General features: G+C 41.7%; 1 protein-coding gene and 2 long non-coding RNA genes across 9 annotated transcripts, besides 3 other annotated features; 1 reads left to right on the top strand and 2 right to left on the bottom strand.

Moving 5' to 3' along the window:
* Positions 1–3686: 3686 nt before the first annotated feature.
* Positions 3687–15658, bottom strand: LOC101927013 (uncharacterized). Its single transcript, XR_246160.5, has 3 exons — positions 15422–15658; positions 7748–7925; positions 3687–4048 (listed from the first exon to the last, which is right to left on the bottom strand). It is a non-coding gene; the product is annotated as an uncharacterized LOC101927013 (long non-coding RNA).
* Positions 3945–4696: an enhancer, noted in NCBI's record as "NANOG-H3K27ac-H3K4me1 hESC enhancer chr10:95505761-95506512 (GRCh37/hg19 assembly coordinates)". NCBI's record gives its function as "activates a minimal SCP1, AML or CMV promoter by ChIP-STARR-seq in naive H9 embryonic stem cells {active_cell/tissue: H9 hESC(naive)}" and the evidence as "EXISTENCE:reporter gene assay evidence [ECO:0000049][PMID:30033119]".
* Positions 7043–8025: an enhancer, noted in NCBI's record as "OCT4-NANOG-H3K27ac hESC enhancer chr10:95508859-95509841 (GRCh37/hg19 assembly coordinates)". NCBI's record gives its function as "activates a minimal SCP1, AML or CMV promoter by ChIP-STARR-seq in naive and primed H9 embryonic stem cells {active_cell/tissue: H9 hESC(naive and primed)}" and the evidence as "EXISTENCE:reporter gene assay evidence [ECO:0000049][PMID:30033119]".
* LGI1 (leucine rich glioma inactivated 1) lies at positions 15877–56100 on the top strand. 6 transcript variants are annotated; one of them, XM_017016911.3, is made up of 8 exons: positions 15877–16300; positions 16701–16772; positions 35320–35391; positions 35487–35558; positions 48040–48111; positions 50684–50853; positions 51127–51291; positions 51835–56100. In XM_017016911.3, the coding sequence occupies exons 1-8, from the start codon at positions 16086–16088 to the stop codon at positions 51840–51842; spliced, it is 846 nt and encodes a 281-aa protein (XP_016872400.1). In that variant the 5' UTR covers positions 15877–16085; the 3' UTR covers positions 51843–56100. The 6 variants fall into 6 exon arrangements, 5 of the variants coding, with proteins under 5 accessions (XP_016872400.1, NP_005088.1, NP_001295204.1 ...); NM_005097.4 differs by having other exon boundaries at positions 54909–56100; NM_001308275.2 differs by having other exon boundaries at positions 55690–56100.
* LOC105378437 (uncharacterized) lies at positions 21031–46549 on the bottom strand. 2 transcript variants are annotated; one of them, XR_001747552.2, is made up of 6 exons: positions 46473–46549; positions 34894–34966; positions 33899–33968; positions 23361–23455; positions 21725–21839; positions 21031–21117 (listed from the first exon to the last, which is right to left on the bottom strand). It is a non-coding gene; the product is annotated as an uncharacterized LOC105378437 (long non-coding RNA). The 2 variants fall into 2 exon arrangements; XR_007062251.1 differs by lacking the exons at positions 21031–21117; positions 21725–21839; positions 23361–23455 and adding an exon at positions 24284–30848.
* Positions 48266–48824: an enhancer, noted in NCBI's record as "OCT4-NANOG hESC enhancer chr10:95550082-95550640 (GRCh37/hg19 assembly coordinates)". NCBI's record gives its function as "activates a minimal SCP1, AML or CMV promoter by ChIP-STARR-seq in primed H9 embryonic stem cells {active_cell/tissue: H9 hESC(primed)}" and the evidence as "EXISTENCE:reporter gene assay evidence [ECO:0000049][PMID:30033119]".

The raw sequence follows: 71529 nt of genomic DNA on the forward strand, positions 1-71529 counted from the left end.
CTGTGTCCCCACATGGCCTTTCCCCTCTGTGCATGTGCACCTCTGGTGTCTCTTCCATTTTTCTTTTCTTTTCTTTCTTCTTCTTTTTTTTTTTTTTTTTTTTTTAGACAAGGTCTGGCTCTGTTGCCCAGGCTGCAGTGCAGAGGCACATCTTGGCTCACTGCAATCTCCGCCACCCCCAGGCTCAAGCCATCCACCCACCTCAGCCTCCCAAGTAGCTGGACTACAGGTGCACACCACCATGCCAGGCTAATTTTTGTATTTTTTTATAGAGATGGGGTTTCACTATGTTGCCCAACTGGCCTCAAACTCATGAGCTCAAGCCATCTGCTTGCCTTGGCATCCCAAAGTGCTGGGATTACAGGTGTGAGCCACCTCGCCGGGCCCCCTTTTTCCTAAGGACAGAAATCCTACTGCATTAGGGCTCCACCCTTTTTTACCTCATTTGACCTTAATTACTTTCTAAAGGCGCTATCGCCAAATATAGTCACATTGGAGGTTAAGGCTTCAACATGAATTTTGGGGGGATAAAATTCAGTCCTTGACAACATTTATTTAGCATTTTCTTTGTACTAAGAGATTTCAAATACAGAACCATCTTTAATGCTCACTCCAACCTGAGGAGATGGGGACCATTTTACAGACATGGTTAGGGAGATTAAGTAACCTGCTAAAGATCACCACTACCCAGGTGGCAAGTGGCAAGACTGTCGTCTGACTCTGGGGAGACTATATGATAGCCAGAGCTAAAAGTAGGTCATTCGTGGAGTGGTTGGGAAGGTTTCATAACCTCTACAACTTCCTCATATTTACTGTTTGTCATACAGTAGTTCCCTGTTATCTGCAGTTTCACTTTTTGAAGTTTCAGTTACCCTCGGTGAACTGAGGTCCAAAAATATTAAATGGAAAGTTCTAAAAAATAAATAATTTGTAAGTTTTAAATTAAGCACCATTCTGAGTAGCATGATGAAATCTTGCACCCTCCCACTCCACCCTCGGATGTGAATAATCCTTTTATCCAGTGTATCCACAATGTATACGCTACCAATCCGTTAGTCACTTAGTAGCCGTCTCAGTTATCAGATCAAAAAGAGTATGCTGCCCTGGTCCCAGCTACTCAGGAGGCTGAGGCTGGAGGATCCCTTGAGCCTAGGAGTTTGAGGCTGCAATCAGCTACCATCATGCCTGTGAATAGCTACTGCACTCCAGCCTGGGCAACATAGCAAGACCCTGTCTCAAAAACAAACGAACAAAAAATCAAAACTTAGTATAATATATACATAAACTGTAGTGTTGAAACTCTCCTTTGTCAGGTCTTGTCTTTTTACTCATATTCTTATTTTTTAAATATACTTGCTGCCATTAATTTGGAGTTTTCTATTTTAATTTATTTTAGACTGATTTACTGTCATGGAATTATTCTTCAACTTACTATTTTTTTTATGTAATTATAATGTCTGCAGTAATTTTGCAATATTATATCATCAATACCCATATAAGCACAATTAAATAGGGTTCAGTATTATCCATGGTTTCAGGCATCCACCGGGGTCTTGAACTACTATAGCCCTCTGACCCTTAAAATAAAATGGTCCTGTGGGATTGACTTCCAGGGCAGTAACATCTGGAAAAGCCATGGAGACCAAGTCCCAGGTACAGCGAGTGTTGTAAGAATGAGGATTTCAAGGACTGAGGAGAGTGGTGGAAACCAACCACCAAGCTACCCTAAACGCCTGGCAGCTGCAAGATGGAAGAAAAGAGGATGCAGGCAGCTGGCTCGTGACTGGGATTCATGAGAGAAAAGCCATACAGGTCCTGGTAGGCTGGGAGGGGCCACACTCATCCCCTCACTCCCTTCCTCATGCCCTCCCTCACTGCCTTATTCAATAGTTATTGAGCTCCTCCTGTGGCCAGCACTACCAGGTACTGGAGGATTTAGCACCCCTATCAAGGATTCCTTTCTTTATTCTCCCTAAAGGCCCCTTTCTGGGAACAACAACGTCTCCCTCTACTGCCCCTGCAAAAAACAAAATAAAATTGCCCTTAAGAAATGATCAATTAACTTTCACATTTTCTTGGGTTCAAATAATAGCTCTGCCTTTGGTGAAGTTTATGACCTATTTCTTTCTCCTCTTTACCCTCAGTTTCCTTATCGGGAAAAATGGACATATCAACAATATCAACCTCAGAGAAATGAACAACACATTGTAATATACATCGAAAGATTCTTAGCACAATGTTCAGCACCTAACCAAGGCCCAGTAAGGCAAGATACCTTTTACTTCTTGTACTTTTTTTCTTCTTTATTATTATTCTCCTTGTTCCCTGTTTTCTTCCTAAAAACTATGCCTCAAAACCCTTGGTCCTCTTTGTGAGAATTCAGAGGCAAAGGAGGGAGGAGGTTTCCCAGATCTCACTGAGGGAAGAGGCTGAGGTGGGAAGCTGCCCACCACCGTGGTCACCTGACATGCACAGGGAAGTCAGGGCCCTGGGAGGCTTTCTGGAGAGATCAAGGCAGAGTCGGGGCCCTTTAGGTTTAGTTCAAACCGTAGTCAGGATTCTGTGCTGTTGTTGCTGCTCCGCCAGCCTGCACATCACCCTCACCGCACTTGTTTTCTCTTGTTTAATTGCTCATCTCCTCCACTAGAAGGCAGGAACTCTGTGGGTTTAGCTTTCTTTTTTATTGTTTTGTTTTGTTTTGTTTTGTTTGTTTTGTTTTGAGACAGTCTTGCTCTTGTTTCCCAGGCTGGAGTGCAATGGCGCGATCTCAGCTCACTGCAACCTGGGCCTCCCAGGTTCAAGCGATTCTCCTGCCTCAGCCTCTCAAGTAGCTGGGATTGCAAGCATGTGCCACCATGCCCAGCTAATTTTTGTATTTTTAGTAGAGACGGGGTTTTACGATATCGGCCAGGCTGGTCTTGAACTCCGACTTCAGGTGATCGATCCACCTGCCTCGGCCTCCCAAAGTGCTGGGATTATAGGCGTGAGCCACCACGCCTGGCCTCTAGCTTTCTACTGAATGCCCAGTGCCACAAGCACCACGCATGGAGAACACGCTTAAACGTTTGTTGAATAAACAAACTGGGACAACTATGCTGAGTAAGAAATAAAATTCATTTGCTCGTAGTAAAAAAAAAAAAAAAACAAATCCAGTGTTTACTTAGCTCTAATCTGAGCAACATAATTATAGTCAAAGGTTGGATGATAGACTCACCACTTAAGCAAAGCCTGTGTCCATCATTACGCACTTTCATGTTGGCCCATGAGAGTAGCAAAAGAAAATGCTGGATGCTGTTTTCTTGCAGAGCTTTAACCATCAGCTCCTAGTGCTGACACTGTCATTTGAGACAGCCCTCTGAAATCCAGCTCCACTTCAGGAAATGGCCAAAAGGATGCCAGCTCTGGGCTGTGTTTCTTCAGTGTTCTGGGATTTACCCTCACACTAAAGTGGAAGTGCCTATTACACAGGCCTGGGGTTGAGCGGGTGTAGTTTCGGTCAGGAAGCCATTCTAGTCTGTTCTCCTCACTCCTCAGGCCTGGTGTCCCCTCTCATTCCCTGCCTCGCCCCAGTTATTCTGACAGCCTCAGGAGGGCGCTCTTATATAAGCGGCACCGTGGGTAGTAGGATACATACTGGAATAGTAACAGCTTTCTATGGGCTAACTACTTTCTTACATTATCTCGTGTCCTTTTTAAATTTTATTTTATTTTAAGTTCTGGGGTAAATGTGCAGGAGGTGCAGGTTTGCTCCATAGGTAAATGTGTGCCATGGTGGTTTGCTGCACCTATCAATCCATCACCTAGGTATTAAGCCCAGCATGCATTAGCTATTTATCCTGATGCTCTCCCTCCCCCCGCCTGCCCTCCACAGGCCCCAGTGTGCGTTGTTCCCCTCCCTGTGTCCATGTTCTCATGGTTCAGCTCCCACTTATAAGTGAGAACATGCAGTATTTGGTTTTCTGTTCCTGTGTTAGTTTGCTGAAGATAATGGCTTCCAGCTCCATCCATGTCCCTGCAAAGGGCATCTCATGTTCTTTTCACAGTGATCCTGTAAGAGAAACACTAGTATTATTTCCATGCTATATATGAGGAAACTGAGGCTGAGAGACAATGAAAACTTGCCCAAGGTCACTCAGCTGCTAAATAGCAAAGCCAAGACTTGAGTTGTAATCTTCACATTAGGCTGCATCCTAGTGTTTTGGTGTGACCCAAAGACTCCTCCAGGTATCCCCAGAGAGCCTCCAGAGCCAGAGCATGGTCAGCCTCAGTCGTTTCCTTGTTCTAAACATCATATAAGCAAACAATACCATGCAGACTTTTTTTTTTTTTTTTTTTGACAGAGTCTCTCTCTGTCACCCAGTCTGGAGTGCAGTAATGCAATCTCGACTCACTGCAGCCTCTGCCTCCCGGTTTCAAGTGATTCTCCTGCCTCGGCCTCCTGAGTAGCTGGGATAACAGGCGCCTGCCACCACACCTGGCTAATTTTTGTATTTTCAGTAGAGACGGGGTTTTGTCATGTTGGCCAGGCTGGTCTCGAACTCCTGACCTCAGGTGATCCGCTCACCTCAGCCTCTCAAAGTGCTGGATTACAAGTGTGAGCCACCGCGCCTGGCCCCATGCAAATACTTCACACAATATGTGCTTCACATAGACAAGAATTCAAGAACTGTCTATAAGTTTATATACATCAAAAATAAGTCACATGAAAAATATTTTTGGAAACAGACAGAAGTCAGTTTGAAGCCAAAATATATTGTCTTGGACGAGTCTAACCTCTGTAAGCTTCAGTGGGGATAATGCCTTGCTCACACGGCAGGTGAAATGATCAACAGAGACAATGTATGGGAAGCACCTGGCCTGCAGGGGGCCCAGCAAGCATGGGTTCCTTTGTCTTCTTTGCTGCACTGCTGGGAGCAATAGGGGCAGTGTTGAATGTGAGCCAGCAGTAGGCTGGTGCAGAAGCCTTGTGCTTCTCTGCTGTTAACACCCATTTCTGCCCTGGACCCTCAGGGCACTAATCCTATGGTCATAACCAGTTTCCTCATTGCTTTGCTATTTTCTGCGGTCACATTCCCAGCTTCTTGGGTCATCATTCCTACAGAAACCAATGGGTGTAACACAGGCCATAAGTCACGGGCAGCAATGGAAAGCTCTGAGTTCTTCCAGAACGACAGTATAAAGCCAAACAAAACAAAACAGATCCCTTCTAAAGGGATAAGACAAAAGCAAAAAGGCTGAAATCCAACATCATGAAGTTCAAGTTTCCAAAGCATGAACAGATTAGTTGCATGATTTTCCTCTTAACTTCAGAATCTTAAACCAAAAAACTAAAACAAAACAAAAGCAGTTAATAACTTCCTCGAAAGAATGAAGAAGTATCTTTAAAAAAAAAAAAAAAGGAACTGCAGACCAGCCTGGCCAACATAGTGAAACCCCGTCTCTACTAAAAATACTATATATATATATAATATATATATTAGCCAGGCATGGTGGTGGAGGCCTGTAGTCCTAGCTACTCGGGAGGCTAAGGCAGGAGAATCGCTTGAACCCAGGAGGCGGAGGTTGCAGTGAGTTGAAATCACACCACTGCACTCCAGCCTCGGTGACACAGTGAGACTCTGTCTCAAAAATAAAAATAAATAAATAAATAAATAAATAAAAACCTGCTAAGAACTATCTTGGGAGTGATTCAGCCATAAAGAAGAAGAGGAAGATAGAAGAGTAATCATATTTTCAACTTTATATTCCAATAACCATGCCCCGCTCTAGGGCAATACCTCTTAGAGCCACTGCTTTTCCTTAGTACCACCCCCAAATATATTTTCTGGCTAGATTATTTCCACCTTGCCCATGACTTAGAATTATCCTTTTTTTTTAATTCCCTAACAAACTTCTTTTCTTGAGTAGATTTCTATTCAAGTCTAGCCAGTAAAAAGGGTGGCCTTCCATGACCTTGCCTAAATTTTTGGTGCTTAGTTCTGATAAAATTCAAATATATTTCCAGAAAAAAATGCTAAGTCATTAAGATCATACCTTATTAAAAATATTCTGGGATAATTTTATTCTGCATTCTTTTTTTTTTCTTTTTTTTTTTTTTTTTTGAGATGGAGTCTCGCTCTCTGGCCCAGGCTGGAGTGCAGTGGCACGATCTCAGCTTACTGCAACCTCCGCCTCCCGGGTTCACGCCATTTTCCTGCCTCAGCCTCCTGAGTAGCTGGAACTACAGGCACCCGCCACCATGCCCAGCTAATTTTTTGTATTTTTAGTAGAGACGGGGTTTCACTGTGTTAGCCAGGATGGTCTCGATCTCCTGACCTTGTGATCCGCCTACCTCAGCCTCCCAAAGTGCTGGGATTACAGGCATGAGCCACCATGCCCGGCCTGATTCTGCATTCTTTTGGCTTAAACTTTACCATGTGCATTTTGGTTAACTGCAGTACATGTACCTAGCATGCCCCGAATTGGAAAACAAACTCTTTCTAAGCCTCTGTGTTTAAAAATTATTTCTCCTTTCTGGGGAGAGAAATTAGGAAGCTATAGAATGTTAGTGCTATAAAGATAAAGAAACTGAGGCCCAAGGAAATGAAATGCCTTGTTCAAGCCCACAGAGCCTTTCTACAGTTCTTCCCAGAGGATATCTGTCAATTTATTTTGGATTCCTGTATGAAGAGCATTCAGCTTCCCCGAGTTAATGGATTATTGACTGATGTTCAGAAAAATGCATAAAGAGGTTCGCAGTGTTTCCACTGTGAGAAACTCTTTTACTCCTTCTCAGTGGGGGTGCTAAGAGCATTTGGGGCAGGACAATTCTTCATGCAGAGGTCCTAAGAGTTTCAGGATGTTAGCATTTCCAGTCCAACAATGGTAAGTCTAGCATTTCCAGTCCACCTAATGGGAATTCTAGGATCACAACAAAGAGAATCCTCACTCTCCTCCCTACCCTGTCTTCCCCTGGGTCTTCTATAATACTCTCCTCAAAAATAATAATTCTTTTTTTTTTTTCAAAGTTTCTTGAGCATCCAGAAATAGCCACGAGTGATGTTTATTCATTCACTAGCTTCAGGCATATGGTGCAAGATGAAGCAGGAGGCAACTAGGCCCAGTGTTTTCAGAACTCCTCAGGACACCCAAACAGCTATTTGCTACTTACTTTGGGAGGTGCAAGAACCTGCTTAACACTTTCCTTGTCTTTATGGTAATCACTCCCCAGTAGGAGTGCTGGCAGGGGCTGCTTACATGACAGGATCTCCAGAGATTACCCAGCCCAAGAACTTCCTTTGAAAATCAGAGCCTAAATGTGAAGCGTTGAGCCCAAGGTCAAACAGCTCATCTATTGCAGAACCAGATCTTGGCATAGTCTTTCTTCTAGTCCCAGAGGCAGCCTTCCCTTATGCGACAGCTTTTCCAAGGGTTATGCTGGTTATGTAACTAGACTACTCAGGGTTCCAACACCAATCGCCTCATAGGAGTTCTGTACTCAGGCAGTTATTGCCTGCTCCTGTGTGAATAAGATCAGATTACCTTTGCTCCAGGAAATCACTCCGATCCAAGGAGATGGTGCTGTGGAGCGATTAAGAGCATGTGACACTAATGTCTGAATGCCTCACTTTCAAGCCAGCACAGCCTCTTATTCTTGGGCAAGCTGCCTAGCCTCTCCATGCCTCAGTTTGCTCATATGAAAAATGGGGGCAAATTAACCAAACTATGTTACAATAATTAAATGAGGTAATTATTCTAATGCACCTACCGCAGGGTCTGGCACATTATAAGGATGTGTTAAAGGTTGGTTATTGTTGTTGTCGTCATTGTCATTGTCATCATCATCATGAATTACATTGTTTTTCCTTTGCTGGGAATTGAACCAGGGAGAGAAAGCAGGGCTGGTTCATTTTCTCCCACCAGCATGAGCCAGAGGAGGCGCTTCCCTTGGGGACATAAGCAATAAACTCCAATCAATGGTTAATTCAGGTTCTGCTTGAGTTTAAAGGCAGGTATAGAAATGTATAAATTCAGCATACTTAACTTTGGTAATAAAAATTAAGAAAAACTCTATTTTTTAAGAGCAAAGTACCAGCCCACATCTCTAAACTAACTTTTCTCTTTTATAAGACCATTTTAACTGTTTCTGCTAGGTAATGATCATTTAATCAAGGGCATAAAAAGATAAATAAATTGTGGGTACTGCCTTCAAGGAGGCTTTCTTAAATATTTATTTTTTAATTGACAAATAATAAGTGTACATATGCATGGGGCACATAGCGATGTTTTGATACATCAGGGTAATCAGCATATCCATCATCTCAGATATTTATCATTTCTTTGTGTTGGGAACATTCAATATCCTCTTTCTAGCTATTTGAAACTCTATTATTGTTAACTATTGTCATTCTACAGTGGTATAGAACGCTAGAACTTATTCCTCCTATCTAGTTGTAATTTTATGTCCTTTAACAAAACTTTCTGTATGCCCTCCACCTCCCCCTACCCTTCCCAGCCTCTAGTATCCTCTGTTCTACTTTTTACTCCTATGAGATCAACTTTTTTAAGCTTCCACGTATGAATGAGAACATGTGGTGTTTAACTCTCTGTTTTTGGCTTATTTCCGTTAACATAACGTCCTCCAGTTCCAACATCCATGTTGCCATGAATGGCAGGATTTCACTGTTTTTTAATGGCTAAATAGTATTCCATGGTGTGTATATGCTACATTTTCTCTATCTATTCATCTGTTGTTGGACATCTAACTTGATTCCATATCTTGATTATTGCGAATAGTGCTGCAGTAAACATGGGAGTGCGGAGGTCTCTACAAGGAGGCTTTTAAAGGCAGAACTTGCCGCCTTTCTTCCCATTCGCTTGGGTGTCATTCCGTGACAGGTTTGGAATCTTGATAAACTAAATAGAGCCATGGCTGAAATTCTCCTTGTTTCACTAGCCCTCCTGCTTCCTTCCCTGCAGACCACCATTCCTAATGGGATGGTTCCCCAGGCTTCAAGCTCTTCCCAGTTCTCTTTAAGCCCGGTCAGCTGCTTTCTGCTGAAGAGTGGAAGGATACATTCAACATGTTTTTAAATTTTCTGTATCCTGATGCTTTGACACCTGGGGCTGTGCTGATGACCCTGGAGGGACTGCCACTCCCAGGGTTAGCCAATTCCGAGAAACAGTAAATGACTCACGTGGGAGGGCGCACCTTTCCTATGCAAACCAACCGATCCAGTATCCATACCCCCAATCACTTCCTTTATTGGGCCGTCTCTCGGGGCCACCATCCACCTACTCTAATCACCCCAGGGCCAGTAACAGACAACTAGGGACAGTCCCTGTGCCCCAAAGTTCACTGAACTTATTCAAAGGAGCCAATCCTGAGCCTGTTTACCCTGTCTTGCATTACCATTCCTGCAGAAATCACAATAAAGGCTCTTGTCTGCATTTTCCCCTTGCTCCCTCGGGCCCCTGACCAGCCCTGATGCTTCCCCATATGCCCCCACTGCATGACAAGCTGTGCCTCCTGTTTTATACCCATGGGGAACTCTCTAGAATTTCATAGGGAGCTTTTAACAGCCATACCCTAGACCAATTAAATCAGAACCTCTAGGAATGTGACCCAAACTTTAAGTATTTTTTTTAATTCCCCAGGTGATTCGAAAGTGTAGCCAACTTTGAGAATGGGTGCTTTAAAACATCCCCATCGACGTTTTCATAGTACACATTTCTAAGTTAAAAAATCTTTCCCATAGTAATCTCCAATGTCTTCCTTCAAATACTAAAAAATGTGGAGGGTACTTTAACTTAGAATCTTACCCTCTCCCCTATCTGCTGCCACTTATATCTACATTTATGCCTCAATTGCATAATTATCCATGAGGGAGATCAGATTTTGCCAATAAAAAAGATTTTACCCAAGACAGTGAGGAACTTTTGGTGAAGAAGGGGTTAAGATGATAGCCAGCCCAGTTGCATGCTGGGAATTGTAGTACAATAGTAGCGCCCAGCCAGTGAGGTGCTACCAGCTCCGAAGCAGCTCACGGTATCCCTCATTCCACACAGCCCATCAGAGAGGCAGTGTCCAGCAGTGGCTAATGCTGTGGACATCAGAGCCAGGACACCTAATTTCGATACCAGCACCACCTTTCACTAGCTACAGGACCCTGGGCACACGACTTAACCTCCTGACCCTCTGTTTCCTTTTCTGCTAATATAGGGGAAATAATAGTAATATCTATCTAGCCCATGGGATTGTTATGAGGATTAAGTGAGTTAATATGGGTAAAGTGCTTTAGAATGGCAGCTGGCACATAATACGCATTTTATAAGAGTCAGCTTTCATTATTATTACTTCTCAACCCCTTTCTTGGCCCAAGTTCTATTCTCATGGACTATAAAAGGTGAAAATCCCCTGATTCCACAGTTAGAACATGCGAGTTTAGCTGTCCTTGGAGAAAGTATTCATATCTATTTGTCTAAATTGTCTTCTGGTCATTTCTCTTTAAAACCATAAGGTTGAGTTAGGGGCAAGGGCCAATGATATTAGCTATCAGAGCCCAGCACTCCTACCCAAATGAGCATCGCTGGATTTCACCTGCCCAGCCTGTTCTCTCTGCTCTGACAGCAGTACCCAACTTGCTTTTGTGGAACCACCTCTCTCCCACCATGTGCACTCTTGGTGAGATTGCCAGTCAAGGTGCCCCACTTTCCCAGGGCAATGGGCAGGGGTGCCTGACCCAAGATCAGTCCACCATACTCATCTTTTGGGGAGGAACATAAGGATAAGAACAGGTTGGACTGAATTTGCCAGAGGGCATCATCCATTAGCTCCTGCCACATAGATTCCCAAGCTTTCACAAGTTCCTTCATTCTAAATCCTGCTTGGTCAACCCTTCCTTGGATTCTGTGAGTCACTCAATCACCATGGCAACAAGGTCCTTTTACACTTATGTTGGCAGAGTCAGTGTCTGTCACTTGCTACCAAAGAGTCCTAATGACACACTACTGCCAAATAATCTTAAAGATTGGCCCTCAATCCCCTTCCCACTTATTTCCAGTGGAACTATCAGTAGTCCAGTGCCTTTTTTGCAACATTCTTTCCATGTACATCATCACTAATCCTAATATCAACAATGCAGAGATAGTATTGTTATTTTTACTTCCTTGTTGCAAATGAGGCACAGAGAAGCTAATCAACTTTCCTAAGTTCACACAGTCAGTGAAGAACAGAAACAATATTCCGACAGGTCTAATTGCTAACTTCAACCAGTAAGTGAAATTTATTGGAGTCAAGATCACTTCCCTGCCATTTTGGACTCCTGGGTTGGGAAAGGATCTTTAGCATCCTCTCATGCAGTTTTTTTTTCCCTTTCTTTTTCTTTTCTCTTCTTTTTTTTTTTTTGGTTGTAAACTGAAAGAAGCATGATTTATATCACAGCTGTGCCTTCATACACACACAAAGAATGGAAACAAAGGCTTCACAAGGCAATAGTTATCCTTACTGGTGCAATATGCTCCAATTTTGTATTTGAAATGATTTATTTTTCAAATTCTACTTGTACTCACTAGATTGATATTGATGTCCCGATCCACTATCATATCTGACACGCAGCTTTGCAAACCCTGCTCTGTTGAGAAAGCTGCTTAAAATGACACCAGTTTGCATGTCTGAGTGTTTGTAAAAGGAGGCAAGGCCAAGCTTGATCTTCTAAGCCTCCTAATAGTGATTTGTTTACTTGTACAATGTGTGTTTCCTAGGCCACACCAGCCTGAGGGGAAAACTGGGATCATAACCAGGCACATGCTGTTCCTTTCTCACTCTGCTTTCAACAGCTCTTCCAGAACCACCAGAAGCCCCCAGACGAGAACCCCCTTCTGGTCTTTCTGAGGATGTCCAGGGAACACTGTACATGTGCTCCCAAACATCATTCCTTGTCCCTCATTTTCCTTCTCTTCTGCTCTGCCTCCCTGCTGGGATCCTTTCCCAGTGCCTTTGATGTCTGCAGGGCTGTCACTGCTGCTGGGCCACCAAGGCTGAGCTGCTGCTGGTGAAAAATTCCATGACTTTAGTCTGACTCCCAGGCCTGGATGGGAGCATTGTTTGTCTCACCTCTTCAGCAGCCTCTGGTGTCACCACTGTGCATAGTTCCTTATAGCACCTGCATGCCATGCAATGGTGCCCACCACATTAGAGAGAAGTCCCACTTTTTTACAGGGATCCCAAAAGAGATTCCTCTTACTCCCTTCTAACTTACACGTGTTCAAGGGCAGTAGGCTGAAAAAAGTCTTCATCCTGTATTCACAACCACCTTAATCTTCTCCACCTGTAGACCTTGTCCTTGGGCTAAGCATGCGTGCTCCTACTCTCACCCAAACTGGTGAGATTTTTTTTTTTTTTCCAGGAGGCAGCTTGGTTCCTTCTCATGGCGGAACCCTTGACAAGGCCACAGTGTGTCATACTGCTCAGAAGTGCCTGCTTCCCAGAGTGAATATACGCTTCAGCTAACCTCATTTTTATTTGAGAGCTTTGCTTCCCAGGTCCCAGAAGTCACATGTTCAGAATTCAAGTCCTGTTGCAACCATGATGAGAATGATGGTGATGACGGTGAAGATGATACTAAATCTTTCACACGTATCAGACTGCACAATAAGCACTTTTAGATACATTATCATGTTTCATTTTCTCAACAACTCTATGTGATACATACTATTATTATCCTCGTTTTACAGAGGAGAAAATTGTGACTTAGGAAGGGTAAATCGGCCCATGGTCATATGGCTGGCAAAGTGCAGAGCTCAGCTACTCCTCTACAGCTCAGACTGGGCATTGAGCCTGCCTCAGCTAGGCCTCCTGGCTTCCCTGGGCCTCCTTCCAACTCTGCTTTAATCCTTTCCAAGCCCCTCTCCCCAGGGTCCCTATTGTGATCCACAAGTGGGTGGCCACACCTTATCTGAAGGCCTCCAAGATGGTGGAAACCCCTAAGCTTCCACCTCCTGCTTCCTACATCATCTCTGTGCTCCCTGGGGCTTCCTGGAGCAGTAAGATGGGAAGCATTATCAGCAATGGGGCCTCCTCTTCAGGCCTCTCAAGACTTCAATGCAGCGAACTGCCCTCATCTCCCCGAGTCTCTCCTCAGATCCAATTCTGGAGCCAGGAAGTGGTTTCTCCTCCCAAAAAGGCCGCCAGCATCCTGCATTACATGGTTAAATTTTGTCTGACCTTAGTGGGTGTTTTTAATTGAATAAAGAATTCAAGTCTGGGTTTTAAATGCCATAGAAAAATAAAAAGTTACTGTCTTTTCAGAATGCCCATTGTAATTTGTCCTTAGAGTTTCTCCTCCCCTCCCCTCCCCAATGGTCCTTTTCCCCCTTGAACTGACAAACTGAACTGCCAGATAAATACAGCTGCAAAGTGAATAGTATGGATATGATTTCTTCCCCTCATTCATTTGCCTTCCTAGCTTTACCAAGTCAAAAGAAAAAGACCGCTCACCCTTTCTTCGGCTGTGTCTTCATACCACAAAGCCAACAGCTAGTCAAGCAATCTTCATGATTTGAAACATTTGAAAGTGAAACACAGGGAGTGACTTAGCCTGATGGATTACATTAGTCATTGTAACCAAGTTTCTGCCATGGGGCTTACCCCATGCAGAGTGGTGGTCTCTGTGTGTCCTCTCTGTACCTCGGTTTCTCCATCTGTAATATGCAGGGATCGAATCCAGGATCTTTGAGGTCCCTGAATCTTCTCGATGTCTTCATTTTGTAGTTACAGAACACATCATTTACAAGTCAGTTGATTTAGAGGGTGACTTTGAATAAAAACAATCCTCCATAAAACTTTTACCACATAATTATTTTACGGAGCAAGTTTCCACTAGGCACTTGAAGCAGGGTTCAATTTACAAAAACCCGACTTGCAGCCAACTTTTAAGTGACACTTTTACTGTTTAAAGTGAGGCTTGCGCAGAGGTCACAGTTTCTAAAAACACTGCCCTCCATTCCCTCCTCCACAGAGTCCTTGACAGTGAAGCATTCGTAGAATACACTTTAAAATCATGACTTCTTGTCAACGAAGAGTTTTTCTTTTTCCCTTCCGTAAAAAACAACACACAGTATTTACAACCCCACAAAAACTGACTTAGTGATAATAACCTACTGGTCCTTTTGAAACACAAACCAGTTAATATCACTCCCCTGCCTGATTCTACAGAGGTGTCCCATTGCTCTGCAGATCATGAGCCAGACTTTATGTATGCCGTTCCCTCTACCTGGAGTGTTCTCACGAACCCTCTCTGTAACTCCTCCTTACCTCTGAACTCAGCTCAATCACTGCTACTTCAGGGAATTGGCCCCTGACTTCCTTGACTAGGTTAGATCTCTTTATTAGAACTGCAAGGTGCAACTGTAAGTTTATTTGGCTGGGCATGACCATGAATGGACTGTACACTCTGCTGTTGCTGGCATAGCCATCCAGGTTGCCCACTACATGCACAATGCTACACAGGCCCTGGGTTCCCTAGCGGGGTCTCTAACCTCGTGGACCTTGCAATCTTCTGGGGTAAACAGACAGTTATCAAATGTGAGAATGCACGTGAATGGCACTGTCCCCCGCAAAGAGTTTACAGAGAACTGAACAAGGGATTGAAGTTAGCATGGGGCCAGCTACATGAGCGAAAGGGTAGAATGGCAATGCTTTCAGCTCTGATGCAGAATGAGGTTATGTCAAAATCGCCTTTGCTCAAGCAGTCCTTTTAATACTTTCAGTCTAAGAAGCTAGAGGAGAAAGGAACGTGGACTGATATCCCAGGCTGTTCGTGCCAGCTTGAAGGATGGCCGCCTTCGCCATAGTGAGATAACCGGGGGTCTGTTTTCCTCATCTTCCTCCATCCCAAGGGTCTTCCTACTCTCTTGGACTAAACTATCCCACCCCAAGGCCAGGGGCTCTTGATTGCTTCTTTAAATGAATTTTCTTTTCCAAGGGCCCATCCGCTCACATCAAGTACACGAGTAACATAGCCTATCATTTTCATTTAATTCCAGAATGTCTTTACTATCATCCCCGTTTTACAGACAGGAGAATAGATTCAGCAAGTTCACAGCAGACCTGCGTTCTCAAAGCCAGGTGTCTGGTTCTCAGTCCAGCATTTCCCCCACCATGTCACAGCCTCGGGGCTGAGCCAGGCCTTTTTCAAAGCCCCAGGAAGCTAGAGCTGGCCGCCTCCTGCTGGCAGGGAGTTCCTTCCAGGCTTCTGGTGCTACTGCCAAAGAAGGGAGGGTGGGAGAAGAGAGGGAGGTGGATTATACACAGAGAGGGTCCCGCACTTCTGTTTCCCTTCCTTGTCATGGAAGGAGAGAATGAATTACGTGGGGGACCCAGGGGGATAGGAAAATCAATCATTCATGACAGTTAATAAGTGTCAGAAAAGTATGTACTCACATTCATCCCCTGAAAGTCACATTCTTCATCTGTTCTGATTTGTCTTTCACTGATGGCATTAGCCAGGTAGGCTCAGCAAGAAACATCAAAAGGTTTTAGCCCAATATTGTGGAGAGAGTTTCATTTAGCTTCATTTTTTCCAGCCGGGGCTGGCTCCAAAGCTAGTTTTTCTTACTAGGTTGTTTGCTACATGAAAAGCAGACTCCCAGAGGTTTCTGAGATTGCCGACATCCTATGCAAGATGACTGCTCCCACCCACCCGCCCACCCACTCACTAATAAGACATAATGCCGTCCTATTTTTGGTAACAATTAAAGGGCCTCCCGGTGAAAGCAGAAAGCTGTTTATTTTCTGTGACATCACTTCACTTTGCCTTCGAAGGCTGGTCTGTGCTCAGTGTTTTCGTGGTGATGCAAGTCGGCTCTCTCCTCCAGCAGTTGGATCCCTCCCATCTCACAGTACCTCACAGGTCTCTTCCCCCGAGCAGTGCATTGCTGGAGCGAGGAGAAGCTCACGAATCAGCTGCAGGTCTCTGTTTTGAAAAAGCAGAGATACAGAGGCAGAGGAAAAGGGTGGACTCCTATGTGACCTGTTCTTAGAGCAAGACAATCACCATCTGAATTCCAGAAGCCCTGTTCATGGTTGGGGATATTTTCTCGACTGCATGGAATCAGAAAGAAGCAAAAGGATGGGAAATGCCTGCATTCCCCTGAAAAGAATTGCTTATTTCCTATGTCTCTTATCTGCGCTTTTGCTGACTGAGGGGAAGAAACCAGCGAAGCCAAAATGCCCTGCCGTGTGTACTTGTACCAAAGATAATGCTTTATGTGAGAATGCCAGATCCATTCCACGCACCGTTCCTCCTGATGTTATCTCATTGTAAGGCCCGTAAGCATTTTGATATCTAATTTACGATTTAAAAATTCCAGCCGGTGGATTTGGGGCTTTGCATGTATTTGTAGAAGGGCATGGAGAGAGAGATTCCTCTTGCATGCTTGGCCATTTGACAGTGCTAACATTTGCTGCATTTAGAATTTTTGATTTTTTTAGCTGCTACTGAACATGCTTAGATACCCCCAGCCCTGAACATTATCATGAGAAACCTGTAGCCGATTCATTTCTCTTACTTCATCTGGGAAGGAATAGTATCGTACTTCATAAAATAGTGTCAAAATAGTCACTGTTATGCTAAACCGGATTAACATAAGGTTTGTTCTGTGTGTGTGTGTCTCTTTGTGTGTGTCTGTTTGTTTGTTTTCTCTTTTTTGTTTTCTTTCAGATCCTTTGTGAGATCTGGTTTTACTGAAATCTCAGAAGGGAGTTTTTTATTCACGCCATCGCTGCAGCTCTTGTGAGAAATATTTATATCATGACTATTTTTAATATGGCATATATTTGGATAAGCCTTCTAGTAAAATGATCTCAATATTAATTTTGTCAAATGTGATTCTATTTCTGAGAAAACAGAATATCCGTAAAGTGAGAGGTAGATGGGTTTGTTTGCGACTTCACACCAACAGTGCAGGTTGATTCTTACAATGGTAAATCTGTTAACCTGTCATGCTGTCTACTTTAATGGCTATTTATGAAGTTGTTGGAATCTTGCAACAATGATCCCAATTCCATTCCACTATTTTACTTTCATTTTTAACTTGGGAACTTGGGTTCTTTTGCCCTGGAGTTTTTGAATTAGTCAATACAGAACCCAGCATAACATATGCGCTCAAGATGTTGTCTCCGGGGATCTGGGGCAGGCTGCTACTCTGTATGATTTACCATGTGGGGAAAAAAAACACCTCAGCTCTTTCTAGGTAATTCCTTAAAATGTTAATTCTCAAGAGACTGTTTTTTAATCTCATCTAATTTATAACTAGTTCCATTACAAGGAGGGAAAGAAAATATTAATATAGGATAGTGCAAAGGATTACTCTCTGCTATATGTTTTGAGTTGGCCACAAGGGAACCACATACTCAGTCTATGCCTGAAAATATTCAAAAAAATAATATTTGACTAAGAAATCAGATCTGTTCACAGGCATAATGGAACACATAAAATTTGTTCTGATGTGTAATGTTTGGCAATTGGAGTCCTAGTCCTTACAGCGGTATCACATGGGGGTCAAGAGGTCTCCCAGGACTCAGGTATCAGGTCGCAGACTTGGTTTGTAGCTGGACGGATATGGGCAGAATTAGACAATTGTGGATCAGCTGAGTCTTGGCTATCTTAACTGCATGATTCAGGACCCAGGCCTTTCACTTGTTTGTTTTTTATTTTTTTATTTTCTTGCCTTACTTGGCCATTTTGGCTGTTTGAAGTTACATACACAGAGGCAAACAGCATGGAGTGGACGTTGGAGAGACAAGTGTTTAAACCTCACCCTGCCACTCATAGAACCTAAACATGTAGTCTTGTGCAGATTAGTATATCTCACTAAGCCTCAGTCTTCTTATCTTTAAAATGGAAGTGAGAACACATACTTCCAAGGTTTAAGTAGATAAAACACTTGGCATAGGGTGTGCCAAATGCTTACACATTTATAAATGGTAGGGTTTAAAAATTTTATATCAAGCTAAAAAGCTAAAAGTCACTCATCTATTGTTTTGTGTATATGAAATTCCTAAACTGGTTTGACTGTTTCATTGGATTCACAAACTTGATCAGTTGTTTTGACATTATGTAATGATGTTGGCTAATGCCCTTCTACTGGCTGATGTCTTCAAATGATTAGCAATTGACTAGATATTCCTAAGGGGTTTATCTGTTTGATTGATGGCTAGTGGTGTGACTGGGGGAAGTGTTAGTTAGCACATCAAACAAATCCAAAAAAGATAGATTCTTTCCCACAGAAAGGGGCAGAGTCTCTAATGCTGGGATCCTTCCATAGGATAAGAATTTGCTGTCTCTGAGAAAGTGATAAATTGTGTTTCTGGTCCTCACTTGTTAAATGAATAAATAGCTCTTTTAAAAAGCATCCTTTTGATATGCTAAGGCACCTCCCTTCCCCTAGGAAGTTACATAGATCTAGTTACATAGATCAGTCCTTAAAATTCCAGGAGTAGTGTCAGTAGACACTAGATGGACATTAGCTGTGGCACAGAAAGCCTGGAGTGATTAACCTAATCAATTACCACATCTCCACTTTGTTTTTGTTGGGTGGACCCAGTCACGGCAAGCACAGATGCTGGACAATGTTATAGAAATAGTTACCGGCTGCTGCAGGGTAATGTGATTTCACGTATTTAGAATCACAGAGGGAAGCCAAGGGACTGGTTTTTAAATAGCCCAACCGAGTGTGTGCCATGCCCGTGCCCCATGCTCCGAGTTCCTATGGAACATTCCAGCCTTTATTTCTAAAAGCAGTTCAGGTTTCAGAAATAACAAAAGGCGAGTAATTCTCTCCCAGTGTGTTCTCGGTTAACTCAGATTGGCTAACCTCAACATGGTAGACTTGTGCCAGAGCTGAACTTATGCAAAATTGTCAGGGGCCAAAGTTTGTCCCTAATCTCCAGGACCCTGTGCCTGAAGACTCTGCTCTCCATCCTTCTTGCCCAATATTCTCTGCTTCCGCCTATCCTCAGGAAAAGGTCTAATAAACTCATGTGCGGTGTGTAGGAAATATATGAGAAGGCTCTGAATATGAACTATGAAACGATCATAACAATTGTGGGAATGCATGGATCCCACAGAGAAAGATCTCTTCTGTGAGACAGGGCTGTCCAGTGCCCTGAAAACCCCATATGGGCTGCCAATCCCCCTTTGGAACATGAAGACCAATGGCATTGGACCACCAGATTAGGCCTAGATCACACAAGCCATTGAGGTTTGCAATGAATTCCAACAGCATTTGTGATTGTGAATTGCCACACTCACCCATCATACACTGTGAAGAGATAAATTTCAGAATCAATTCGGCTTGATTGACGTAGGAAGACAGTTCGTTGGTTTCTTGCTTTATTGTTGGGAAGGGTTAAAGCAAATGTCCTATTTCCATCATCCACCCTAAAAATCTGATAATGTCAGTATGCCCCCAGATGCTTTTTCAGAGCTTCTGAAAAAGCTATGATGAGAAGTACTTGTTGAAATGTCAGTCTGGGGTACTGAGGAAAATAGACATGGTATCTGAAGTTACATGCAGTGTTTGGGAAAAGATCCTGGTAGGCCATGGCTGGCAGTTTGTGTTGGAGAACAAGAAAAACAAAAACCCACATTCCGTAGAGAAGAGAGAGAAAGAATAAAATTATTCAATAAAAATTCATTAGATTAGTTGTAATATACATTTTTTAAAAATCTCATTTATGGGTTTAAACATAACAATAAAAACCTTTCCCAAGCAAATGCAATTTCATTCATGTTTTACATAGGGCCAGTTTCGAAACATAACCAATGACAACGATTATGCGTTCTAGCTTGCTTTTAGTGATAGAAAGTGGTACTTTTAGTGAATGCAGTTTAGGGAAATGTGTTTTCACACATTACAGCCCTGTTCCTTCTCAACTACAGACTGAAGTCCCCAATGATATGGGCTCATGATGGAAGTGAAATTCAAATTTAAGAGGACAAAATGTGGCCACTTCGCCACCCACTTATAACATATTTTAATTATAAACCCCTGTAATTCCCGAGAGTGTTCTATTTTCAGGGAGTGATTTCCAGGGTAGTTTTAGTATCATGCTCAAATAAAACAACACAAAACAAAAACACTGCACGTAAGAATCCGACATGACCAGAAAAAATTTCTTAGTATTCCAATTGGATGTGGTCTTGTTTGAAAGACAGAATTGATCTTTCAGGGTCAAAGGAGGGGAATAGCGTTATTTTAAAAATTAATCCACAATCAACACATAAATACCTGATCCATAAGAAATTAAAAACTAAAAACAAATGGAAAAGCAAAAGGCATGAACAAAAGAAGGAATAAGTCCATCCTTACTAAGGCTTTATCATTTAGTCCTTCAAAATATGATCTGTCCAGGAAAAAATATCCATGGCCTCCTTTACCTTTAAAGCAATTGCTACCTTTTTCTATTCCTCCTTATATTAGAAGCCTACAATTTAGCAGTCTTCAATGACCACTCAAGCCAAACCTATCAGCCAAGGGTGTTTTTGGAGGAATTATTAGCTGGTTATAGGTGAGCACGTTTTGGTTTGTATCCAGCTGATGCCCCCATGATGGACCAAAAAGCAAAAATTTCAGTCATCTAGGCTGTTTTGTCTACAGTTTGCCCAATGATCCATAGATCTAATCTTTAACTTTTTAATTAATTACTTCTTTTTTGTTTTTACTTTCTTAAAAATAATTTTAAATTTTATTTTAGATTCGAGGGTCCATGTACAGGTTTGTTACTTGAAGTGAATTAATTCTCGTAACTGCACAAACTAGCACTCACCACAATTGTTTTCTCTGAAAGTGTATTTCATCCTTTCAGTTATTCAGGCAAGAAACTTCAGAGTTACCTGACCCCTCTCTTTCACTCTCCACTTCCACCTGGACAAGCATCCTGTCCGACAGCATGAGAATCTGCCTCCTCCTCTTCACCACAGCACCACTGCTTTCACTGAGGCTGCATTTCATTCACTGTTTCACAGGCTGTGGCAGGAGCCTCCACGCCTCACTGTCTGCTTTCAGTTCCCATCTGACCCATCTCCATTAGCGCTGCCTTTCCTGAGACACAGCTCTCCGTGCTTTCATGACTCCCTAGAAACAGAGAAAGTCCAGACACCTGAGCTGGCATCCATAGTGTTTGGCCCTTTCTATTTGTCCAAGGTTATCACTCACATCATTGACTCTACACACACAGACACACACACACACACAGACACACACACACACACGTGCCCAAACAAGTTCTGCAGGATCTCATTCTATGACCTCTGTTGATTCTCAAATTCTCTAGACTTTACTGATGTCTGGCACTGTGTGCCATTTGCTAGAGTTATGGTGCTTGTATCTGCCTTGTGTCTTTCATGGAGGATCACCAATAAACTGTGGTCCCAGAGAAAAACCCAGACATGTTTTCCCATGTATTTGTTGAATCCAGTTTATGTTTCCATCGATTTTGTGCTGAAGACTCCTGTGTTACTCTCAGCAGATAATGCTGGTCATGTTCACACTCTTTCTGATGTTTGGTGCACCCTATCTGAATTCACGTGGACTAATAGTGTGGAGGTCTGGGAAGTGAGCCGAACTAAAAAAACTCGAGGAGATATTTGCTCATGAAGTTGTGAATTCAAACTTCCTCAGCAGAGATTTCCAGCATACCAGATTTCAAAGGCAAAGCATCTAAGCCTTTCCTTAGACCCACCGCTCGAATCTCTTGTGTCCCACGCTGACTTCACATTTGGTCTCCTTGGTTTTTAGTCAGACTGCAGAGGCCGACTAGTCTGTCCTGGGAAGGGTAAGATGCTCCTTTATCCAGCCTGACCGGACATCCAGAGGGAAATGTTAGTTAAGCATTATTAATATGAAAAGAAAAATCAATAACACAAAGATAATTTCCTTTTTGATTTAAGTACTGCTTAGCCAAAATAAGTATTTATTTATTGTATAGTTGCAAGCAGCAACAAAATGAAAACAAAAGCCTCCCATTTTAGCAGACATGTTTTGAGGCTCTACTGGGTAGCAGGTACAATGTTGGGCTTTGTGAAGGACACAAAGATGAGTGACACGCTGTCACTTTTCACCCTGATATGGCAGCTCCAAGCTGGTAGTGATTCTTGATATGGTAAATTATACTTTGCCTGTATTTGAATGCATTAGTTTCATTTAAAAAATTATTTTTATGTAAGTAGAGATGAGGTCTTGCTATGTTGCCCACGCTGGTCTCGAACTCCTGGCCTCAAACAATCCTCCCACCTCACCCTTCCAAAGTGCTGGGATTATGGGTATGTGCCTGGCCTCCTTAAATGTATTATAAGGTAGTCTTGATAAGCATTCTCATTTTGTTCAAAATGAGATTCAGTTGATTAGTGATGATGGTGATGCTTGCTGGTTGTTGATCCTGTGGCTAATACGGGCTACAGAATGTCTGCAAGGGCTTTACAGCATCAGCTGTAATATCAAAACAGCTGACCCTGGTGAGCTGGCAATGAGGCAGACAACACAGACTTGTGGGCAGATAAGCATGGGTTCAAATCCCCACTCTGCTTCTTCCTAGTTGTATGATTTGGGGCAAGCTTAATCAAGTCTTGATATCTATATCTACAAAATGAGGAAGAACCGTAGTACCTATTGCACAGAATTACAGTAAGGATTAAGTAAAACAATGCATGAAAAATGCTTTGCAAGGTTCCTGTAACTCAATACACATTAGCTTTATTACAGTATCTGAAAATCACTTTAATTGGAACTACCATAACATCAGATTAGTGTCTGATTGTATAATCTGGGTTTGCCGATAATCTCAGCTTTAAACATTTTGTGGTTCTACACACAGTTCCCCAGCAGAACTTGCTGAGAAATCTTTTCTTTAAATACTTCTTACAGGAAACATGAACTATTTACCTTTCAAAAAAAAGTCATAACCCTCTCCTTTCTTCCTCATGAATAAAATGACTGGCACCACGTTTTGTAAAACATGCCAGATTTTGTTTAAATAATTAATATTGGCAGTCTTCAGATGAGTGGTTCTATGGTAGCATAGAAAGAGGCCTAAACTAGAAATCAGGAAACATGGGTTTGAAACTCAGTTTGGCCACTATTGGGCTGCGTGATCCAATAGTTTGGGTAGGTCACAAAACTACCTAATAGTTTGGGTAGGTCACAAAATATCACTGGACCTCAGCTTTTATTGCATAAAATATTAGAGGTAGATTAAACTGTGGTTCTGAAACTCAAATGCTAGTGGGGTTTGGGGCGGTAAGACCAATGAAGGAAGCAGTTGAGTATAAGACAATAAGGAGTAGTGGTGACTGAGGTAAACCAGAGAAGACATGTCTTACCTAAAAATCCTCTGCTCCAACTGACTATTGCTGATGGGATTGTGGTACATGCACATGGAGCCCTATCTTCCTCATTTTTAGGGGAAGGTGGAATTCTGGAAGTAGATTTTTAAACAGGATAAAGACCAAACAAATATAAGTTGGCATTTTGAGACCCTTGCATTCAATTACATCTAAGGTCTCCTCCTATCTTAAAATTCTGTTGTATTCTACAAACAGTTACGTTAATATAATATAGAAATGGCATGGTTAAAGAAATGGACAACGATGGCTTGGCGCGGTGGCTCACGCCTGTAATCCCAGCACTTTGGGAGGCCGAGGAGGGTAGATCACGAGGTCAGGAGATGGAGAACATCCTGGCTAATACGGTGAAACCCCGTCTCTACTAAAAATACACAAAATTAGCCATGCGTGGTGGCGGGCGCCTGTAGTCCCAGCTACTCGGGAGGCTGAGGCAGGAGAATGGCGTGAACCCAGGAGGCGGAGCTTGCAGTGAGCCGAGATCGCGCCACTGCACTCCAGCCTGGGCGACAGAGTAAGCCTCCGTCTCAAAAAAAAAAAAAAAAAAAAGAAATGGACAAAGATTATTGAATCAGTTCTAACAAACCAATACATTAGGTTGTTCATTGAAAGAAACTCATAATATGAAACTGGCTGTTATAAGGTTATTAATACAATAATTGTAGTTCCCAATCTCCCAAACAGGTCCAAAGGGACCTTACCAGGCTCTCCCTGTGGTGGTTGATGATAAAATGATGTTTCAGTATCCCTCTCATGGAGCAAGGATTGGAAAAAAATTGTTAGGCCCATTTTTATATAGCAAGATGGCAGGTGCTTGCATGTGTAAAATGTGATCAAAAGGCAATAAATCTTTAAAAATACAAACTAGAATGTATACATACAAATAACTCTTGACTTCACAGAGGGCCATAGATTTTGCCCAACTGTGCTTCCATGGCTAAAGATTTCTGGACCCTCCTTTGAGAATTGTCTTCATTGCCAGTTTACAAGCCACGCAATAAAACCAGGCAAGGTTTTATTAGAGACATTAGTTATTTTTGTATTGCTTGGTGCTAAGCATTTTATAGATCTCTTTTTTTTTTGAGACGGAGTCTCGCTCTGTCCCCCAGGCTGGAGTGCAGTGGCGCGATCTCGGCTCACTGCAAGCTCCGCCTCCCGGGTTCACGCCATTCTCCTGCCTCAGCCTCCCGAGTAGCTGGGACTACAGGCGCCCGCCACCACGCCCGGCTAATTTTTTTGTATTTTTTTAGTAGAGACGGGGTTTCACCGTGTTAGCCAGGATGGTCTCGATTTACTGACCTCGTGATCCTCCCGCCTCGGCCTCCCGAAGTGCTGGGATTACAGGCGTGAGCCACCACGCCCGGCCTATAGATCTCATTTTTAATGTCATCATCATGGTAACCTTTTGAGGTAGATATAATTATCTCCATTTTGCAAATGAAGCGCTGAGTCCTAAAAGATAACCTCCTCAATGTCACGCCCCTATTAAGTAGCAGAGTTGGAGTTTAAACCCATGTCCTCACTTTTAACCACTTCTGTCTACTTCCTCCTGAACATGAATCATCATGCTTCACTTTGCATAGTTTTGTTCCCAAAATCAAATCCCCTCTCAAAGGGTCAACCTTTGCCATTAACAAGAGTTTTCAGGAGAATGTGCCCTAATTCCTGGAGACAATGACTGAAAGGAGTTTCAAAAGCCCTTTGAAAGAGTGGCCGCATTGCTGGCAAGAGCAGCTAGTTTCCCTAGGTTGCAACTCTCATTTATATGTGTAAGCTCTGATCTCCTTGCTTAAACAAAAATAGAGAGAAAGAAAAGAAAAAAGCAAAAGAAAAAGGCCTTATTTACTTTAAAGTTACACCTTAGACTACTGTTGTCTAAACTTGTGTCCTGTGGAGCAGTTGACCTGAAAGAAGAGTTCTGTGCTCAAATAAATTTGGGAAACTGCACGTTCTATCCCTGCTTGGTTATTTACAATGAAGTTACCTTGGCATAGAAACATCTCTGAAATTATTCAAAATTGTTTCACTTTTCTTAACATCCCATAGAATATTGGTTCTATGGAACATACAGTACTTTGGAAATATATGCATGTGATAATTCATCTTATTTTTAGCTTAACTATTTGTACCCCACCTCATTCTAGAGAGGTTGGATAGCAAAGGATACGCAGGTGGAAAGAATCTCATCCTAGTGGATACATTAAACGGTCTGTCTCCATATAAGGAGCAACTCAAGACCATTTTGTTAGTGTGGATTCGTTGATGTGACCTCTGGGAGTCAGGCTCCTCAGTAGGCTCTCTACCTGGTCAAGCAATTTAGCACACACCCCTTCTTTAGGGACCTCCCAGTAGATCTCCATCTTTGGGAGGAAGGAGATGACTTCTTGCAGCTCATTCAACAGGAAAAGGCTTCTGAGTGTGTAAATATACACTGTCACTGTTTTTATTTGGAGCAGATTTCATCACAGCTATTTTCTAAATGGCTAAACAAGCATTTCCCTGGGTATGTTCCATGGAATATTCATTTTGTAGGAAGCTCAATGATAAAAGAGTCGCATTGTCAATGAGACCAGGAAACTGTATATTTAATTCCATTTTGAAGAGTCTCAATTTACTTAAGGATAGAAAAGGCACAGTTAAGAACCCTGATTAACTTCTTTAACCCACTTTTCCTAAATGTATCTGCCAGTTTTTGTGTACATAAACCTCTCAACCCTTTGAAGATCGTGCGTTCCAGGGAATACACTCTGGGAAATTCTGGGCAAGACTGTTGCAGGTTTGCAGCAGATACTAGGCAGAGCTGATACTAAAAAGAGGGAGCTGGCTTCCTCATGGCCACTCACCAGTCCTGGGGAAGTCGGGGAGGGAGAGAGGAAGCCTGAGCCTGGAATCCCAGCTCTGCCACTTACAAGCTTCAAATCACTTCACCTCCCTCACCTCGGTTTTCTTTATCTCTTACGTGGAGAATATAAAACCTACATCTTAGTATTCATTTGAGGATTAAAATCAGATGTCAAGCTGTTGAAGATGAGGCCTGGCATGGAGTAGACCCTTCTCCTTGATGTTCCAGGACTGGGGAGATCCAGGGTGATTTTATAAACACATGGGGAGGGTGGGCTGCTGACTAGCTGTGCCAATTCCTAGAAAGGAAGAGTTTCCACTGCTCTGGGATGAGAGATAATCCCAGGAGGATTGAGGATTACCAAAAGGGGGTTACCACTCCAAAAGGAGAGGGTCCATGCTCGAATGTTTGCTAGTGTGCATGTCAAGGACATCCCTGCAAATCTGAAATCCACATCCTAAATCCTAGCCCCACCACTGACAAAAGATGTGACCTTGGTTAAGTCACTTAACCTCTGCCAGCCTCAGTCTCCTCATCTGTAAAAAGAGGAGTTGGACTACGTATCTCTCTGGAGTACCCCCAACCCTCAGATTAGTGTGGAACCAAATTAAGGTTATTCCAATCAATCCAGGTTGAAGAGTTGGTAATCTAATTAAGGATCAGCTGAATTTTCAAGGTTGAGAGTCAAAAAGAACTGTCAAATAATGTACTTGTGTGTGATGCTTCCAATTTTAATGCTTTTCTGTGTTAGGAGCATATTTTTAAATATTCAAATGTGAATTATTCACATGGCACATGCACTTATAATGTGTGCATTTAACTAAAGTGAATCATCAGCCTATTATTAATTATCATTTAACCAGCCCTATTCTTTTGGATAAAGGAGAGTGTTAGTAAAAACCAAAGGGTTTGGATCATTTAAGCAAAGCCAGCTCTAAGCAATTTGGCAAGCCCCTCCAGCTGTCCCTCCATATCTTCCAACAGCTATAACCTGTGCATCCTGTGCTCTTTCATTTACATATACATATACATATGCAAATAAACCCATGTTCACTTGGGAGTGTGCACACTCATGTTTGTACACACTGTCCGTGTCCTACCTAATATCCTAGATGTCCATCAAAGTCTTCTTGGGGCAGGTGACATCCTCACGGGACCTGAGTTTCCTTAGCAGTTAAACACGTGTTCTTTTCCTAGATCTAAGTAAGAGCTCTTCCAGCTCTGACATTTGATGTCTGTGCTCTTTACTTAGCTATTCCTTGGCAGAAGCATTGGAGACATGCTCATACACATTATCTCACATAATTCTTAAAATCATCCAGGAAGTCTTTTTGCATCCTCAATCCTATTTTAACAGATGATGAAACAGATTTACCTACTTGATGTGTAAACATACAATAATAACTGGCAGTTACAAGCTTAGAAACCTGATTCTCTATTCTGAATCCAATCAATTCATTCTCCAAGTGACAACCAGGCACTGGCTACTCACTTTTCCCTTCTTAATCAGAGTGGTTTTTGTGGAGTTGGGAATCATCTGGAAGAGCCTCCTAGATCATCTCCCCTCCATAGCCAGGAAAATCTGCTCTAGGCTGAAACATGGGATGTAGGCCACTCATGGGCCAGATACAATTCTAATGGCAATCAAGATATTATAGGTGACTGGAGAGAGTCTGAAGAAGTACATGTCATTAGAGCCAGGGTGCCTGGCACGGGACCAAATGAGCAGTCTAGTTTGAGACAATGGGAAGTTTTCTTAGCAGGAGTCACCCTTCCCCCAACCATTCAGCCATCTGCAGACCAGCCTCCCCGCTCCCCAGATTCCACATGCCTACTCTTTCATGAATGAAGGCTACAGTGCTATAAGCATAGACTCACACATCTTTAGAGCTACAAAAGACCTCACAAATGATCTAGTCTAGTCTCCTCGCTTTACAACATAGAGAAAAGTGGTATGCTCTAGGACACAGAAGGTATGGTCAAATTTATATTAGGCTTCCTGATTCACTCTTCAGTGTGCTGCTTCCCTGGCCTCTGAAGAGGCGAGGCCCCAGGGCAGGAAAGCACCTCAGTGGCCCACCAGACTTAGCACCAACACATGAGCCTGCCCAGTCCTTTCGCTCTTATGCATTCCCGTCTCTGGCCTCTCACCCGGTATTTGGGCAGCCTTACCCTTGACCCCTTGTAGCTATATCCTCATTCTTAGATCCTCTGCTTCTTCATTTACTTCTCTGTTGCTGGCCCTGGTTCCCTCTGAACTCTGAGCTCCATGTTAACCCTGTTGCCTACTTTTCCGTTCCTTTTGAAGTAAATTCTGTGTGTCCTACCTCTCCGTTCAACCAGGAACCCCCTAATAGCTTTATGACCTTGGTGTGAAAGTGTCACTTAGTCATGACCCGTCCCTACAGACAGCAGAATCTGGAGGAATTAGAGCTTAATGTTAGCATTTTACAGGTCACATCCTCTGATCCCAGAGCAATATTAATAATGAAATTATGAAAGCTTTTTTTTAAAAAAAACAATTACAGGCAATTTTAAGAATATTATTCTAAATTCCCATTGAAATCAAATACGCAATTTTAAAAGATGAGTACAGAGCAAAACTTACTGGATGCATTACACAAAGTAAAGTTCCATTTCTAAATACTTTCATTTTTTAATCAGAAAGAATAAAAGTATATTATTGAGCACTAAACTTAATAAGTATCCTAAGGAAATCAGGAGAAAAGCAATAAAGAAAAGATAAAATAATAAATTAGAAAACAGTGGGAATAAAAAAATAAATCGAAGATTTGATCCTTGGAAAATGCCAAAAAAAAATGTGCCAGACATTTGAAGGATATCACATACTCAAATAGGGGAGATTCTGTTAATTCTGTTAATTATTCAACAGAAAGCCTTGGGTAAATTTGGGTAAATATTTAGAAAATATCAAGGCTGTGTCTTACCTCACATCATACATAAAAGTAAGTCCCAAATGTATTGAAGAGTTAAATATTAAAAAGAAAATGTTAAGGGGAAGATGTAGGCAATATTTCCTTGATCTCAAGACAGGAAAGGATATTTAAAGAATGAAATCATGTCTTTTGCAGCAACATGGATGGGTTGGAGGCCATTATCTTGAGTAAAATAACTCAGAAAGTCAAATACCGCATGTTTTCACTTATAAGTGGGGGCTAAATAATATGTACTCATGGACATAAAGTGTGGAATGATAGACATGGGAGACTGAGAAGGGTGGGGGTGTAGGAGGAAGGGAGGGATGATGCAATACTTAACGAGTGCATTGCACACTATTCGGGTGACGGTTACACCAAAAGCCCAGACTTCACCACTACACAATATATCCATGTAACAAAACTACACTTGCACCCCCTAAATTTATAATTTTTTTAAAAAAGGATTAAAGGCAGGCCAGGCGCGCTGGCTCATGCCTGTAATCCCAGCACTTGGGAGGCCGAGGAGGGTGGATCACGTGAGGTCGGGAGTTCGAGACCAGCCTGACCAACATGGTGAAACCCCGTGTCTACTAAAAATACAAAAATTAGCCGGCACAGTGGCACATGCCTGTAATCCCGGCTACTCAGAAGGCTGAGGCAGGAGAATCTCTTGAACCCGGGAGGCGGAGGTGGTGGTGAGCCGAGATCGTGCCATGGCACTCCAGCCTGGGCAACAAGAGTGAAACTTTGTTTCAAAAAAAAAAAAAAAAGATTAAACGCAAAGAAATAATACATAATAGGAGTTGATGTATTTTGTTAAATACAAATTTAAACTTCTATATGTTAAAAATCATTAATGAAAAGGCAAATTGGTAATCAGTAGGAAAAAACTTTTAGCATCAAAAGAAATAGGAAAAGATGAAGTAATATCCTTAATAAATAAAAAGTGCTTAGAAAGCAACAAAAGGGGTCAAAGGACATGATTTCATAGAGAAATAAAAATGATAATTTTAAATGTTGGTGAGGATATGGTCAGATAGGCATTTCCTTACTCAGAGTTGGACATGTAATTTGGTACAAGTCAGCAGTAAAGAACTAGAGATTTAAAAACCTTCTATAATCTAATAATGGTACTTTTAGAAATCTATCCTAAGTCTATCATAAGGAAATAAGTAGAGATAGGAAAAATATTTATATATAAGGATGGTTATAATCATGTTTATAATAGTAAACATTGGAATCGATAATTTAAAAAGTTACATCATGATATATCCATAATACAAAACTTACTCATCTATGGAAACTATATTTTTGAAAAATTGATTGTCATGAGAAATTGTTCATGATATAATAAGCAAATGAAAAGAAGGATACACAATGATATAATATTACATCAATTTTATAAATACATATGTGTATATATCATATATGCATTATGCTTATGCATATCAGTGTCTTTGGGTAGTATGATTATGGTGCACTTCATTTTCTTCTTTAAGCTTTTGTGTTTTCCAGAATTTCCACAATGAGCATATATTATTTATAAACAGAATTCACCAAAGTGTATTCAAGGCTGGGTACGGTGGCTCATGCCTGTAATCTCAGCACTTTGGGAGGCCGAGGCGGTTGGACCACTTGAGTCCAGGAGTTCAAGACCAGCCTGGGCAGCATGGTGAAACTCCATCTCTATAAAAAAAAAAATACAAAAATTAGCCAGGCTTGGTGTTGCGCTCCCGTGGTCCCAGCTACTTGGGAAGTTGAGGTGGGAGGATTGCTGGAGCCAGGGAGGCGGAGGTTGCAGTAAGCCAAGATCGCGCCACTGCACTCCAGCCTGTGTGACAGAGCGAGACTTTGTCAAAAAAAGAAACAAAAAAAAAAAAACTGGAAAAACCTCACAAAGCGTGTTCAAAATTTTCAAACTTTCTACTTGAAAAACACAGATTGATATTATCTGGATGTGATTTTAAGACTGCTTACTCTAATTAATTCCTCTAAGAAAGGCATTATTGTTTAATTACATTTCTTAAATCCGTATGAGCTGAGTGGTGTTATTATGGCTGCTCGCCAGAACGTGGTTATTATGCCATTATGTGACCTGGGACCTGTGCTGAGAGGCCACCCAGTGTGTGGAAAAGGGTACTGAACCAGGGGTCTTGGGCCTTGCGACCTCAAGGAAAGTGTTTGGTAGCCTTCTGGGCCTCAGTTTCCTCTTCTGTCAAATAGATCTTACCTGCTTTACTACTTTCACAGAATTGTCTAAAGACCAAATAAGAAAATCCAGGCAGGAGTCTATGACATGTAGGCTATTATGAAGCCAAAGATCATTATTCAAAGAATAAGCTAGTACCTGCCTGGAATTCATAGTTCATATAAATGATTTTTCTAAATCTCCCTCTTGGTAAGGAAACATACTCCCGTGGTTGCAGAAGAAAAAAGCCTCCCCTCTCCTCCCACAGCCCCTTTTCTTACTGAATTAATAAGTGCACAGCCCTTTGGGGAGGGTGTAGACAGATCAGGCACACCCCTGTGTCCACCTCCACCAAAATTCTAGGGGAAAATGCCTGGCTTCTTAGGAAAATGCTTCCCTAAAAAAAGAGGAGAAACCTCAAGTGTTCCCATGGAACTGGGGCAGAGGGCAAATTCCGCACAACCTCTGCACAAACCCACGGGCTGGCTGCTTGGCAGGCCTACAGGGTCCAGATCTCTGATCTGTGGCTCAGAGTAACGAGGTCATTTGGATGGTACATTGGTTTCATAAACCCCTCCATGATGCTGCTGCTGTTGTGAGGATAGTTGTCACTTCCAACTCATATTATTGCAGACTCTAGGCTACACGTAGTTATAGGGACAAGAAAGTCCACAGCTCCTCCACTCCCCACACCAACGGCTCCAGGCAGACTTGCTGCAAGGAGCAGAGACCCCTTGGTCACCACAGGTAAAGGGGACAGTGTTTTGACTGACTTGGCAAGCTTACCATGTGCAACCCTGGCTGCATATGAGTCTCCTAGGGAGCTTTTTAGTAACCCAGGTGACACCCCACGTTTAGAATTTAACCAGAATCTCCAGGAGTGGGAACCAAGTATCAGTATTTTTAAAGCTGTCTGGGTGATTCCAAGAGCAAGCAGGATTCAGAAGCATTGGCTCAGGTTTCAACACAGATCTAGGTATCTCTCCCACACCAGTCTTCAAAAAACTTATCTTGGTGGGTTTTCCACCACAATTCTACACTCTCCTAAGCATTCTTTGCACGTAATTTTACCTACCATGGATCCAATTCAACCCTAAGGCATCCTTTATCCTTTAGCTTCTCTACCGGCTGGCTCCATTTCTCAGTCTGCCAATTCCAGATCCCCAAGAAGGGTGTCGTCTTAGCCCAACTCACCTTTTTAAACCAGGCTACTTGGGCCATGGGATGCTGGTTGATTTAGAGACTGGCTACTCTGTGGAAAGGGACAGAGGTTGTGCAGTGTAGAACACGGCCACCCTGGTCTGCCCCAGTTCTGTTTTTTGTGTAGGTGGGGTGGGTTGGGCACGGTTTCCCTTAACAGAGACTGTGGAATACTTTAACATATCTGGTTCAATAACAAATTATAATAATGAAATCAAACATATTTAGAGGAATCCATACAAATTAAGGGTCAGAGTTTCATCCTCTGTATAGAATATGATGTAGGAGTCTTTTTAAGTATACGTAGGATAATAAAATGGATAGCCCACTCAACTATCTTTAGAATGTATGTATAATTTTATACATCTTTTTCCATAGAAACTACAATTGAATTTAGCATTGAGAGATTATGGTATTCATTATTATCTTAGCCAGAGGGTGTTTTTTTAGCTTTTATAAGAAACTTTTAAATTGAAGTATAATATACATAAAGAAAAAGTGCACGTTATAAATGTACATCTCAATGACTTTTTACAAAGTGAATACCCTTGTAACCAGCACCCAGGTCAAGAAACTCAATATTATCATTACCCCAAAAGATGCCCCTTGTGTTCTCTTCCAATTACTCCTTGCCTCCAAGGGTAACCACTCTCCTGATTCTAGCAGCATAGATTAGTTTTTGTACTTTATATAAGTACAGTCATATAGGATGTACTTTATTGTGTTTTGGCTCCTTTCCTTGAATATTCATCCTTAGTTTTGCATATGCATTTGTAGTTCTCACCAGAGGTTTTAGTCCTTGAAATGTAGTTCAACAAACATTATTCAGCCAGGAACTGTGCCCGGGGCTGGGGACACCAAAACAAATAAGGGCAAATTCCTGCTGTAAGAAATATTTAATCCAGTAGTCTCGTAATGATCAGAATTTAGTGTAAGGTGAATTCCTCTTTGTCCAACAAATATTTATTCAGTGTCCACTAGAGGACAGGCGCTGTATCACAGGTGCTAGGGATAAGAAATGAACAAGCAGACAAAAAATCTAGCAGAAATCCTCTCTTTTCTTCCCGTGACGTGCATGGGCAAGTTCTGCCCACTAATATTCATTTCCCACTATGTCCTGCATCTGATTTAACATAAAGGGAAGTAGCAATGGAAACTATTTCTTCTGGCAACTTGGAATATGAGAAGTCCCTGGTCCTTGGGCCATTTTTCAAATCAGTGAGTGTGGGAGGTATAATATTTGTGTGTACCAATTTCTTCCTTATTCCATTCTCTCCACTGCTGATGCTGCCTATACTGAATGCAATGAAAGTCTGGAACCTAAGGAAGCCTTTGGGTGTTAGCTTACCTTGGAGTCAAGCTGAGCAGTCTTCTTGTTTTCCAGAGCCATGAAGTGAGAAGAGACACAATTGCCAAAGCTGTGATGGAAATCATACAGCTTTGAATTTGTTTTAGTAACATGGAATTCTAACATGTGTCACTGTTCATTAGTACTGGCTTTTCAGAGCCTCGTGAATTACTTGGGTACAAATCCATGACATTAGAGGCATGAGGGATTAGAAGACAATCCAACACCACTCTAGGATTGATAGTTTAGGAAGAAATGCAAGAAATCATCTCATTTTGTTTGGTTGGTTCATTCCTACCCCCCATTCTCCACATTTTTATGAAAAATTTTAAGTATATATAAATGTAGACAAAATAGTAAAATTCACTCTTATGTATCCATCTTTCAGCTTCAAAAATCATCAACTCATGCCAATTCTTCTCTAACCCCTTGTTGTCCCCCTCCTCTGATTATTTGAAGCAATCCCAGATGACAAATAAATTACTCATAAATGTTCACAAAGTGAGATCTCCTAGTTTTAATTCCTGTAGTTCACAGGTTCAGCGGTGAATTCACTAAGCTAGTTAGTGGTACTTATATTTAATCCCTGGCTTCAGAAGTAAAAGTGATAAGCTTTACTAACAGAATTACTATTATTATTATTACATTATGACATAATATAATATATTCTTGTACTGTTTGGCCTAAAACTACCTCTTTTAAGCCTCTCATTCAGTTCTCCAAGGAGTTCAACAGGGTGTGGGATGGCTGATTGATGTTCTTTTTCATCAGTAATTTCTAAACCAAATCCTTGTGGATTTTGAAATTGCAAATATATTTGTCCAAGTAAAAGCTTCAACTATTTGGTAATAAAATGGGTCTAAGACTCTTCCCAAACCTCATGTTTCCCATTTTCAGTCTGTGTGCAAAGGAGGAGGTTGGCTGTTGTTCATGGAGCCAGTGTCAACTGCCTGTCTGTTACGAGATGTCACAGCACAACCAGGCATGCAGCTTACTTTTTTTTAGGTTTCCCAGGCTCAAAACCGCAAAGTACCATTGTTTTTGCCAGTTAGAACACTCCAGAGGTTTCTAGAACAAGCAGAAAAGATTGTTAGTGCCTTTGTCATGAAAATATGTAAAATGTTGCTTTGGCTGCTTTGGCTATCATAGCTGCTCTGATTGTATCTCAAAATGTCACCCAGGGTATGTGGCAGTCATTGTGAGGAATCGGGCACCAGGCACCCCTTGATGAGCCTTTGATGAGGAGATGATTAGGAGTAAAAAAATGCTGCATAGATTATCTGCATAACTAACACTGTAGCAGACAGCCATGCAGACATTTTTCTGTATACAACTCCCACTCATTTTTCTGAGAGATAAAAGCAGCCAAGATTGACAATCTGTCAGTTTCACCATTTTCATTGTGTACTTTTTCTGGGCAGGTTATTCACATCGAACTCCTTTGATGTGATCAGTGATGATGCTTTTATTGGTCTTCCACATCTAGAGTATTTGTAAGTAAAAAAGCTTTTTTAAAACATGATGATTCAGGACAAGTACTCTCAAGTTCCTGTAACTGTTTGACAAAAAATATTATAACTTATTGCAGATTCATAGAAAACAACAACATCAAGTCAATTTCAAGACATACTTTCCGGGGACTAAAGTCATTAATTCACTTGTAAGTATGAATGTTGCTATTACTTTTTAAGCTTGCTAATGGACAATGCAGTTTGATCACCTGTGGTTAATGCACCTACTTTATGAGTGTCCATAAAAATTTAAGAAACCCAAATGACTTCTCTCCATGCACACTTGCCATCTTTCCCTGTCATCTGTCAGAGGGTGTTCAATAAATTGATTACTATTAATATTTTTATCCAAAACCAACCACAATTAGAAAAGCAATCTAATGCAGGGAAATTGTGTGCCTGAAATAACTTCTTTTATTATCTACATCATTACTTGCTTCATGGATCATTATGAGTTGACTGTATAATTTGATATCAGCTTTTTTTCCCTCTATAAGCCCTCACTTTATATACATTTAAACATAATATAGCCACAGGCGATGTCTTCATAGTACCTGATCAACTTGTTTATCAGTGAAATATTTAATTACTCAATGGATGATTACAGCTAACAGCAGTTGTTCTTAACAGGGAACAATTTTGTCTCCCAGGGAACATTTGGCAATATCTAGAGACATGTTTGGTTGTCACAACTGGGGATGTAAATGGCATCTAGTGGGTGAAAGGCAGGGATTCTTCTACTGCTTAGGACAGCCCTTCACGACCAAGAATTATCCAGCCTAAAGTGGCATCGTGGGCAGGTTGAGAAACCCTGAACAACAGGACCCAAACAATTTGTTTCTTCTAGCCTCCCTCACCCTCTACAGACAAACACATTCACACACACACACACACACACACACACACACACACACAGGCACACATGTGCATACACACACACACTCACACACACACTCTCACATACACACAGATTATTTTAAGGAAACTAGAAGAGCATGGAAAGAAAAGGCACTAACATTTACATCACTTTTCATCTAATCCTCTCAATAATCCTGCCAAACAGGCACAATAATCCCTGTTTCAGAAATGAGGAAACAGTCTTGGAGGGGATATATGCCTCGTGAGCTGATTAGTTACGGAATTATGAGAACATCTACTTAATTGTTGAATTGCAGTGACTCTTCATCCTTTCAACAGCTATTTCTCAATCTACCTAATATGTATCTTATCAGTTCTAGATACAGATGCAAGAGATCCAAGTGTCATAGTCATTCTGTCAGCTTTAACCTGTTCTCTCATCATACTTCATTCCCAGCTCTGCTCTAGGCCCTAGGATGCAGCAGGGAACAAAGGAGACAAAAATGCCTGTCCTTGGACTGAGCCTGATTTCCAGTGTGTCCACGCGGTTGTCACTCTGCCTCCACCAGGCCCCTTTCTCTCCTGTTGCTTGTTTTGTAGCAAAGAGAAGCTAATAGCCAGATATATTTTACAAAATCATGCCTTTCAAGGCTTCTGTATAGAGTTATTGTAATAAAAAAACAGTGTTTGCAATACTACTCTTCATGTCAATGACATGATATGATGCAAAGATGGCTGTTTACAGAATGAATGCTATGCAATTTTATCACAGAGCTCAACACTGCCAAACCTCATTTTTCAGACAACAAATAAACAAAAGAAACAAATATATGGAAGGAGAAATGGAAATTCATGACCTCAACTTGAAATCCACTAGATTCACATACATCCCAATCCACATGGCCTCTGTCCAGTGCTTAGCATCATGAGAGCTGTAGGGAGGATGCACAGCCCAATTCATCCAGCTGTGTCTCCTCTCCAGCCTAAAAGCCTGTGGTTTCTCTCAGGCTCCATGCACAGAACAGGAAAAAATGTTTCCCTGTCTTGGAAGGAAGGAGGGAAGGAAAGAAAGAAGGAAGGAAGGAAGGAGGGAGGGAGCGAGGGAGGGAGGGAGGGGAGGGGAGGGGAAAGGAGGGAAGGAAGGGAGGAAAGAGGAAAGGAGGGAGGGAGAAAGAAAAAGAGGAAGGAAGATGAGAGAGGAAGGGAAGGGGGAGAAAGGAGGGAAGGGGAAGAGGAAAAAGGGAAAGAAAAAGTCTGTTTGACATCCTAGTGTAGGACACCCATTTTGTTTACTGGAGCCTATGATGTGTATCAAATGAAATGGGAATTTAAATATGGGTCTTAATGATGCCCTTTCTTTAGCAGTATGGAGCCTGTAAGAGAGAGAGACTGATACAGAACACGCTTAACATTCAGAAAATTTCAGGTTCGAGGAACACCAAGGGCAGCCTTCAAAGAGAGGCATGACTCTTAACAGGCAGTGAAAGAGAAGTCCCACCTCTCTGAGCTGGTGCTGGAGGTAGGAAGGTGTTATGAGGGAACAGGGGTTAAGGCTGTGGCTAAATGAATATGACCCTTAGGTCTCTTGTATCTTTAGCTAACACTTATTAGGTTGACTGATACGGCATTGCCAATGTTAGGCTGTTTTTTATCTACAAAAATGGCAATGCCATATGGTTCATCTTAAATAGTTTCTAAGATGTGACACATGCTTTACAAGGAGTAGGGCCTACAAAGATGAGTAAGATCTAGTCCCACCTTAGAGAAGCTCAGGCTAGCAAGAGAAATTGGACAAATATTTTCTCACTGAGTGCCTTTGTCCCCAAGTTATGTTCTCCTTTCAAATTATGCTATTCTTCATGGTACAATTCCTTCCTTCCATCCTTCATTCTTTCCTTCCTTTCTTCCTTCCTTCCTTCTTTTATTCCTTCCTTCTTTCCTTTCTGTCTTTCAAGGAGAGATGGAGTAGGGAGGATCTGAAACCCAAATTTCCCTCTGCCGGCTCAGTAAGTCAGGTTCATTTTCCATTATTTATGGCGTATTAATAAATCTGGCATTTGTCTGAGCCATTAGTTTCCTTTTTAAGACATTAGGCTTCAAAGTGCACTTTTCTCCACCTCAGATCAATCCTTCCCAATCAAGGCAAACATTCAAGCTGTGAGGAATTAGTACCTCACCCTCTAACCTGCATGCATTGCAGGAAGAGGTTACAAAGCTTTCTCATATTCTTGACTTCATCATAGTCTCCTGACGACCCCGTGAAAGAGACAGGGCAGTAGCACTAGGTTCATAGATGAACGAGCAAGTGGAGGTATACCATGAGTTGAAGCTGCTCCCCAGTTACTAAGTGGTAAAGCCAGACAGCTCCCACCGTCTTTGATGAGACGTCCAGTGCTACGTCCACTGTGCCAGTTACCGCAGGACCAGATAGCTTTTATTGAGCTGGCTGGATCCTTCCATGGGACATGATTTGAGGAGAAAATATGACTAGAGAAGAAAGAAAAGATCCTGAAAACAGGAAACCTACCCTCATATTTCATCTCAAAATGCAGATAGTTGGGATTAGACGTATACTTTCAGGTCCAGCTGGTTCCCACTCTGGCCTAACATTAAAGCCACTCCCTTACCTGCGCCTTTATATAAATTTAGTTCACGCCTAAGAAACAATGCACTTTCTCACCTTCTTATACAGAGATGTCAGTAGATTTCTCTTCTAAGAGACATTTACAGATAACTTAAAAGTTATTATAGGCCGGGCGTGGTGGCTCACACCTGTAATCCCAGCACTTTGGGAAGCCAAGGAGGGCAGATCACTAGGTCAGGAGATCGAGACCATCCTGGCTAACATGGTGAAACCCCATCTCTACTAAAAAATACAAAAAATTAGCCGGGCGTGGTGGTGGGCGCCTGTAGTCCCAGCTACTCTGGAGGCTGAGGCAGGAGAATGGCATGAACCCGGGAGGCGGAGCTTGCAGTGAGCCGAGATCACGCCATTGCACTCCAGCCTAGGTGAAAGAGCAAGACTCCGTCTCTAAGAAGTAAATAAATAAATAAATAAATAAATATAAAAAAGTTATTATATATACCTGGCTATCAGGCGAGATCCTCCCCTCCCCTGCAAATTAACCCTTAAAACCCTGCAAATTAACCCTTAAAAAGGGAGAGAGACTTCTTAAAGTTAAGTCCTTTCAAAGCCTGTCAAATGTTGGGATTCTCAATTACTTTGTTTTGAATCATTGTTCTAATGTTATGCATGTTTCACTTTAATGTTTGAATGGTTTGTATATTTTAGTAATCTTTTGTATATTTGAATTTTTCTGATGAATATATGTTATTTTGGTAATCAGGAAAACATGAATAAAAAATTAGTTTATGAATAAAAAATTAATTTATGGCCAATGATGACAAAATCTTCAAACATTATGTATTGGCTTCTAGTAATACCTATGAGTCTTTAGTAATGATTGCTTTGTGTGCCATTAAGTGTCACTGTGGCTAAGGCCCAGTGGAGCCAGCATTGTTTGCATGCATATATATAAATATTTGGAGAAAATTATCATCAATCTATATGTATTGTAGAGTATCCAATGGTTGCTCAGCACTGAGGGGGTACAAAGGACTATATAACAGTCCCCAAACTCAGGATGCTTGTGTGTTCCCAATCAGTTGCACAGGATGTCTTTGTTTTAGCCTTCACATTGCCTTATATGTAAAGAGGTAGTGCAATGTAGCAGCTAAGAGGGTGATCTCTGCCACCAGACTGCCTGGGTTCAACTGTCTCTCTGCCAGCTCAATAGGACAAGTTTATTTTCCATTATTTACTACTTATTAATAAATCTGGCATCTATCTGAGCCATTAGTTTCCTTTTTAAGACTTTAGGCTTCAAAGTGCACTTTTCTCCACCTCAGATCAGTTCCTCGGCTTTGCACCTTAACAGCTGTGGAATTTGGGGCAGGCCATTTAGCTTCACTATGCTACAGACTGGGCATGTAAAATGGGGTTATAATAATAATCTCTTAAAATGGGATGGGGAATAACAAGGCATTTAAGAGTATTAGTGCCCAAGGTTGTCTTGAGATTAAGTCAGTTAATAAATGCAAAGTGCTTAGAACAGGGCCTGGTATGTAGTAAGCACCACTGTATAACTAAAACTCACTGCCCAACCTCCATTAGTCCTGGATCAGAATTCTAAATGCTATAGTGTATATACCATTTAAACATTTTCTGTGAAATTTAAGTAACTACAAAGTGCTCAGAACAGGGCCTGGTATGTAGTAAGCACCACTGTGTAGGAAAAAACTAAAACTCACTGCATAACCTCCATTAGTCCTGAATCAGAATGCTAAATGCTACAGTGTATATCCCCTTTAAACACTTTCTATGAAATTAAAGTAACTGCACTTGCACCGCCGCAGGTTCAGAGAGACACAAACCCAAGCTGAGAATCTGCATTGCAGGGGGGCTGGTGCACCCCAGATGGCTGTGGGCGATGCTTTCTTAGCAGCAGAGCCCGGTGGCACTGAAACAAACGCGGTGTTTGAGCCAGTCTGGTCTGCCTTAGAGAGAAGACTTTCCAGTGGGTTCCACAGTCACAATCGGAGGTTTTCTTGGGTAAATGATGAAAACACCAAAGGGCAGGAAATGGTCATCATTTCTGTGAAGAAGGAATGGCCGTCTGCCTTTGAGAACACTTGACCTTACTCAGCCAGTTTCAAGGTAACTAGACATTCAGCTGCGCAATATCTCAGTTGTTTTAAAGAATGTTTCTGGCCAGGTGCGGTGGCTCACGCCTGTAATCCCAGCACTTTGGGAGGCCGAGGTGGGCGGATCACAAGGTCAGAGATCGAGACCATCCTGGCTAACACGGTGAAACCCCATCTCTACTAAAAATACAAAAAATTAGCTGGGCGTGGTGGCGGGCGCCTGTAGTCCCAGCTACTCGGGAGGCTGAGGCGGGAGAATGGCGTGAACCCGGGAGGTGGAGCTTGCAGTGAGCCGAGATCGCGCCACTGCACTCCAGCTTGGGTGACAGAGCGAGACTCCGTCTCCAATAAATAAATAAGTAAATAAATAAATAAAAGAATGTTTCTTAGGTGAACTTTGAACCAGGACCTAGAGAATGGTGCTTAGTTGAAGGCAACTTTAAAGAGCCTCCACGTTGCCTTGGGATTTCTACCACAGTGGGGCTGTGGGGAGGGAGGGTCCTTCCTGAGGTGGGGGTCCACACCAGCTGGTGGGGACTGCACTAGTCACTCACAGGGCTTTGAGCTTTCTCCCCCAGTGCCTTGGCACAGGGGGCCTCAAAGGAGCATCCTCTGCTCTTTTCTTTGCCTAGATATGTACGCGTCCTCTCGTCTACTCCAGCCTGCCTCATTCATTCATTCATTTAAAAGTATCTATTAGGCTGTGTGCGGTGGCTCATGCTTGTAATCCCAGCACTTTGGGAGGCCAAGGCGGGCGGATCACTTGAGGTCAGGAGTTCAAGACCAGCCTGGCCAACATGGTGAAACCCCATCTCTACTAAAAACACAAAAATTAGCCGGGCATGGTGGCGTATGCCCGTAATCCCAGCTACTTAAGAGGCTGAGGCAGGAGAATTGCTCGAACCAGGGAGGCGGAAGTTGCAGTGAGCCGAGATAGCGCCACTGCATTCCAGCCTGGGTGACAGAGTGAGACTCCATCTCAAAATAAATAAATACATAAATAAATAAAAGTATCTATTGAGGGCTTACTTTGTGCCAGGCACTATGCTAGCACTACAGATAATGGAAAGAGAACCATCCTTCTAGTACTCATTGCAGAATTATCCTAGAAATAAAAGAACATTGATTAAATGTTTCCTCAAGTCTCTCATTGACTGTGTCTTCACCCCTCTCCCAATCGGCTCCACCCCACCCCAGTCAGATATTCTAGTGCCACCTAGTGTGACCTCCATGCCCTGGAAAAGCCTGTTGTCAAACTCACTGACCCCTAAGTACGTGGCCTAAAGTATCACCTATCCTAGTGTCATCTATTAATTTTAAAGATGAAGCCATAGCCTCTCAGTGAAAATGACAAAGCTGTGATTTAAGAGCAAGAATAGGACTTGGAGATCATTCTGACCCAGTGATCATTCACTTTATAGAAAAGGGAATAGCCTGAGCTCAAACTCAGATATCCACTTCCCTGTCCACGTCACCCCTGTACTCTGTGGCTGAGTTCTGGGCCCTAAAGTGAGTCTGACTGGCAAGGGGTCCACTTTGGCCAACACAGGAGCCTGGTACTCCTTAAACCAAAACATGTAGAAAGTCTTTTTCCTGACAACTCTGGTGGCTACCTGGGACTCCTTGCCTCTCTGTCCTTCATAATTTTTCTTCCTCCTATTCCTAAGAATTAAGAATTCTTATATCTAGTATTAAAATTCAGCTCTGCTTAACAGCTCTTGGCTAACAGATCTTTGCAGAGGAAGGAGGGTCCCCTACTGCAATTCAGGGTGACACTCTCTCAAGTCGTGACACTCTCTCTAGTCATGACACTCTAGAGGAAAGAGAAGGACTAGACACTCTGTGGGCCAGGATCCATAACATGATGTTCCAGAATCACTTGCTTTTGATGGGCTCTGTATTAATGGCTGGAAGAAAACATGACTAAATCTTAACAGTGGTTACTTCTGCTATGATAATTATTATTTCTCTCCTTTTTTAAAAAAATAATTTTTGCACTTTCCAACTTTTCTTGAAGTGAAGAAATAATTATTATTCCATATATATGTGCATATGTAGTGTGTGTATATGTGTGTGTGTGTATCAATAAAAGTAAAAGATGGGACTTTTAAGAATACCAATGCATAGGATTATCCCTACTAAGAGAGGCAGAAAGAATAGATGATCTCAGCTTCCTGAAGCAAATATTTTAAAGTGTTTAGATATTTAATATCACTGTTTAATGACAATAACAACAAAGAAAAAGATTAGTTTTGTGGTCTTAACACATAAGGTTTAAAAATTCACCTGCAGATACAGTTTTTCCTGGAATCCATTACAAAGATATGTATATAAAAATATTAGTAGCTACATGTGTTAATTCTCACAATAAGTGAAATTCATATCCTTTACTCAGTTTTGCAGATGTCAAAACAGAAACCCAGAGAGGTGAAATTAACTTGGCTAAGGACACATTCCTAAGAGTGATGACGTTCAAATTTATTCCCTGGTGGATTTGGACGAAGTTGGCACTTAAACCACTATACTCCCCTAAGTGATGCAGGAAAGAATAGCTACAACCAGTTTTAAAAATACTTAGCACGTATAGCAACTAGAGCTTCTGTTGAGGAAAAGTTAATAATAATATTATTATATCATTACTCTGTGAAGCTGGGAGTGGGATGAAGACAGAACTGGGAAAATTTTATCCAGGTATTTTGCTTTCTGGTAGCAAAACTCGGTGCAGAGGTGGAATCTGAAGAATCAAATAATCCTAATATCAACCCTAAAATAACCCTAACCCTAACCCACAAAGTGCTATCTCAGTCTCTCTAGCTGTTAAAATTCCCTGATAGACACAGGATCTCATTCTACTTACCCCTTTTTTAATGACTAAATGCTGAGGAGGCTTCAGGGAACGTCGCGTGACTTGCCCTTTTTTTTTCCTGTTGCCCCTGAGCCCGGTGCCCTCAGCAGCCCTCCGCTGCAGCAAATCTCCCTGAAGCCCTCAGATGCCCATGATGATTTGTGGAGGCAACAGGCCCTCATCACAGCTGGCTTTAAGCTGGCGCAAAGAACCACAGCGGTGGCTTCAAGCCTCGGCTGCCCTGTAGCCCCAAACCTCCCTAAAGGGTGAGGGCCTGAAACCGCATGAGAGTTTTCTAGGAAACAGGCAGCTCCCCGCTGCAGGAGGTCTTGTGAAAGACATTTGCATGACCTGACCACTCAGGCCCCCGAGTTCGGTAATTCCTAATCTAACCCTGTAGGTAGCTTTGGAACTTGACAAATGCAGCCAAACGATTGATTTCGAATGACTGAACCCTCATTGGACAGAACCATAGATATATACAAATACTAAGCAACAGGATCCTTTCAAAAAGTCAACTTTATTCTTTGTTTCTTCTGATTATAAAATAATAATACATGCTTGATGATAAAAACTCACAACATAAATATGTATTTACACAGAAAAGTGAAAGATTCCAGTAACCCTACACCTACCTCATTTTTAAAATCTCCTACAAAATATTCCGTGTTACATATGGACCATAGTTTATTTACATGATCCCTTATATCTCTTTGTTGTTGTTGTTGTTGTTGTTTTTGAAACAAGGTCTCACTCTGTCACCCAGGCTGGAGTGCAGTGGTATGATCATGGCTCACTGCAGCCTCAAGTTCTAGGCTCAAGCCATCCTCCAACCTCAGCCTCCCAGAGTAACTAGGACCACAGGCACACACCACACCCAACTAATTTTTGTATTTTTCGCAGACAGAGGATTTTGCCTTGTTGTCCAGGCTGGTCTCAAACTCCTGACCTCAGGTGATCCGCCCACCTCTGCCTCCCAAAGTGCTGGGATTACGGGCGTGAGCCACCATGCCCTGGCAACCTGTTACATTTTTTGCAGAGTAATTCTCAGGCTCTGTCAGCATTGCTTTCCTAAGTCGTTCTCTGCCCAAATCCCTCTGCCTACTTTCTTTTTATCTAAATGTAACCTGTCACTGGAGCCTCCCAGAGACTTAGGGAAGCTGTCTGAACTCCAGCTCCCTAGCCTTGGATGTCTGGAAGCCTCACTCTCATTTCTGAATCTTGCTTCCTCTTGAGTCTGCTTCTCTTAGTGAATCCAGGCAGCCTTCTCATGCCCATCACTCACCAAACCTAGACATGAAGCTTCATTCTCTCTCCTCTAAGAGCAGTTCATTGTGGGCAAGGATTTCATTGAATTTTTGGTAGCGGAGCATCAGAGGGTTGACACTGGGTTCAGCGAATCCACCCACCATTTCTCCCTCTGGCTCCCCTGCCTCCCCCACCCTCTGATTCCCAAGGCAAAAGCCTGTCACAAGAGGTTCTCAGGAAATTTAATGCCTCATTCCACAGCCCATCGGGCCAGCCTGTCCTTCTCAGCCCCATCTCACAATTCTGGTGAATTAGAAGCCCTCCATCTTGTCATGCAAAAATACTGCCTCTCCATTCTGGAAGCCCCATAGCTCCAAGTCTGCAGCTCTGTTTTGCCATCTGTTCTGTGGTTAGCTTGCACGTGGATCATGTGAGGCCTAAAGCTCTACTCCTTTGGGCAGGAAGTAGAACTTCCAGATTCACTCATTATTTAAAAGAATCCCACAGGGTACAGTGGCTCACACCTGTAATCCCAGCACATTGGGAGGAAGAGGCATGAGGATAGCTTGAGCCCAAGAGTTCAAGACCAGCCTGAGCAACATAGCAAGACCCTGTCTCTACAAATAAAAAAAACTTAGTTGGGCATGGTGGGACACACCTGTGGTCCCAGCTACTGGAGAGGCTGAGCCCAGAGGATCACTTGAGCCAGGGACGTTGAGGCTGCATTAAGCTGTAATTGCACCACTATATTTCAGCCTGGACAACAAAGTGAGACCCTGTCTCAAAAAAAAAAAAAAAAAAAGAATTCCCCTTGGACAGTAAGACAAGCATGGTGCCTTCTCCTGTATAGCCCCTATTGGCAGTAGTAATTCAGGATTTGACTGCTTAATCATTGCATGCCCACTGTCCTGTGACTCAGCCTCCTCTAAATTTATGCTCTGCAGCCAGTTGCAGTTTTTACCAGCTTCAGAGGAAGGGACATCCACTTAGAAGTTAGTATGATAACTTTAAGCCACATTGTGCCAGAAAATAAACTGAGACACATAACATGGGAGTGACTCTGGACTGGTCCAAGACATCAGAAAATCTCTTCATTCAAACACCAGTCAGTAAGATGAATTATGGAGACATTCTCTTGAATAGTCTTCCTTAGCAGCATTTTATTAATTTTGCTGTATGTGGACAGCCATAGCAGTTCATTCATGTGGTCTGTTTCTAAACGTTGTTTCTTGGACAACATACGTACAGAAGCTGTTCTCTTCTGACACCAGCCACTCTACTGAGAGTAGTTCAGACACCTGCACCATCCTTGATTATCTCATTTCCTTTTTTCAATAATCTTATGAGATAAGGTATTATTATCTTCACTTAAAAATGAAACAACTGAATTTCCAAGAAGATACATTACCAAAGTCACACAGCCAGTAAATGCTGGAGTCAGGATTCAAACATAGCTCAGAATCACTCCAAAAGCCATGCTCTTTGTCACAATTGGACCGTCATTGACAATGGAACATTCTGACTCAGTTCCTATTCTTGCATTCCAAGGTTCATTGAGAACCATTTTCCAAACTAGCAGTAATTTCTAAAACCTAGAAAAACAACATAACTAACTTAAAAATAAGTTCTAAAGTTCATGAATGTTTGCACTTGAGAAACCTTATATTTAATTAGTGGAGGTAGAAGACATAGACTTTTGAGAATGTTTTAAAGGGAAGTTGAGAGAATTTTCAAGGGTTTAGAGGCTAATGGTATGGGCTCTTTAGTTTTAGTTTAGTTTTTTATTTTTATTGTGGAAAAAAAAAACACCTCTAAGAAAAGTTTATAACGTGTATATATATGGTGCTGGTTAAAAATAGAAAATTACACTACTTGGTGACCTTCCCCAGTCATACAGCATTAGCACTGTGCTATGTCTATATTTGTGTACTAGGGACACATTTCCCTTTCCTTGACATTATCAGGACAATTTTTTACTCATTAACCTTTATTAGAATCATTCTAGTGATTTACGGAAGAACAAATAGAAAGGGAAAGGGAAAAACATTCCTGTGATCACAGGAAAAGAACCAGAAGAAGGAGAAAGAGGGGGATGATTAAAGAGAATAGATGGATAGGTTTTTATAAGAAAACTTTTTTCTGAGGTGGAATGAATGGTGCTAGAAAGGAAAAGGAGGCGTGGGCTTTAGAAAGGAGAAAGGATGTACTGGGGAAGAGATAGAGCTACTGGCACTGTGGGTTGGAGGTTTGGTTGCTCTCCGGAGCAAGCGAGGAGGAAGCAGGCAGAAGGGGCAGCCCAGGCAAGAGGAGGGGGCGCATTTTGGAGATGGACACTCACCAGTTTGGTTAGTCATCATTTGGGAGATATCCCCTAGATTGAGCGTCTGAGAGTGTGAATCTCTCGTGTTCTGTTCTAAATGGAAAGATCAATGCCCAGGAATCATTGTTGTTTTTAACCAACATAAAGTGTTGTTTAAATATTGAGTGCACCTGTAATCCCAGCACTTTGGGAGGCCGAGGCGGGTGGATCACTGAAGCTCAGGAGTTCAAGACCAGCCTGGCCAACATGGTGAAACCCTGTCTCTACTAAAAATACAACAATTAGCCGGGTATGGTGGCGGGCACATGTAATCCCAGCTACGGCAGGCTAAGGCAGGAAAATCACTTGAACCCGGGAGGCAGAGGTTTCAGTGAGCTGAGGTCACACCACTTCACTCCAGCCTGGGTGACAGAGCGAGACTTTTGTCTCAAGAAATAAAAGTAAATAAATATGGAGTGGGTGTTGAAGTGAACAGGTTAGGAACTGAAAGGACAATAGCAGGAATCTGAGTAGTAGTTCAGAAGAAAAAAAAAGGACCACAAGTCTTTTAGTAGGCTGGAAATGACAAAAGAGACTCATCACTAAGCTTTATCATTAAATGCCTTTGTTTAATTTATCACTACAGTTTACATCACCTTTTTTTTTTTTTTTCCAGGAGCCTTGCAAACAACAATCTCCAGACACTCCCAAAAGATATTTTCAAAGGCCTGGATTCTTTAACAAATGTGTAAGAGGACCTAAGAAATCACTGAACAATTAATTAATTTGCAGTCATTAACAAGGAAGCCTGGTATTGATTATTATAATTTTTAATTGGCTTTTAAATTAAAATTAGGATTTTTAAATCTAAATTTTAACTGGCCAAAAATTTAAATTTACATGGACTAACATTTGAGTCTTCTATGGTATTTATCATTGGGAATTCTGAATACATGGCACCCAGGCATTCCTTTGACAAAGTGTGTGTCAATACGGCAGGGAGCGATGATAAAGGACTTTGACGGGGTGGGAAGAGACCCGGCTAGAAATTTCAAAATCCCTTTTTTCTCATGAGGTCCAGGAAATAGGGCTACAAAGGAAAAACATAAAGGAGTCTGGGAAACTGACAGAATAAAGATGAAAGGTTACATCCTTGGGTTGGTCAATCAACAGAGAAATGGAACAGGAAGTGGGGGAAGGGAGAAAAGTTTGCCTTTTTTCTCATTAGACTGAACAACAACTCTAAGCTTAATCCCCAGGAATTTGGCTTAAGCCCCAGGAAGGGAATGAACTTAATTATTTTTGACCCTTTTTCAAACAAAAGAGCTTTCAAACTTTGACTTTTAAGCCTCCGAGTGAAAGATCTTTGCAAGGAATTTGTATATTTTGCTGTAAGCAAAGCAAGTAATATATGCCTAAACTTCTCAAAAGCAATTCAGCTTCATTATTTGCCTTCCAGAACATTAGAAAGGTATTTAAATGTCATAAGGTGGAAGACAGGAACAAATGAAAGGATATATGAAAACAAAAGCTTTTTTAAAAAATTATTCAGGTACTTGTCTGTAGAATATATATTCAAAACAACTTTTCTCCAATAACAAACAAAAAGAAAATCTGAGTCAAGTACTTTCTTCCAAGCCCAGTATTTAACTTCAAATCAGTAGCCTAATGAAAAACTTTCTTTGTTCCTTGCAGTATTTCCCCAGCCCCTCCTCCATGTCTATTACCTCAATTCCTGAATGATATGGTTTAATTCCAGGAGAATGCCCAAATCAGGATTCTTCCAAGAGAGTCCTGGACAGACCATAGTTATCCTCTCTGGTTTACAGTAGCCTGAAAGGTTGCCACTCATTAGTGTGGGTCAGAGTTCTCTTGGGAGACTAGGTCAGTTCTGGGAGTGTCTTGGAAGTTAGAACACACTCCATGGGTGACGTGGGATGTAGCTCATTGGGGGTCCTTTACCCCATTTTTGTGTCAGTCTATACCCTACACTAGTGAAAGACAAAACAAAAAAATATTGAAATTGGCTCAGTCTCTCATGGGAATCCCAAGATGGGTTTAGCCTTTTGGACCTACTCTAATATGCCCAAATCAAGAATTATCTTAGAAGTACAAGGATCCATGCCAACTTGCCTTTTAGTGGATTTCTTGGCTTTCTTGAAAGTATCCTCTAAAAAACATTTTTAAATGTTTGGGCGTTTAAAAATTATTTATGTGTGGTGTGAAGAGTAGGCAGCACCTATCTTAAGAATTCTGTGTGACCAGGAAAGGAGGTGGAATTCCTGAACAGAAGCAATGCAAATACACAGAGAACTTGGTGAGTTGGGGTCATATGTGGATATGTAAATGGTCTATGCTGTATAACTTATTACAGGCATGAGCGATTGTATGCCTGTGTTAACTCTGCTGTGTCAAAGTCATTTCCTATTTAAACTGAATTTGTAGACCACGGAAGAGGATCAGGATTAATTATGTCTGTGAGGAAGAAGAAAAGCAAATAGCTCACTTGATTAAATACATTACAATAATCACTACATTCTGTCCTTTAGACCTGTGCTGTCCAATAGGGTAGCCACCAGACCTTATGGTCACTGAGCACCTAAAATGTGCTCCTAGTACAACTGAGAGACTGAATTTTAAATTTTACTTAATTTTTTAACAGTTAAATTTAAATTTAAAAGCTGATTCTCAGCTCAATTATTGGAAAATGTTAAGTACGCTTGGAATAATTTGGGTATATACACCTATTTTTTTCAATTATGAATTTTATGACATCTAAATATAGATCACCTATTTCTGGTAAAATTTAGCATCTGAATTGAGATATATTGTAGGTATAAAATACACACTGGACTTCAAAGACTTAGTATAAAAAAGGAATGTAAAATATCTCAATAATGTTTATATTGATGATGTGTCAAAATGATAATCTTTTGTATGTATTGGGTTAAATAAAACATATTATTAAAATGAATTATACCTGCTTCTTTTTACTTTTTTAATGTGGCTATAGAAAATTTTAAATTACAATTACGGTTCATATACTGTTTCTATTGACAGCACAGCCCTAGACTAAGCCGCTTTGGAATTCAAGAGGGAGTAAGTGATGAGGTTCCATTGACTGGGTAGTCTTCAAGTGTGCATGGTGCTAACTCTCTGAGCCCAAAGTGAATGAGTGGTCAGTCAGGTTCCAGGCAGGTTATAGGGCAGGATGCAACGCCGGGTAAGGTCATTCTGCACATGTTAATTGTTGATGTAGAACTCTTTCCTGCGTGGGTAGGGCCCTTGTACAGCAAAAGCAGCTGAAGTTTGTCTTTCAGGGACCTGAGGGGTAATTCATTTAATTGTGACTGTAAACTGAAATGGCTAGTGGAATGGCTTGGCCACACCAATGCAACTGTTGAAGACATCTACTGCGAAGGCCCCCCAGAATACAAGAAGCGCAAAATCAATAGTCTCTCCTCGAAGGATTTTGATTGCATCATTACAGGTAATGTACTCATCATCATTCCACCTCAAAAAATTAAAATAAGGGCTACCTTTTTTTTTCATGTGCAGGAACTGATATTTTTTATATCTTAAAAACTAGCTGAGCAACTTAATTTTAAAAAAATTATGAACCATTGACAATGCTTCATGTGTTTAAAAGTAAAATGGCCATTTTACTATTCTCTGAAATAAATGTATTTCTTGTGAATATTTAAGATCTAGCCAAGGAAAGAGGTATTAGCTCACAGTTACTTATTATTTCCTATTTTTGCAGAATTTGCAAAGTCTCAAGACCTGCCTTATCAATCATTGTCCATAGACACTTTTTCTTATTTGAATGATGAGTATGTAGTCATCGCTCAGCCTTTTACTGGAAAATGCATTTTCCTTGAATGGGACCATGTGGAAAAGACCTTCCGGAATTATGACAACATTACAGGTATGAAAAGCCTAATGATATTTTGAGTGGTAATTTAAACTGCTTCAGCCAAGGGCAACAAGGAAAGATGAGTGGTATAGGGGAATGCTTTAGCATTTGAATTCCAACTCTACCATTTGTTAAGTGACCTGGGATTGTTCTCTAAGCCATAATTTCCCCACTTGTAAAACGGGAATAATATTAATACTTAACTCACAAGGTTGTTAATAAGATCATGTGAACACATATTCAAGAAACTTAGCATAGGGTCTAGTATAATACATAAACAGTAAATATTTGATTATTTTTCTTCAAATAAAAGTATTGGATGGTGAATCATGAGTTCTAGTCCAGGTTCTGCCACAGTCTATTTGGGCAAGCTGCTCATACTCACTGACACCCCTCAACCCCTTTTTCTTAACTATAAAATAAGAAGGTTATTTTAGATCAATAAGTCTCAAATTTGTTACACAAACGTGTCTTCTACAAAATGTTAATGTATGCCTTGTAATGAAAAGGATTTTGTGGTCCAATAAATTCATGAACCATATCTTGGTCTTGTAGGTTCATAATACAGACATCTGTGGATCTGAGAAGTCCTGCAGTGAGGAAATTTTTCCAATATTTTTCACCCTTAATTTGGCCATGGAATTTAATTCTTTCTTTTCTTTTCTTTTTTCTTTTTTTTTCTTTTTTTTTTTTTTTTTGAGACAGAGTCTCGCTCTGTCACCCAGGCTGGAGTGCAGTGGCACAATCTCAGCTCACTGCAACCTCCAACTCCCGGGTTCAAGCAATTCTTCTGCCTCAGCCTCCCAAGCAGCTGGGACTACAGGTGCGTGCCACCATGTCCAGCTAATTTTTGTATTTTTAGTACAGACAGGGTTTCACCATATTGGCAAAGCTGGTATTGAACTCCTGACCTCATGATCCGCCCACCTTGGCCTCTCAAAGTGCTGCCATTACAAGCGTGAGCCACCGCACCCGGCCGGAATCTAATTCTTTCTATGAAAACTTTTACTTATCTGGATCTCTCTTTTTTTTTTTTTTTTTTTGAGATGGAGTCTTGCTCTGTTACCCAGGCTGGAGTGCAGTGGCGTGATCTGGGGTCAATGCAACCTCAGCCTCCTGGGTTCAAGCGATTCTTGTCCTTCAGCCTCCCAAGTAGCTGGGACTACAGGCATGTGCCACCACGCCCTAATAATTTTTTGTATTTTTAGTAGAGATGGGGTTTCACCAAGTTGGTCAGGCTGGTTTCGAATTCCTGGCCTCAAGTGATCCACCCGCCTTGGCCTCCCAAAGTTCTGGGATTACAAGAGTAAACCACCTTGCCTGGGCTTACTTAGCTGATCTCTTAAGTTTCTTTCCCATTTTAATAATTTTTAAAATTATAAGTCATAAGTTAGAACATAGGGCTCCCTCTACAATTTTTAATATCAGTTTTAGCTTCTAATACCTTTAAATCTGCTCTCAAGAGCACTCACACCTCCCCATAAAAGGTAACCCTTTAGACAAGGCATGGAGGGTCATGATAGATTTTGCTGGTAGCCATCACCCTCATTGCTCAAAGGACCAAGACAGGTCTGGGGCTTGCTTGAGGCTGGGGTTGCTTAAATAAAGGGATCCCTTCCAAACTGAGACCCTTTTGGAATCCTCCTTTCTTTTAGAATCCTCCTCTCTGAAGGAAGAAGGTCATGCTTCCTTAGGCCCCCATAAGTTTTCCAGTGGACTATAGCAGGGTTTTGTGCGGTCGAAACCAGGCTTTTCTTACTTGTGTATGGTTCATCAATTTCTTTGAATGACTCTTTAGATGAGCACTTACAAGAGAAATAAATCATACATCTGCAAACTTTCTGAGGGCATCTCAGAGCTCATCTTGTCTAGGATGATGTCTTAGTCCCTTCCTGCTGCTGTAACAAAAAATACCTTGACTGCGTAATTTATAAGAACAGAAATTTATTTCTCATAGTTCTGGAGGCTGGGAACTCCATGATCAAGGCACCAGGAGATTTAGGGTCTGGTGAGGGCTCACTCTCTGCTTCAAAGACGGTGCCTTCTCTGTGTCCTAACATGGCAGAAGGGCAAAAAAAGATCTAACAGACTCGCTCAAGCCCTTTTGCAAGGGCACAAATTCCATTCATGAGTGTGGAGTCCTCATGATCTAATCACCTCCTAGACACCCCACTTCTTAATACTATTACACTGGGGATTAAGCTACAACATAAATTTTGGAGGGACAGAAACATTCCAACCATAGCAGATGACAAATATATGCCCCATACTCAGTCATTATCCCTTCCTTCACTCTAGACAGGCACCACTAATCTATCATGGGAATCTTTCATGTAGAGTGCAGACACGGCCACAGAATCCTTCTCAACACAGTTCCCCAGACAATCACACGCAATGAGCCAATCAGTATTGGTACATGTGTTGGAATCTGGTGGCCATCCTTAATCTAGTCTAAAGTCTCATTGTACAGAAAAGAAAACTGAGCCTCAGAGAAGTTAAATGATTTTCTTAAGATCATACAATCAGTTTAGCCCTGAAAAGAGTCAGAAATAAAACTATTTTGCCTATGGATGAAGCCAATTAGTAGAAAGAATTAATGTAGAACTTTCTGCCCCGCACTAGCGCTGTAGTCAGAAGAGGCCTAAAGCCCAGATTTGTTCAGCTGTCTCTGGATTTTCTAGAGCCAAACTCCTGCAAGATCAGAATCTACTGATAAATGTCAAACTCTTCCCCAAAGGATACCAAGCTAGGCCACTGACAGATCCCACATCATTTTCTGTGATTTTCCAAAATAACTTTCAGGAGCAGTGCCCATGGCTGCACCCTTCTTTCGATTTTTTTAAAGATTCCTTTTCCTTCTCTTCACTCCTGCCACCAGTGACCTAAAGCTCCAGAAAAGTGACAAGTGGCATCTCCTTTCTTTGCAGGGGAAAGGCAAATTATTCTAGAGCAGGAAGCAGTTCAGACTTAGAGCAAAACAATTACAGTAGAGCCATGGGCTACCCAGACCACAACGCTAGCCTTTGGTTATCTAAGATCTTAGATAAACCAAATTTGAAGTCCTGGAATAGCTAACTTGTCCCCAGCTTGGGTTAAAAGCATAGAGATGCTGGTAGGCCTGGCTTTGAATCCCCAACTCTGCCTTCTGCTACCAGAACAGCCTCTCTGAGCTTCAGTTTACTCATGTGGAAAAAGGATAATATTTATCTCTTAAGATTGTTGGGAAAATTAATGAGGTAAATTGAGAAAGCACATAATAGATGCTCAGTAAACAGTAGTTTTCATTAGAATTATGATTAACTCATTTGTGTCAGGGAAACTAATGCTTTCTTTCTGCAAGAAGTAAGAGGAGAACACTCGGGCCATAGCTGTGTGTCCTGAACGTCTAGCGCAGGCTAGATATGACATTAACAACTCAATTGTTGGCAACAAGGCCCCACGAGGCACAAAGGCACGGAACTTTAGGACACTGCTGCCATTGGGCTTTGGAGACCAGCCTTGCCTAATCAACCAAGGAGATCTCTTGTTTCAGGCTGATTTGGGTGGAAGTTGTATGGCCCCAGCCCGCATGTTTACATGCTCCAAAAGAGGATGGCCACACAACTAATCTCTCCTTTGTCTTTTCCCAGGCACATCCACTGTAGTATGCAAGCCTATAGTCATTGAAACTCAGCTCTATGTTATTGTGGCCCAGCTGTTTGGTGGCTCTCACATCTATAAGCGAGACAGTTTTGCAAATAAATTCATAAAAATCCAGGATATTGAAATTCTCAAAATCCGAAAACCCAATGACATTGAAACATTCAAGATTGAAAACAACTGGTACTTTGTTGTTGCTGACAGTTCAAAAGCTGGTTTTACTACCATTTACAAATGGAACGGAAACGGATTCTACTCCCATCAATCCTTACACGCGTGGTACAGGGACACTGATGTGGAATATCTAGAAATAGTCAGAACACCTCAGACACTCAGAACGCCTCATTTAATTCTGTCTAGTAGTTCCCAGCGTCCTGTAATTTATCAGTGGAACAAAGCAACACAATTATTCACTAACCAAACTGACATTCCTAACATGGAGGATGTGTACGCAGTGAAGCACTTCTCAGTGAAAGGGGACGTGTACATTTGCTTGACAAGATTCATTGGTGATTCCAAAGTCATGAAATGGGGAGGCTCCTCGTTCCAGGATATTCAGAGGATGCCATCGCGAGGATCCATGGTGTTCCAGCCTCTTCAAATAAATAATTACCAATATGCAATTCTTGGAAGTGATTACTCCTTTACTCAAGTGTATAACTGGGATGCAGAGAAAGCCAAATTTGTGAAATTTCAGGAATTAAATGTTCAGGCACCAAGATCATTCACACATGTGTCCATTAATAAGCGTAATTTTCTTTTTGCTTCCAGTTTTAAGGGAAATACACAGATTTACAAACATGTCATAGTTGACTTAAGCGCATGAGACACCAAATTCTGTGGCTGCCATCAGAAATTTTCTACAGTACATGACCCGGATGAACTCAATGCATGATGACTCTTCTTATCACACTTGCAAATGAATGCCTTTCAAACATTGAGACTGCTAGAACCAAGCACTACCAGTATCTCCATCCTTAACTGTCCAGTCCAGTGATGTGGGAAGTTACCTTTTATAAGACAAAATTTAATTGTGTAACTGTTCTTTGCAGTGAAGATGTGTAAATAAGCGTTTAATGGTATCTGTTACTCCAAAAAGAAATATTAATATGTACTTTTCCATTTATTTATTCATGTGTACAGAAACAACTGCCAAATAAAATGTTTACATTTTCTTTCATATCCCAGAGGTAATTATTTACAGGAGCTGTTTCATTCTTGTTGTTGGTATGTTGAAGAAATAGTTTTATATAATAGTATTGTATTTGGATCAAGGATTTACGATGTGAAGAATGAGTGAAGATAAAATTATGGGTAATATGATATTGATTACCCATTGATTATGACCAGGTTTATCTGTGGCTGGATCAGCTGATTTTGAACATTCAAAGGTATTTCCAAAGGTCATGGCCTTTAGGGATAATTTGAGGTGAAATGGTGACAAATTAAAAGAAAGGTAGAGAAATTTGCCTACTACAAGAAGACTGATTTGAAATTAAGGACAGCAAGACCCATCCTTTCCTGACTGATAAGCCCAGCTAAAATCATCACTCAGACAATTTCTAGGAGAAAGTAAAATCAAGAATTAGGATCTCAATACCCTATTTAGGGTCTTTCTAAACATCTGACAGCTGATAGAGATTGTAACCTTACAGTGCTTGCCTCAAATGTACCTGTCATGAAGGCCTCTTAATCTGACCAAGGATGCTTCACTTCTAGATACCAATTTTGATTTGTTATTTACCTGCTGCAGAATGCCCAAAAGGCTCATATTTGATTTTCTAAATTTCTGCTTCTAGATCACATGGGTCATTAGCACAATGCCGGTGATAGAGTAGGCTCTCAAAAAATGCTTTTAAAGAAGCACGTGTCCTCCTGTTATAATATAATAAACTTTCTGAGGCCTTTTGACCTAATTATTGCCTACCTACTAAGAATGGGGTATTGTATAGCAGGGGTGGGGGACTGAGGCAGAATAGGGCATGAACCTTGCCCTCTGAGGCCTTAGAAGACTAACTGGGGTGTTAGAACACAAAAATCCTACAGAGCAAGCAGTGAGTGCCAAGTACCTTCTAAAGATTCCAGATTATAAGTATCCTGGGAGTATCAAGATGACTTTCTGGAAGTCTAGGTTCTTGTTTGCACTTAAAGGGAAGATGTAATTTTAAAGGGGGATCACGGCAGAGAAGATATTCCTGGCACGAACTGGTTCTGTGTGCTGCCTTCACGGAGGGGGTCAGAGCTTGCTCCTGCTCATTGTTTGCTGGACTATTTTGCCATATAAGTGTGGTCGGGGAGGGCAGACAGCAGCTGCTGGCACACAGTGCATATCTGGAAGACTTGAGGCATCAAAGGTACACACATACTTACATAGTTTCTGGGAAGCAACTCCCTGGGGAGTTATGCACAGGAACCAGATTCCCATATGGGGAAGATATTAACTCTGACATCAGGATTATGGGAGAGAAGAATACCTCACTCCCGAACTGGCCTTTGAATGTCTTATTTTTTTCAGTTCCCTTTTCCTGTAAGCAGCATCATATGCTACTGGAGAACACCTGCTCTGTACAGACTAGGGTGAACTCCAACTCTGCCATGTACTAGCCTTGTCCATAGGCCAGTTGCTTAGCCCCTCTGAGCCTCAGTTTCTTTCCCTGTAAAGAGGGACAATAATACCTACTTCCAAAGATAATGGAAGGATTGAGACAGTACATGCAAGGCAGATTTTATTTCCCAAATATAACCACAACAATATCTGCCATCGCATGTGCTCTGTGACAGCCTCTCCCCCATCCCATCAAGAGGCAGTACCTAGTTCACCTACTCTTAAACGTGAATTAGTTTATGACTTGCTTGTAAGAATGTGGTGGGAATAATATAGTTGATTTCTGAGGCTAGGTCATAAAAATGATGAAGTTTCTCTCCTATCTTGTAAACTGGGACACTTGATTTTGGAGCTGTGAGCAGACACCTTCAAAAGTCCTACTAGCCTGAGGCCACTGTTCTGTGATGAAGCCCAGCCCCCATGGAGAAACCACACATAGGTGCTTTGGTCAACAGACCCAGACAAGGCCATCCTCAGCCACCGGTTCTGTGAGTGAAGATGCCTCTGGGTGATCCCAGCCCCAGCTCACAAGTCACTACCAGACTTCAGATCTTCCCAGCAGAGGCCCCAGACATTGCAGAGCAGAGACAAGCCATCCCCACTGTGTCCTGTCCAAAGGCCTGACCCACGGACTCTATGAGCATAATAAAATGGCTTAAATTGTTTTAAATGGCTAAGTTTTTGGGTGATTTGTTACACAACAGCAGTAGAATACTTAACATGGAACTGGCACAACTGAGCCCTTACCAAGTGATAGTTATTGCCAACAGGCACCCTACACTCAGAATAGTGCATACTTTGGGATCATGCTCTACCTTATTATCTTAATGTAACTCTCCATCATTTCATTTTTTAGAGAATAACTCCTTTTTTCCTTTTTTAATTTTGAGATGGAGTCTTGCTCAGTCACCCAGGCTAGAGCGAAGTGGCGCCATCTGGACTCACTGCAACCTCCGCCTCCCAGGTTCAAGCAATTCTCCTGCCTCAGCCTCCCAAGTAGCTGGGATTACAGGCACCTGCCACCATACCTGGCTTTTTTTTTTTTTTTTTTTTTTTTTTGTATTTTTACTAGAGATGGGGTTTGCCATGTTGATGAGGCTGGTCTTGAACTCCCGACCTCAGGTGATCCGCTGCCTTGGCCCCCCAAAGTGCTGGGATTACAGGCATAAGCCACCGCACCCGGCTGAGAATAGCTCCTTTTAAAAAATACGTTATCAATGTTTTTTCTGCCAGGCATTGTGCTGAATTCAGGAATGCAGAGATTAAAAGACCCAGATTCTGCTCTATTTGTTTTTATTTTTTAATTTTAGGGTCCTGCTGTGTTGCCCAGGCTGTAATGTCGTGGTGCAATCATAGCTCACTACAGCCTTAAACTCCTGGGCTAAGTGGTCGTCCTGCATAACTGAGATTGCAGGCATGTACCACCACAGTCAACTAATTTTTTAAATTTTTGTAGAGACAGGGTCTTGCTATGTTGCCCAGGTAAATCTCAACTCCTGGCCTCAAGAAATTCTCCTACCTTAGCCTCCCAAAGAGTTGGGATTACAGGCATGAGCCAAAGCACCCAGCCAGCCCTTCTTGTTTTCAGAAAAGCACTGACTGTTGAAGCTAGCAAATTGACTCTAATTTACCTTAAAGCTGGAGACCCAGAGGTGTATGTGAAGCGAGCTAGCTGAATTAGGACCATCTTCCATCCTGACACTCAGCCTAGTCCTTTCTCCATCATGTGGTGCCACTTTTCAAACATTCACTATCTGATTAGAACTTGGCATGTAGATGGGAAGATTGATGAGGGGTAAAGAGAAGACCAAGAAAATTAATTCAAGAAAGACTGAGGAGGAGGACACGGGTAGGGTTCACCTTTGCAGGAACTGACTAGCCTTTTCTGAGAGTTGTCCCCTCTCCATGTACCCTTCATCTGCCCTATTCTATTTAACTCTGTCTCCTCTGCAGCCACAGAAGGTTGCACCTGTAATGTGTTCCCAGTGTTCACCTGAAATGAACTCCAGGTGTTTGTCCTAGATGCTGGGCTGAGCTCAGCCTGAGCCAAGCTGCACGTAGGGAGCACTGGTCTTTGAATGGGAGTTCAAAGAGAAAGAACTTTAAGAGAGTTCTGTCTCCTGGATATTTGGAATTAGGACAGCAAAGGCTGAGCCAATTTGCCACAGGCACAGGATCTGTAAGGAGATGAGCCTAAATCAGGCTCCTTAGAGGCAGAGGGATTGATTGAGGGAGTGCTCCGAGGCTACACCTGAAGGGAGTGAGAGGAGCAACATGGAACAGGGGAAGATGCTATGCAAAGACAGGAAAAGGCAGCCTGCACCTGATCCTAGGGGGCTGTCCAGAGTGTGAATTGTACCACAGAGTGTGTCCTGCCTTGAGGCAAGGAGGATGGACTTTTGCATGCCCCCACCCATCTGACAGTCATTGGCTAAGGCATGTGGGGCAAAACCTTTTGGGCATCTCCAGGAGAGAAGCTTCCAGTTGGTAAAGGATAGTCCTCCAGAGAAGGGTACACATATGAGCTGTTATTAACTGACACCCACAGCAGCTGCAAGATGAGGACATCAGCCCAGTAAAGGCATCGGGGTGAGATACCAACAGCATATACCACAGTGATGGTGACTGGGGAGCTGAAGGCACCATCTGGGGGCAGCCATCATGGTCCATGTGCCGGAAGAGCTGAGGAAACTGGTCAGAAAATGAGAAGAGAATGACATGAGAGCTCAGAAAGGAGCAGAGGTGAGAAACTACGCAGTTTGAGGGAGAGCAGGAGAGAGAATAGAGAGAGGAAAGAAGAGAGAAAAAGGGTGAGAAAAAGAGGGAGGAAAAGAGGGAACAAGGGAGAGCAAAAAGGAAGAGGAAGTGAGGAGGGAGGGATAGTGAGAGGAAGATGGGGAGGTACAGTGTTCCTCGTTGAGTTACCTGGTAACCAGACTCTGAGAAGTTACTGTACAGACATTAATTCAGGAGTCCTCTTGAGGTCATCACCTGGGAAGGAGAAAATGGAAATAGGATTGGGTGGAGGGAGGCACTGAACTGTGACAAAATTCCAATAAAAGCCTCAGGCAACCTGGTAGCTGCTCTAACTTGAGACAACTGAGCTGGGATGTCCCTTCTCAGTTGTCTCAAGTTAGATCAAGGGGACCAGGTCTTTATATGTATACAGCCTCCATGCTGGTTAGCATTGGATTCAGCTCCCTGCCCTTGAATTCCTCAAGGGATGATATGGTTTGGCTGTGTCCCCACCCAAATCTCATCTTGAATTGTAACTCCCACAATTCCCACGTGTTGTGGGAGGGACCACGTGGGAGGTAATTGAATCATGGGGGAGGGTCTTTCCCATGCTGTTTCTCCTGATAGTGAATAAACCTCACGAGATCTGATGGTTTTTATAAAGGACAGTTCCCCTGCACAAGCTCTCTCTTGCCTGATGCCATATAAGATGCCCCTTGCTCTAACGCCATAATTGTGAGGCCTCCCCAGCCATGTGAAACTGTGAGTCCATTAAATCTCTGTTTCTTTATAAATTACCCAGTCTCAGGTATGTCTTTATTAGCAGTATAAAAGCAGACTAATACAAGGGACTTCTATAACCTTCTAACAACAACCCATGCACACACACATTTTGTTTTGTTTCAGGTTAGTTTGAATGGATTTCTGTACTTGTCACAAAATTATCTCCAACTAATTCAGAAGGTTTAGGCATAATTTACTGTAATGTAGATATGATGGTAAGTACTAGGTATTTCCATCCTTTTTCTTTCCACAGTTCAGACTGTATAATTTCTATTGCTCTATCTTCAAGTTCATTTTCAATGTCAAATGTCTTCAAAATGTACTATTATTTCAATCAGATTAATGCTTCTAAACTTTTATGTAAAAATTCCAATGTATGAAAATTTTTGAACCATCAAAATTTTATAATTTCCAGTGTATTTTGGACCAATATATTGTGAACCAATCTTTTTGGAAATTAAAAAGGAATTACTAGAAAAACGATCACACACTTGGTTGATGTGGTAATGTCTCAAGTTCTGTACTTATCCCAAACTGATTCCAAACTCTCCCTGGACTGGCATTGGTCCCAGGACCACATCTATATGTAACTGAAACAACTACAGCTCAACTCACTCAACTCGGCTCTTATCATTACATATCAATCATAATGTGGGATATAAGGCATTTTAATATGATTTCTATCAACAGCATCAGGGCCTCCAGGGACAACACATTTCAAGAAGACCTAAAATGGCCCTAGAAAGTCCTGAAGGTGGAGTTCAAGATCTGGCCTGTTTTTTCGCCCACTCCTGCATCCTCTACCTTGCCCACACTCCAGTTACCCACACAATTTGCCAATCTCTATTCATCTAAGCACTGACATGCTTCCGTGCTTCAGTGGCTCCAACCACCCAGAATGCCCTTTCCCTGCTTTTCTAGCTTTTGAAATCTTAGTCCTTCTCAACCAACTAGTTAGGTGTGATTTCTCCTTCCTCTGGGTTTCTTGGCCCCTTGCTTTGTACCATGAGCAAGGCTCATGTTTCACTTGACCTTGCATTATGGTTAGCTGTCAATATATCCATCTGTCCCACCAGGTTACACATCTCTGAGGGTCAGGACTGTGTCTTAGAAATCTGTGATTCTTCCATCCATCCCTCCCCTAAGCTCCTAGAATAGTCCTACTTTTTGAAGAGGGTCCAAAAACTTGGTGAAAATCAACTCACTTAAGCCCAGAAGCTTCAGTGCTCCTGTTTGCATCTCTGACAAGCAGCCACATCCCCTGTAGTGAGTTCCACAAAAGCTTCTGGCCATGGATTACCCCAAAAGAATAGGATTTGACAGTCTGCCAGCTCCCCACTGGTAACCTGGGTAGGCTTGAAGGTGAAAGAGACACAATTTATTTCCTGAGTAAATCCTTATTAAACACACACACTGCAGATCTACCTAAGACCTGGTTCACAAAACTGAAGGATGGGAACTGACTGAATTAAGCCATGGGGAGTAAAAAGGCAAGAAGCTTGACACTAGCACTTTCAGAAAGCCTATGCCCTTTGAAATTTTTATCCCCAGAGAGGAATCCACATCTGTGGTCAGTACTACTCAGAGATGCCCCAGAGGGAGCATCCTCCCTAGCTGGAGCTTTTAACAGTAATTCCCAGCAAATCTGTATCCCAGAAATCGGTCCTCTTAATAATGCCAGATCTCAGGATAATTGTTCATACTTCATTCTCTTGGCCCTGTCTATACACACATATTTAACAATTCTAAAATAAAATTTCTTTAATATAGGACATATTCTTTAACATTTTAATTTAATCATAGCGATAGGTGACATTTACTGAGCACTTACTATGAGTCAGCCTCTATCCTAAGGGCTTTATCCGTACTCTAATCCTATGATAATAGTATTGTTTTACAGATGAGAAAGCAGAGTCTTAGAATAGCAAAGTAACTTTCCCACAGCTATACAACCAGTTAAGAAGCAAAGAAAGATTCATTTGGATCATATCCATCAGTGGCACCATGCTACAAAGTGCCTAAAGACAAAATATATATTAAAAATTCAGAACTCTGTAAACTGCCAGATAGACAGATACGCCACTCAGAAATTTGATGTGTCTCCATTATCATAGAGCTTTTGGTAGAGCTTTTCACTGAAAATGTTTATTGAACACTTACTATGTGCAAAGCACTATGGTAGATGATACAAAGAAAATTAAAATGAGCAAAAAATTGTCCTTACCCCTAAATAATTTACAAACCAGTGGAGCTTATTTCTAAAAGCCAGCATGCAAAAAATTTGACTTGAAAGAGGCAAAAGTAACTTCTATAAGGGTCTAAAGAATAAATGAATCATGACACATGTTTTCTGTTTTTTTTTGCTTGTAGGTCAATCCTGTTGGTGTCCACAATAGTTCTCTCTCTGGGGCAGTGGGCATAGTGGTAACAGCATGTGTTTAAGAGTCAGGGAGACCTTGATTTGCATCCCAATATGGCCTCCTCTAGCTCTAGGACCTGGGACAAGCTAATCAAACTCATCTGCAAAATGTGAATAATGATCGTCATAGAGTGGGTTTGCAGATTAAATACTGTATAAGCCTCACAAGTACCCCAGGAGGTGGTTACTCTGAATACCTCTATTTTACTAATGAAATTAGCAACTTGTCCATGAACATACGGCTAGCAAGTCTGACCTGGGAGCCTGCATCTGGGATTTTGGCCACTCCATTCTGCTAAGCTGGTATGAGTTGTAGAAGCGGTACATTATTGTATAGGAGCTGTAATCACTGATCAGGATAGGTGGAAAATGCTTACACCCCATCACATCTTTCTCTGTGAGAGCTGAGGATGTCTGTGGACCTCTAGAAGAACAGGTGGAACAGAAACCCAGGTGAGGCAGTGGGGCCCACCAAGAAGTTACAGGTAGAAGACGGCAGTGAAGTGAGCTGACCACCCCAGCAGCATTGGTGTGCTCCAACATAGAAGATGACAGGAGTCACAGTGTGTGATATGCATGCATTCTTATTGAGGAACATTGAGGGACTTTGGCCTCTAGAAAATTACCTATGTTCCAATAAAACTTGCTGTTGTTAAAATGTGGTCATTGTTTTTACATCAGTGGAGGGAACACTGTGTGAAAAATAGCTCTTCAAATTTCTGTGTGGCTTTTGCATCAATAAAAGTCAGATATCCCTGAATGATAAAATGAAGCAATTTTACCACATCGTCCCTGTCAGCAAATTTATATTAAGTGATGTGTGCCTTTACTTTTTAAAAGTATATATATACATATATGTATATATATATATATATATATATATATATATTTTTTTTTTTTTTTTTTTTTTTTTTTCCCCAAAAGAAGACAGAATCAAGCTCCCAAGAGGTTTATTGTATTCTAGCCATGTGATTTTGGCCAAATTTCCTCAACTAGCTTAAATTATTCTCAACTAGAAGTGCTCCACTGAGTAAATGCATACTCCCATTTCCTGTTTTCAAATCCTGTCCACTCTCAATGAGTGTATCAGAATTATCAGGATTTTTCTAAATGCACAGCCCAGATTCTGATCCCTGAGGAGTCATGGCAGCCAGGAATTTTTTTTTTTTTTTTGGTTGTAAGTTACTGAAGCCTAACTAAACTAGTTGAAACATAAAAGAACATCTAGCTTCAGAAATATCTGGACCAGATGCTCAGATGATACTTTCATAAATCTGTCATTCCCTGACTCTTGGCCCTATTTTAGTCTATGTTGACTTTTTCCTAAGTCAGTCCCTCCTTTCATGGTGGAAAAATGCCTACCAACAGCTCCAACATTAGTCTTGCTGGTGTAGCCTTGCCCAACAGAAAGGCTGGGAACTCCTCTTCTCTAGTAGTTCTAACAAAAGCTCAGGGCTGGTGCTCATTGGCCCAGTGCCCATCCTGATGCAATTGTTGTGGCTAAGGGTAGAATGCTTATTGGCCCAGGTTGGGCCATGTTCCCACCCCTGGAACCCACGGATGAGAACCACATAGAGTGAGAGTGAGATAAGAGTGATTCCCTAAAGTAAAATTGGAGTGCTATTAAAAGGAAGGAAAGAATACCAGACAGGCAAAACAACAAATGCTATCAGTAGGAGGTGTGGTCTCTTTTGAGAACCTCTGCTTAGAGAGCCAGAGTTACTAAAGGATGGCCACACCCTCAGACGTGTCTAGAATCCCTTCACTAAAAGGTTTCAAAGATCCCTTCCAGCTCTTATTTTTCAAAAGTTGGCAAAATATAACCTCCCATCTTGGTCTATTATTTATAACGATTTACTGTTACCTTTTCTATAAGCAGTTTTAAAGTATGTTCCATCAAATATTGTTTTAAAATATTTAAACCGGTGTCCTTTGTTTCAGAATGATGTTTTCCTAAGTGAAGTCAAGCTGCCAATTCTAATTTAGTGGCCACCTGTCTCTGGGAGAGGAGAGACCAAGTGTTCTTAGATCACTTTCCATTCTGTACTTGAATGTGCTTCCATCTCAAATCAATCTGTATCTGTCAAGGGCAGCACTAGCTCCCCTCTCTCTATACTTTAATCACCTTGAGGTTGGCCTTGCAGATTAAAATCTTAGAGGCTCCTTAGTGGTCCAAGACTTTTCCTAATTTAGCTTTCCTGCAAGTATCTAGTCAGTGGCTAAAATTATCACAGGCCAATCTCAGCAGAGAACAGAACATAAAACGCTGACTTCTGTTCATAATGGTTCCCCAATCTGGATGCCCCACTCCAAAATCACCTAGAAAGTTAACTAAATATGCAGATTCCTGAAGTTCCACCTCAAACCCATCAAACCTGAATTTTCAAAGAATGAAACCCAGGAATTCTTATTTTTAAATGTTCCTTGAGTGATTCTGATGTTGATAGCCCACGACCTGCCCACTAACTGGGATTTGGGAGCCTCTGATATAAATAACCACATTGGACTAACCAGTATCATGCTAGTAGCTCCAAGCCTGTGGTTAGAAAAAGTTGTCCAAAAGCTCTAGAACATACTAGTTTTAAGCATTACCCATGGCAAGACACTTAAGTTTCTTGGTGCCTCAATTTTCTAGAAGATATTGGAACTGGACAAGGTCATCCCAAAGGTCCCTTTCAGTTCTGAAATTTCTGTAACTACCTGTTATAAAGGAGGAAAAAAACAGCTTGAAAGTTTGGAGACCTTGACCCAATACCACCTTCTTTATAGTAGATGAGTTCTTTATTTCATAATTCTAAGATAGTTCTAAGATAATAATTAGCATTTAGATAATCCTTCAGAATAATCTGTTGAGATGTGCAGTACGAACAAGCTGAGGAAGATCCAATTTCCTGTTGACTTGGGTTTGCTGGGTTGAGTATCTGCAAGCAGCATTTGGTATGTTGGTGTTTAATGGATATGACATTTCAGTGCACCAAATGGGAAAGAAGTATTTTTAGCACAGAATTCATCAAGGTTTAGTAAAGAGGGACTAGTACTCTGAATGGAGTGTGAATAAGCACAGATACTATTTTAAAAGACCAAATATAAAGACCTCTTTCCCACTACTATCACAAAATAGTCATATATGCACTTATTTTCACCCAAATCTTGAAGAACTTACTCTTTTCCACATCTCCTAAAACACAGTATTCCATCTAGTGCAATAACTCAGCTGCCTTACACACATTCTTCCTGTCTTTAGATGGCCTGAGTACCTATGTTTAATAGGCTAAAAATGTTGTTAATGATTGAAAGCAATAAAAATAGTTGCAATTTATTAAGCATTTACAATGTTCAGAACATGTACTATTTTACATGCATTTAGTCATTTAATCCTTACTACAATCCTATTATTATCCTTATTTTCCAGAGAAAGAACTGAAGTTCAGAGAGGTTCAGAAGCCTACCCAAAGTCATGTAGCTAGTAGATTTAGTAGATAGAAGAGCTAGGATTTAAACCTTTGTCTCTCTCAAATTAGAGCCTTAGTGGTTTTTTGGGGTTGTTTGTTTGTTTGTTTGTTTGACAGAGTCTCACTCGGTCACCCAGGCTGGAGTGCAGTGGCATGATTATAGCTCACTGCAACCTCCTCCTTCTGAGCTCAAGTGATCCTCCTTCCTCAGCCTCCCAAGCAGCTGAAACTATAGATGCACACCACCATGCCTGGCTAATTTTTTTATTTTTTGTAGAGACGGGGTCTTGCTACGTTGCCGGGGCTGGTCTCAAACTCCTAGGCTCAATTGGTCCTCCTAATCCTCCTGCCTCAGCCTCCCAAAGTACTAGGATTACAAGCATGAGTCACCACGCCTAAGTATAGTAATTGACTGCTATACTCACATGGATTATATCAATCAGGGTAGGCAGGGTTATTTGGTAACCCTTTTCTAGGTTTATTTGTAACTCTCAAATCTTAGTGCCTTAAAATAATAAATATTTACTTCTTATTCATGAAACTAAGAACTATGTGCAAGTCACAATAATAATCACACATTCATGTATGCATTGGTAGACTAGTCAGTATATGGAACATTGGTAAGTCGCTTTAGCAGAAGGAAAAACAGGCATGACAAAAAGGCATGATTGGCTCTCAAAGCGTCTCCCTGGAATTTGACACATCATTTCTGTTCATGTTTTGCTAGCTAATGCCTGTCATATAGCCATGCCTAAACCAATGGGACAGTGAAATATAATCCCACTATATGTCTGAAAGGAGATAGAAATAAACAAAGATTTGCCAACAGCCCTAATGAAAACCACACTGATATAATATAATATGAAGGTTATAGGTAGGGGCTGTGTTTTCTTCACGCCTGTATCTCTGTCTTTTAGCAAAGTGACTGGTATATGTAGGAACTCAACACATATGTTGCATACATGCATGAATATATGAATAAATGAAAGAAAATATTAATGACAAGGAAATATGGCCTTATCCTTTGATATATAACCAGAAGAGGCCTTTGCCTAGTTCTGCTTTAAACTGTAGCCCCAAGAGTACTCTGTCATAAGGGTGAAGTCTGATAGATATTTAGGAAGTTTGTATATGAGGGGCTCAGGAGTTGTAATGGACAAGTTAGAAGGTAGAGCTCAAAGTTGCATTTGCATGGTACATTTGCAAGATTAAGAAATTACGGACTGGGCATGGTGGCTCACGCCTAAATTCCAGCACTTTTGAAGGTCAAGGCAGGAGGATCACTTGAGTCCAGGAATTTGAGACCATCCTGGGCAAAATGGTGAGATCTCATCTCTACAAAAATTTTAAAAATTAGCTAAGTGTGGTGGTGAGCACCTGTGGACCCAGCTACTTGGGAGGCTGAGGCCAGAGGATCACATGAGCCTACGAGGTCAAGTCTACAGTGAGCTGTGTTCATGCCACTGCACTCCAGCCTGGGTGACACAGCAAGACCCGGTCTCAAAAAAAAAAAAAAAAAGAAAAAGAAAAAAGAAATTATCAATTATCTACATTGAAAAAAGGGCATAGCATAGAAATAAATGCGTTTTTCATGTGCAGTGATGATTCAATATTAGAAACAGCTGCCTCTGGGTCCTCTTTATTTAAGTTGTTATTATTATTACTATTTATTTTATTTATTTATTTTTTTGAGATGGAGTCTCGCTCTGTCGCCCAGGCTGGAGTGCAGTTGCACGATCTCAGCTCACTGCAAGCTCCGCCTCCCGGGTTCATGCCATTCTCCTGCCTCAGCCTCCTGAGTAGCTGGGACTACAGGCGCCCACGACCACGCCCGGCTAATTTTTTTGTATTTTTAGTAGAGACGGGTTTTCACCGTGTTAGCCAGGATGGTCTTGATCTTCTGACCTCGTGATCCGCCTGACTTGGTCTCCCAAAGTGCTGGGATTACAGGCATGAGCCACTGCACCCAGCCTTAAGTTCAATTATTAATTAAAAACAACCAAACTAACAAAGGGATTTTTTATATCTGCAGTCACTCGGCTATGGTGTTCATTCTTCCCTTCCCAATTTGCCCCCTCTTTTAAGTATTTGGATTAAAATGCTAATTATAGGGGAATAAATACATCTTTACGATTTAAATGATTTAACAGAGTGAAAAAACTGCCGCCTAAGGATTGGCAGAGGGAACATATCAAAAGTAAACCACACCTTGCAACTGTAAAACTCCTAGGAGAAAACACAGGGGAAACCTTAATGATGTTCGTCTGGGCCATGGTTTCATGGATATGATACCAAAAGCACAAGCAACAAAAGCAAAAACAGGCAAGTGGGACTACATCAAACTGAAAGAGCTTTTGCACAGCAAAGGAAACAATTAACAGAGTAAAAAGGCAACCTACAGAATAGGAAAAAATATGCAAACCATATATCAGATAAGAGGTTAATATCAAAAATATGAATTCCTACAATTTAATAGCAATAAAACTAATAACCTGATTTTAAAATGGGCTAAAGACTTGAATAACATTTCTCCAAAGAAGACATACAAATGGCCAGTAGATATATGAAAAGATGCTCAACATCACTATCAGGCACAGGCAAATCAAAACCAGCAAGAGCTATCATCTCACGCTTACTAGAATGAATATTATCAAAAAAAACAAAAGACAAAAAGTTTTGGTGAAGATGTGGAGAAATTGGAACCCTTGTACACTGTGAAATGCAAAATGGTGCAGCTGCTCTGGATAACCATATGGAGGTTCCTCAAAAAAGTACAGATAGAACTATCATATGAACCAGCAATCTCACTTCTGGGACTGTCCAGAAAATTTGAAATCAGGATCTTGAAGAGATATTAGCACTCCAGTGTTCACTGCAGCACTATTCACAATAGCCAATGTGTGGAAACAACCCAAATGTCCATTGACAGAATGATTAAAAGAAACGTGGTATATGCATACAACAGAATGTTATTCAGCCTTAAAAAGAAAGAAATCAACTTTTTATTGAAATTCCTTTATTTGATTTTTAAAAATTATTTTCATATAATACTTGCATAACTTTCTTAAAGGAAAGTTTCCCCACAATGAAGATTAAAAGGGACTAAGTTGGCTGGGCATGGTGGCTCACGCCTGTCCCAGCACTTTGGGAGGCTGAGGCAGGCGGATCACCTGAGGTCAGGAGTTCGAGACCAGCCTGGCCAACATGGTGAAACCCTGTCTCTACTAACAATACAAAAATTAGCTGGGCGTGGTGGTGGGCACCTGTAATCCCAGCTACTTGGGAGACTGAGGCAGGAGAATCGCTTCAACTCAGGAGGCAGAGGCTGCAGTGAGCTGAGATTGCACCATTGCATTCCAGCCTGGGTGACAAGAGTGAAACTCTATGTCAAAAACAAAACAAAACAAAAACAAAAAAAGGGGGCCAGGCGCGTGGCTCAAAACTGTAATCCCAGCACTTTGGGAGGCTGAGGCGGGCGGATCACGAGGTCAGGAGCTCGAGACCATCCCTGGCTGACACGGTGAAACCCTGTCTCTACTAAAAATACAAAAAAATGAGCCAGGCGTGGTGGTGGGCGCCTGTAGTCCCAGCTACTCAGGAAGCTGAGGCAGGAGAATGGCATGAACCTGGGAGGCGGAGCTTGCAGTGAGCCGAGATCGCACCACTGGACTCCAGCCTGGGCGACAGAGCAAGGCTCCGTCTCAAAAAAAAAAAAAGGGACTAATTTCCCTCCTCATCCCACCTCAGCCATCTCTTGGATTTATCACTGTTTGATGAGGGTTTCACTGTTTCACCCTCCTAAACTGAGGCCAATATGCCCTGTAGACATCAGTAATATCAGCCAGATGTTCATGTTTATAATATTTACACTCATGTGGGGGCAAAGTGCAGACCATTATATAACACACCCATCTGCTAAAAGCCTCCTCCACAGCAAAGAAAAAAGGCTGCCTAGTAAATGGATCCTCCTAGAAGTACATTCCAGAAACCACACTACCAACCTGCATTAGTGTACTCAGAAGGGCCAGAGAGAAGCCTGTCCAAGACTTTGAGGAGATATTCATGGTAAAATAAAAGTTGGCATATATTACTGATTCCCAATAACCTGGCACATCAGGGTATCTAAACCCAGTCTCCTTTTTCTTCCAAATAACTGATTTTGCCCCCATCAGCATATTTCCAAATCTTCTCCCCTTTATTTCTAGTTTAAAGGATCAAACTGATGCTGATGTTTGAGATTTCTGTAATTCTCACCACTTAAAGGATGCAGTAGCAGATTAATCATAATAATTATTATTATTATGCTATAGAAGGGGCTTTGTGTTTTGAGGCTTCCAAATAGAAACTACCACACTATGTAGGGGCAAGATCCAGGGATATCACTCTCTGATAGCAAATCAAATAAGTCAGGACAGAGTTGATGAGCTCAGACATTTTCTGACCATATTTCAGGGCCGTTCCCAGAAACAACTCATGATCCCTATGCTAGATAGACTGCTAGAATCATTCACTTGGGAATGTTAGATAAACTCTTCGTGGGAGCTGCAATGTGGCTTCATCCAATGCTTAATAATAGGAGGATTTGGTACCTGTTAAGGAATGCTGAGGAAGGAGAG

The sequence above is a fragment of the Homo sapiens genome, chromosome 10 (genome assembly GCF_000001405.40).
Source record: "Homo sapiens chromosome 10, GRCh38.p14 Primary Assembly".
Lineage (NCBI taxonomy): Eukaryota > Metazoa > Chordata > Mammalia > Primates > Hominidae > Homo > Homo sapiens.

What these genes read in the sequence shown, in the direction of transcription:
- LGI1 (NM_005097.4), top strand. Translation starts at nt 16,086, where the DNA reads ATGGAATCAGAAAGAAGCAAAAGGATGGGAAATGCCTGCATTCCCCTG. An exon ending in CTTCCACATCTAGAGTATTT is followed by an intron (nt 35,392 to 35,486) that starts GTAAGTAAAAAA and finishes AACTTATTGCAG; the next exon opens with ATTCATAGAAAACAACAACA. An exon ending in CTGGATTCTTTAACAAATGT is followed by an intron (nt 48,112 to 50,683) that starts GTAAGAGGACCT and finishes TTTGTCTTTCAG; the next exon opens with GGACCTGAGGGGTAATTCAT.